Source organism: Chenopodium album, chromosome 15 (assembly GCF_948465745.1).
Source record: "Chenopodium album chromosome 15, dcCheAlbu1.1, whole genome shotgun sequence".
Classification (NCBI taxonomy): domain Eukaryota; kingdom Viridiplantae; phylum Streptophyta; class Magnoliopsida; order Caryophyllales; family Amaranthaceae; genus Chenopodium; species Chenopodium album.
Window position 1 is genome coordinate 25,706,870 of NC_137848.1, and position 72,089 is coordinate 25,778,958.

The window sequence follows — 72,089 nt, forward strand, 5'->3', positions numbered from 1 at the left end:
GAATCAAATGAAAGTTAAATGCATTCAAAAATGCGAATTGAGTCAAATGAAAGTCAAACTTATTCAAATAAAGCTAATTGAATCAAATGAAAGCTAAACACATTCAAAACAAGCTAATTAAATCAAATGAAAGCTAAACACATTCAGACAAAGCTTTTTGAATCAAATGAAAGTCAAACGCATTCAAACAATGCTTTCTGAATCAAATGAAAGTCAAAAGCATTCAAACATGCTAATCGAGTCAAACGAAAGTCAAAAATTTTCAAACAAATCTAATTGAATTAAATTAAAGCTAAACACATTCAAACTATGTTTTTTGAACCAAACGAAAGTCAAATGCATTCTGAAATGCTAATTAAGTCAAATTAGAGTTAAACATATTGAAACAAAGCTTTTTGAATCAAATGAAAGTCAAATGCATTCAAAAATGCTAAAGGAGTCTAATGAAAGTCAAACTTATTTAAAAAAAGCTAATTGAATCAAATGAAAGCTAAACATATTCAAAAAAAGCTAATTGAATCAAATGAAAGCTAAACACATTCAAACAAATCTTTTTGAATCAAACGAAAGTTAAATGCATTCAAAAATGCTAATTGAGTCAAATGATAGTCAAACTTATTCAAACCAAGTTTTTAAATCAAATGAAAGTCAAACACATTCAAACAAAGCTTTTTAAATGAAATGAAAGATAAATTCATTTAACAAAGTTATTGAATTAAATGAAAGCTAAACACATTCAAACAAAGCTTTTTCAACCAATTGAAAGTCCAATACATTCAAACAAAGCTTTCTGAATCAAATGAAAATAAAATGCCTTATTAATTGCAAATTAAGTCAAACGAAAGTCAAACTTATTTTAACAAATCTTTTTGAAATAAATGGAAGTCAAACACATTCAAACAAAGCTTTTTGAATCTAATGAAAGTGAAATGCATTCAACAAAGCTAATTAAATTAAATGAAAGCTAAACACATTCAAACAAAGCTTTTTGAATCAAATAAAAGTCAAACACATTCAAACAAAGCTTTCTGAATCAAATGAAAGTCAAATTTATTCAAAAAAAGTTAATTGAATCAAATTAAAGCTAAACATATTAAAATAAAGCTTTTTTAATCAAAACTTAAGTCAAATGCATTCAAACATGCTAATTGAGTCAAATGAAAGCCAAATATAAATTCAAATAAAGCTTCTTGAATCAAATGAAAGTCAAATGCATTCAAAAATGCTAATTGAGTCAAATGAAAGTCAAACGTATTGAAACAAAGCTAATTGAATCAAATGAAAGCTAAACACATTCAAACACAGCTTTCTGAATAAAATGAAAGTTAAATGCATTCAAAAACGCTAATTGAGTCAAATGAAAGTCAAAGTTATTCAAACAAAGCTTTTGGAATCAAATGAAAGTCTAACACATTCAAACAAAGCGTTTTGAATCAAAGGAAAGTCAAATGCATTCAAAAATACTAATTGAGTCAAACTAAAGTCAAACTTATTTTAACAAAGCTTTTTGAATCAAATGGAAGTCAAACAAATTTAAACAAAGCTTTTTGAATGAAATGAAAATGAAATTCATTCAACAAAGCTAATTGAATCAAATGAAACCTAAACACATTCAAGAAAAGCTTTTTGAATCAAATAAAAAACAAACACATTCAAACAAAGCTTTCTGAATCAAATGAAAGTCAAATGCATTCAAACAAGCTAATTGAGTCAAATGAAAGGCAATCTTATTTAAACAAAGCTAATTGAATCAAATGAAAGCTAAACACATTCAAACACAGCTATTTGAATTAAATGAAAGTCAAATGCATTCAAAAATGCTAAATAAGTCAAATAAAAGTGAAACTTATTTTACCAAAGCTTTTTGAATCAAATGGAAGTCAAACGCATTCAAACAAAGCTTTTTGAATCAAAAGAAAGTAAAATGTATTCAAATAAGCTAATTGAGTCAAATGAAAGTCAAACTTATTCAAACCAAGGTTTTTAAATAAAATAAAAGTCAAAACACATTAAAACAATGCAAATTGAATCAAATGAATGACAAACACATTCAATTAATGCCTTTTGAATAAAATGAATGCCAAATGCATTCAAACAAAACTTTCTGAATCAAATGAAAGTCAAATGCATTAAAAAAAGCTAATTGAATCAAATTATGCCAAACATATCCAAACAAAGCTTTTTGGATCAAATGAAAGTCAAATGCATTCAACAAAGCTAATGGAATCAAATAAAAGCCAAACACATTCAAACAAGGATTTTAGAATTAAATGAAAGTCAAACAAATTCAAACAAAGCTTTTTGAATCAAATGAATGATAAACGCATTCAACAAAGCTAATTAAATCAAATGAAAGCTAAACACATTCAAACAAAGCTTTTTGAATCAAATAAAAGTCCAACACAATCAAACAAAGCTTTCTGAATCAAATGAAAATCAAATACATTAATAATTGCTAATTGAATCAAATTAAAGTCTAAAAAATTCAAACAAAGCTTTTTGAATCAAAAGAAAGTGAAATGCATTCAACAAACCTAATTGAATCAAATGAAAGCTAAACACATTCAAACAAAGCTTTTTGAATCAAATGAAAGTCAAACGCATTCAAACAAAGCTTTCTGAATCAAATGAAAGTCAAATGCATTCAAACATGCTAATTGAGTCAAAATTTTTCAAACAAAGCAAATTGAATTAAATGAAACCTATACACATTCAAACAAAGTTTTTTGAATCAAACGAAATTCAAATGCATTCTAAAATGCTAATTGCGTCAAATTAGAGTCAAACTTAATCAAACAAAGCTTTTTGAATGAAATGAAAGTCAAATGCATTCAAAAATGCGAATTGAGTCAAATGAAAGTCAAACTTATTCAAATAAAGCTAATTGAATCAAATGAAAGTTAAACACATTCAAAACAAGCTAATTAAATCAAATGAAAGCTAAACACATTCAAACAAAGCTTTTTGAATCAAATGAAAGTCAAACGCATTCAAACAAAGCTCTCTGAATCAAATGAAAGTCAAAAGCATTCAAACATGCTAATTGAGTTAAACGAAAGTCAAAATTTTTCAAACAAATCTAATTGAATTAAATGAAAGCTAAACACATTCAAACTATGTTTTTTTAATCAAACGAAAGTCAAATGCATTCTAAAATGCTAATTGAGTCAAATTAGAGTCAAACTTATTCAAACAAAGTTTTTTGAATCAAATGAAAGTCAAATGCATTCAAAAATGCTAAAGGAGTCTAATGAAAGTCAAAATTATTCAAAAAAAGCTAATTGAATCAAATGAAAGCTAAACATATTCAAAAAAGCTGATTGAATCAAATGAAAGCTAAACATATTCAAACAAATCTTTTTGAATCAAACGAAAGTTAAATGCATTCAAAAATGCTAATTGAGTCAAATGAGAGTCAAACTTATTTAAACCAAGTTTTTTAAATCAAATGAAAGTCAAACGCATTCAAACAAAGCTTTTTAAATCAAATGAATGATAAATTCATTTCACAAAGTTATTGAATTAAATGAAAGCTAAACACATTCAAACAAAGCTTTTAGAACCAATTGAAAGTCCATTACATTCTCACAAAGCTTTCTGAATCAAATATAAATCAAATGCCTTAATAATTGCAAATTGAGTCAAACGAAAGTCAAACTTATTTTAACAAAGCTTTTTGAAATAAATGGAAGTCAAACACATTCAAACAAAGCTTTTTGAATCTAATGAAAGTGAAATGCATTCAATAAAGCTAATTAAATTAAATGAAAGCTAAACACATTCAAACAAAGCTTTTTGAATCAAATAAAAGTCAAACACATTCAAACAAAGCTTTCTGAATCAAATGAAAGTAAAAATTATTCAAAAAAAGCTAATTGAATCAAATTAAAGCTAAACACTTTGAAATAAAGCTTTTTTTAATCAAAACTTAAGTCAAATGCATTCAAACATGCTAATTGAGTCAAATGAAAGCCAAATATATATTCAAATAAAGCTTTTTGAATCAAATGAAAGTCAACTGCATTCAAAAATGCTAATTGGTCAAATGAAAGTCAAACGTATTCAAACAAAGCTAATTGAATCAAATGAAAGCTAAACACATTCAAACAAAGCTTTCTAAATAAAATGAAAGCTAAATGCATTCAAAAACGCTAATTGAGTCAAATGAAAGTCAAAGTTATATAAACAAAGCTTTTGGAATCAAATGAAAGTCTAACACATTCAAACAAAGCGTTTTGAATCAAAGGAAAGTGAAATGCATTCAACAAAGCAAATTAAATTAAATGAATGCTAAACATATTCAAACAAAGCTTTTTGAATCAAATGAAAGTCAAACACATTCCAACAAAGCTTTCTGAACCCAATGAAAGTCAAATGCATTCAAAAATACTAATTGAGTCAAACTAAAGTCAAATTTATTATTACAAAGCTTTTTAAATCAAACGGAAGTTAAATGCATTCAAACAAGGTTTTTGAATGAAATGAAAATTAAATGCATTCAACAAAGCTAATTGAATCAAATGAAAGCTAAACACATTCAGGCAAAGCTTTTTGAATCGAATAAAAAACAAACAAATTCAAACAAAGCTTTCTGAATCAAATGAAAGTCAAATGCATTCAATCATGGTAATTGAGTAAAAAGAAAGTAAAATCTTTTCAAAAAAAGCTAATTGAATCAAATGAAAGCTCAACACATTCAAACAAAGCGTTTTGAATCATATAAAAAACAAACACATTCAAAAATGAAAATTAAGTCAAATGAAAGTCAAACATATTCAAACAAACCTCATTGAATCTAATGAAAGTTAAATGCATTCAAAAATACTAATTAAGTCAAATGAAAGTCAAACTTATTCAAAAAATGATTTTTGAATCAAATGAAAATCAAACACATTCAAACATAACTTTCTAAATCAAATAAATGTCAATTGTATTCAAAAATGCTAATTAAGTCAAACAAAAGTTAAAATTATTTTAACAAAGCTTTATGAATCAAATGAAAATCAAATACATTCAAACAAAGCTTTTTGAATCAAATGAAAGTAAAAGGCATTCAACAAAGCTAATTGAATCAAATAAAAGCTAAACACATTCAAATAATTCTTTTTAAAACAAATGAAAGTCAATCAAATTTAAACAAAGCTTTCTGAATCAAATGAAAGTCAAATGCATTCAAAAATGCAAATTAAGTCAACTGAAAGTCAAACATATTCAAACAAACCTTTTTGAATATAATGAAAGTCAAATGCATCCAAAAATACTAATTAAGTCAAATGAAAGTCAAATGTATTCAAGCAAAGTTAATTTTAAATCAAATGAAAGTTAAACACATTCAACAAAGCTTTTTGAATCACGTGAAAGTCAAACACATTCATATAAAGCTTTCTGAATAAAATGAAACTCAAATGCATTCAAAAATGCTAATTGAGTCAAATGAAAGAAAAACTTATTCAAACAAAAATATTTGAATCAAATGAAAGTCTAACACATTCAAACAAAGCGTTTTAAATCAAATGAAAGTGAAATGCATTCAAAAAGCTAATTAAATCAAACCAAAGCTAAACATATTCAAACAAAGCTTTTTGAATCAAAAGAAAGTAAAAAACATTCAAACACAACTTTCTGAATCAAATGAATGTTTAATGAATTAAAAAATGCTAATTGAATCAAATGAAAGTCAAACACAACCACACAAAGCATTTTGAATCAAATGAAAGTATAATGTATTCAAAAAAGCTAATTGAGTCAAGTAAAAGTCAAACTTATTCAAACAAAGCTTATTAAATCAAATGAAAGTCAAACACATTTAAACAAAGCTTTTTGAATCAAATGAAAGTCAAAGGCATTCAAAAATTCCGATTAAGTCAAATAAAAGTCAAACTTATTCAAACAATGGTTTTTGAATAAAATGAAAGTTAAAAAACATTCAAACAAAGCAAATTGAATCAAATAAATGTCAAACACATTCAATTAATGCGTTTTGAATAAAATGAAAGTCAAATGCATTTAACCAAAGCTTTTTGAATCAAATGAAAGTCAAATGCATTCAAAAAAGCTAAAGGTGTCAAATGAAAGACAAACATATTAAAACATAGCTTTTTTGATCAAATGAAAGTCAAATGCATTCAAAAATGCTAATGGAGTCAAATGAAAGTCAAATGTATACAAACAAAGCTAATTGAATTAAATGAAAGCTAAACACATTCAAACAAAGCTCTTTGAGTCAAATGAAAGTCAAACACATTCAAACAAAGCTTTCTGAATAAAATGAAAGTCAAATGCATTTAAAAACGATAATTGAGTCAAATGAAAGTCCAAGTTATTTAAACAAAGCTTTTTGAATCAAATGAAATTCTAACATATTCAAACAAAGCGTTTTGAATCAAAGGAAAGTGAAATGTATTCAATAAAGATAATTGAATCAAATGAAAGCTAAACACATTCAAACAAAGCTTTTTAAATCAAATGAAAGACAAACACGTTAAAACAAAGCTTTCTGAATCAAATAAAAGTGAAATGCATTCAACAAAGCTATTTAAATCAAATGAAAGCTAAACACATTCAAACAAAGCTTTTTGAATCAAATAAAAAAAACACATTCAAACAAAGCTTTCGGAATCAAATGAAAGTCAAATGCATTCAAACATGCTAATTGAGTCAAATGAAAGTCATAATTTTTCAAACAAAGCTAATTGAATCAAATGAAAGCTAAACACATTCAAACAAAGCTTTTTGAATCAAATAAAAGTCAAACACATTCAAACAAAGCTTTCTGAATCAAATGAAAGTCAAATGCATTCAAAAATGCTAATTGAGTCAAACAAAAGTCAATCTTATTTTAACAAAGCTTTTTGAATCAAATGGAAGTCAAACACATTCAAACAAAGCTTTTTGAATGAAATGAAAATGAAATGCATTCAATAAAGCTAATTGAATCAAATGAAAGCTAAACACATTCAAGCAAAGCTTTTTGAATCAAATAAAAAACAAACAAATTCAAACAAAGTTTTCTGAATCAAATGAAAGTCAAATGCATTCAATCATGCTAATTTAGTCAAATGAAAGTAAAATTTTTTCAAACAAAGTTAATTGAATTAAATGAAAGCTAAACACATTCAAACAAAACGTTTTGAATCAAATAAAAAACAAACACATTCAAACAAAGCTTTCTTAATCAAATGAAAGTCAAATGCATTCAAAAATGCTAATTGAGTCAAATGAAAGTCAAAGTTATTTAAACAAAGCTTTTTGAATCAAATGAAAGCTAAATACATTTAAATAATGCTTTTTGAATCAACTGAGATTCAAACTTATTCAAACAAAGCTTTTTGAATCAAATGAAAGTGAAATGACTTCAAAAATGTTAATTTAGTCAAATGAAAGTCAAACTTATTCAAAAAAAGCTAATTGAATCGAATAAAACCTAAACACATTCAAACAAACCTTTCTGAACAAAATTAAAGTTAAATGAATTCAAAAATGCTAATTGAGTCAAATGAAAGTCGAACTTATTTTAACAAAGCATTTTGAATCCAATGTAAGTCAAATACATTCAAACAAAGCTGTTAGAATAAAATGAAAGTCAAATACATTCAAAAATGCTAATTGAGGCAAATGAAAGACAAACTTATTTAAACAAAGCTTTTTGAATCAAATGAAAGTGTAACACATTCAAACAAGGCTTTTTGAATCGAAAGAAAGTGAAATGCATTCAAAAATGCTAATTGAGTTAAATGGAATTCAAACTAATTCAAACAAAGCTTTTTGAATCAAATGAAAGTCAAATGCATTAGAAAATGCTAATTGAGTCGAATGAAAGTAAAACGTATTCAAATAAAGCTAATTGAATCAAATGAATTTCAAACACAATCAAATAATTCCTTTTAAATAAAATGAAAGTCAAATGCATTCAAACAATGCTTTTTAAATCAAATGAAATTCAAATGCATTCTAAAAAGCTAATTGAGTAAAATGAAAGCCAAACATATTCAAACCAATCTTTTTGGATCTAATGAAAGTCAAATGTATTCAACAAAGCTAATTGAATCAAATGAAAGCCAAACACATTCAAATAAAGCTTTTTGACTCAAAGGAAAGTCAAATGCATTTAACAAAGCTAATTCAATCAAATGTGATTTTGGTATTTTTACCCCTCCAAGTGGACCAATGAGAAGGTGAGACGTGTCGCTCTCGTAGGTGTCCAAATGGACTCCCAAGATGACGGCACGTGTCACCTAGATATGCCCTCTGGGAATGACAGCGTTCAAGGCCCAATTCTTGGTGAGCCGCAAAACGACGCAACCCTAATTCTTAGGTCATCAAACCCTAGGATAGGGCACATTTTTCTAGGACTCTATAAATAGGGAGATTCCCCCAATAATTGGATCATCTGTAATTTTACGTCTTAATCATTAAGGCATTTATTGCTCTTAAAAACGGAGAACACCTTTTCTCGAAATCCGAGAAGGTACTTACTTTTCCGCACGTTTTCCTTCAAATCCGTACTAACTTAATTTTCGGATCCGGACCTTCGACCATTCGGAGCTCCATTTGTTTTGCAGGTACATGCGCCCTTGTTGGATTTATTCTTCGAGTTGTAACTCTCCCAAGGGACATAAAATCACCCGAAACATTTGGCGCCGTTTATGGGGAAAGTACCTCAAAGATGGCTTCACAAATCTACTTGTACCGCCTCCAGAGACCAACCGGCCACTGGAAAATGTAGTGGTCCAGTTAAACCATGAATCTAGTGACGATGGAGACATCGAAACCTATGTGGCCCACGATGGGTCCTTCATCTCTAAGCACATCCGTCATAAAGACAGGTGGGAGCCGAATGCTGACCAGGCGGGTACAAGCAAGCCCCCTAGACAGACAAGCAAACCCTCAGGACAGCTAGTTGATCTATCCCAGGCGGCAGGATCAGCCCTAGTCACCCGAAATGAGCTCATGAAATTCATGAGCAGCTTCAAGGGTGAAATCAAAGACTTGATTACCAAGCGGGCAACTACTCCTAGAAGGGAACAGTCAGCCAAGAAACCAGTTCAGGCTGGAAAGCAGAAGTCCATCAGGGATCGTCAGCCGATTCCTCATCCTGCTCCAAAGGAGAAGGCTCGACCCCAGATCAACGTCTCAAGACTCCGTTTCCCAGAAACAGTAACAAGAAAAGCCATCTGGCATGTACAATTTGATGGTAGCAAAAAGACATTATCTGATGCTTGGCAATACATCGAGCAATAGAAAAACCAGCAGCTCTCAGAGTCGGCATCCACGTCGACTTATCGTGATAGCTTCCAGAATACCTCTATGAGGAATTCTCAATCTGTGCATGGGACCCCGTCAAGCGGCCCTCTCGTCCAGTCGGGACCCCATGTAATCGACTCGACGCAGTAGATGGCCCAGCCATTATACAGGCCGCCTGCTTTGCCATACATTTAACCTCCCTTCCTCGGAGGACAGGCGATATATAACTACCAGCCTACGGACTGGCAGCTTAGGCTATAAAACCTGTAGGAATAACCCTCTATGTTCTCCAGGGAAATTGCCGAGGCCGAACAGCTGGCTAAGGTTAAAAATGTGTTGGTTGGGACTGATTTGGGGTATTTAATACCCCTATGTGGACCAATGAGAGAATGACACGTGTCATTATAGGAGGTGTCCAAATGGACTTCCCAGGTGGGCGACACGTGTCACTCAGATATGCCCCCTTGGAATTGCGGCCTTTAAGGCCCAATCCCAAGAGGCGCCGCAAAACGGCGCTGCCCTAATCCCTAGGTCATCAAACCCTAGGGTAGGGCACGTTTTTCTAGGACCCTATAAATAGAGAGATTCCCCCAATAATTTGGAGACATTCATTTGATTCAATTAGCCTTGTTTAAATGTATATGACTTTCATTTGATTCAATAACCTTTGATTGAATAAATTTGACTTTCATTTGACTTAATTAGCATTTTTTAATGCATTTGAATTTCAATTGATTTTAAAAGCCATATTTAAATAGTTTTTACTATCATTTGATTAAAAAAGCTTCGTTTGAATGTTTTTGGCTTTCATTTGATTCAATCAGCATTGTTGAATGCATTTGACTTTCATTTGATTCAAAATGCTTTATTTGAATATGTTTGACTTTTATTTGACTCAATTAGCATTTTTCAATTCATTTAACTTTCATTTTGATTCAGAAAGCTTTGTTTGAATGCATTTGACTATCATTTTATTCAAAAGGCATTATTTGAATGTGTTTGACATCATTTGATTCAATTAGCTTGTTTAAATGTGTTTGTCTTTCATTTGATTGAAAAAGATTTGCTTGTATAGGTTTGACTTTCATTTGACTAAATTAGAATTTTTGAATGTATTTGACTTTCATTTGATTAAAAAAGCTATGTTTGAATGTGTTTGACTTTCATTTGATTCAAAAATCTTTGTTTGAATAAGTTTGACTTTTATTTGACTGAATTTGCTTTTCTGAATGGATTTGACTTTTGTTTGATTCAGAAAGTTTTATTTAAATGCATTTGACTTTAATTTGATTCAAAAGGCATTGTTTGAATATGTTTGACTTTCATTTGATTCAAAAAGCTTTGTATGTATCAGTTTGACTTTCATCCGACTTATTGAGCATTTTGGAATGCATTTGACTTTCATTTGATTCCAAAAGCTTTATTTGAATCTGTTTGACTTTAATTTGATTCAAAAAGCCTTGTTTGGATAAGTTTGACTTTCATTTGACTCAATTACCTATGTTGAATGTATTTAACTTTCATTAGATTAAAAAAGCTTTGTTTGAATGTGCTTGACATTCATTTTGACTCAATTAGCTTTGTTTAATGCATTTAACCTTTCATTTAATTAAGAAAGCTTGGTTTGATTACATTAGACATTTATTTTATTGAAAAGGCATTATTTGAAAGTGTTTGAAATTCATTTGATTCAATTAGCTTTGTTGAATGCATTTGACTTTCTTTTGATTCAAAAAGCTTTGTTTTAATAAGGTTGAATTTCATTTGAGTCAATTAGCATTTTGAATGCATTTGACTTTCATTTGATTCACAAAGCCTTGTTTGAATTTGTTAGACTTTCATTTGATTCAAAAATCCTTGTTTGAATGTGTTTGACTTTCATTTGATTCAATTTACTTTCCTTGATTATGTTTGACTTATATTTGATTCAAAAAGCTTTGTTTGAATAAGTTTGACTTTTATTTGACTCACGTGGCTTTTTTGAATGCATTTAACGTTCATTTGATTCAAAAATCTTTGTTTGAATGTGCTTAACTTTCATTTGATTTAAAAAGATTTGCTTGAATAAGTTTGACTTTCATTTTATTCTAAACGCTTTGGTAGAATGTGTTTGACTTTTATTTGATTCAAAAAGCCTTGTTTGAATGTGTTTGACTTTCATTTGATTTAAAAAGCTTTGTCTGAATAAATTTGACTTTTATTTGAGTCAATTAGCTTTGTTGAAAGCATTTGACTTTTATTTGATTCAAAAAGCTTTTTTTAAATGCATTTGACTTTCATTTTATTCAAAAGGCATTATTTGAATGTGTTTGACATTCATTTGATTCAATTAGCTTTGTTTGAATGTGTTTGACATTCATTTGATTCAATGAGATTTGTTTGAATATGATTGGCTTTTTTATGACTCAATTAGCTCTTTTGAATGCATTTAACTTTCATTTGATTCAAAAAGCTTTATTTTAATATGTTTGGCTTTTATTTGACTCAATTAGCATTTTTGAATTCATTAAACTTTCATTTTGATTCAGAAAGCTTTGTTTGAATGCATTTGACTATCATTTTATTCAAAAGGCATTATTTGAATGTGTTTGACATCATTTGATTCAATTAGCTTTGTTTAAATGTGTTTGTCTTTCATTTGATTGAAAAAGATTTGTTTGTATAGGTTTGACTTTCATTTGACTAAATTAGAATTTTTGAATGTATTTGACTTTCATTTGATTCACAAAGGTTTGTTTGACTTTCATTTGATTCAAAATTCCTGAGTTTGACTTTTATTTGACTCAAGTGGCTTGTTTGAATGTGTTTGGCTTTCATTTGATTCAATTTGCTTTGCTTGAATGTGTTTGACTTATATTTGATTGAAAAATCTTTGTTTGAATAAGTTTGACTTTTATTTGACTCAAGTGGCTTTTTTGAATGCATTTAACGTTCATTTGATTCAGAAATCTTTGTTTGAATTTGTTGACTTTCATTTGACTCAATTAGCTTTTTTGAATGAATTTAAATTTCAATTTATGCAAAATGCTTTGTTTGAATGTGTTTCACTTTCATTTGATTAAAAAAGCCTTGTTTGAATGTGTTTGAATGTCATTTTATTTAAAAAGTTTGGTTTGAATAAATTTGACTTTTATTTGACTCAATTAGCTTTGTTTGAAAGCATTTGAATTTTATTTGATTTAGAAAGCTTTGTTTAAATGCATTTGACTTTCATTTTATTCAAAAGGCATTATTTGAATGTGTTTGACATTCATTTGATTCAATTAGCTTTGTTTGAATGTGTTTGACGTTCATTTGATTCAATTAGCTTTGTTTGAATAAGTTTGACTTTCAATTGAATCAATTAGCCTTTTTGAATGCATTTGACTTTCATTTGATTCAAAAAGCTTTGTTTGAACGTGTTTGACTTTTAGTTGATTAAAAATGCTTTGTTTGCATATGTTTGACTTTTGTTTGACTCAATTAGCATTTCTGAATGCATTTGACTTTCATTTGATTCAAAAAGCTTTGTTTGAGTGTTTTTGACTTTCATTTGAATCAAAAAGCCTAGTTTGAATATGTTTGTCTTTCATTTGATTTAATTTATATTGTTTGAATGTGTTTGACTTTCATTTAATTCCAAAAGCTTTGTTTGAATGTGTTTTGCTGTCACTTATTCAATTAGCTTTGTTGAATGCATTCGATTTTCATTTGATTCAAAAAGCTTTGTTTTAATATGTTTGACTTTTATTTGACTCAATTAGGTTTTTTGAATGCATTTGAATTTCATTTGATTTAGAAATATTTGCTTAAATGCATTCGACTTTCGATTCAAACAACATTAATGGAGTGTTTGACATTCATTTGATTCAATTAGCTTTGTTTGAATGTGTTTGAGTTTCATTTGATTCAAAAATCTTTGTTTATAAAAGTTTGACATTCATTTCACTCAATAAGCATTGTTGAAGGCATTTCACTTTCATTTAATTAAAAAAACTTTGTTTCAATTTGTTTGACTTTCATTTGATTACAAAAGCCTTGTTTGAATGTGTTTGGCTTTCATTTGATTCAATTTGGTTTTTTGAATTCATTTGACTTTCATGTGTTAAAAAAGCTTTGTATGTTTGGCTTTCATTTGACTCAATTAGCTTTTTTAAATACATTTGACATTCATTTGATACAGAAAGCTTTGTTTGAAAGCATTTGACTTTCATTTAATTCAAAAGGCATTATTTTATTTTGTTTGACATTCATTTGATTCAATTAGCTTTGTTTATATGTGTTTGACTTTCATTTGATTAAAAAATCTTTGCATGAATAATTTTGACTTTTATTAGACTGAATTTGCTTTTTTGAATTGATTTGAGTTTTATTTGAGTCAGAAAGTTTTATTTAAATGCATTTGACTTTCATTCGATTCAAAAGGCATTATTTGAATATGTTTGACTTTCATTTGATTCAAAAAGCTTTGTTTGAATCAGTTTGACTTTCATTCGACTTAATTAGAATTTTGGAGTGCATTTGTCTTTCATATGATTCCAAAAGCTTTGATTGAATCTGTTTGACTTTCATTTGATTCAAAAAGCCTTGTTTGAATAAGTTTGACTTTCATTTGAATCAATTGCCTATGTTGAATGCCTTTAATTTCATTTAATTCAAAAACTTTGTTTGAATGTGCTTGACATTCTTTTTGATTAAATTAGCTTTGTTTAATGCATTTTGACTTTCATTTGATTAAGAAAGCTTGGTTTGAATGCATTTGACATTTATTTTATTGATAAGGTATTATTTGAATGTGTTTGAAATTCATTTGATTCAATTAGCTTTGTTGAATGCATTTGACTTTCATTTGATTTAAAAAGCTTTGTTTGAGTAAGTTTGACTTTCATTTAAGTCAATTAGCATTTTGAATGCATTTGACTTTCATTTGATTCACAAAGTTTTGTTTAAATTTGTTTGACTTTCATTTGATTCAAAATGCCTTGTTGGACTGTGTCTAACTTTCATTTGATTCTATCAGCTTTGTTTGAAAGTGTTTGACTTTCATTTTTTTTCAAAAAGCTTTATTTGAATAAGTTTGACTTTTATTTGACTTAATTAGCTTTTTTTGAAAGCATTTGAATTTTATTTGATTCAGAAAGCTTTGTTTAAATGCATTTGATTCAAAATGCATTATTTGAATGTGTTTGACATTCATTTGATTCAATTAGCTTTGTTTGAATGTGTTTGATATTCATATGATTCAATTAGCTTTGTTTGAATATGATTGGCTTTTTTATGACCCAATTAGCTTTTTTGATTGCATTTTACTTTCATTTTGATTTAGAAATCTTTGGTTGAATGCATTTGACTTTTACTTGATTCAAAAGGCATTATTTGAATGTGTTTGACATTCATTTAATTCAATTAGCTTTGTTTGAATGTTTTTGACTTTCATTAGATTCAAAAAGCTATGTTTGAATAAGTTTGTTTTTCATTTTGATTCAATTAGCTTCGTTGAATGCATTTTGACTTTCTTTTGATTTAGAAATCTTAGTTTACATGCATTTGATTTTCATTTGATTCAAAAGGCATTATTTGGAAGTGTGTGACATTCATTTGTTTCAATTAGCTTTGTTTAAATGTGTATGACTTTCATTTGATTCAAAAACCTTTGATAGAATAAGTTTGACTTTCATTTGACTCAATTAGCATTTTTTAATGTATTTGACTTTCAATTGATTTTAAAAGCCTTATTTAAATAATTTTTACTATCATTTCATTGAAAAGGCTTCGTTTGAATGTTTTTGGCTTTCATTTCATTTAATTAGCATTGTAGAATGCATTTAACTTTTATTTGATTCAGAAAGCTTTATTTGAATATGTTTGGCTTTTATTTGACTCAATTAGCATTTTTGAATTCATTTATGTTTGATTTTGATTCAAAAAGCTTTGTTTGAATGCATTTGACTTACAATTTATTCAAAAGGAATTATTTGAAGGTGTTTGATATCATTTGATTCAATTAGCTTTGTTTAAATGTGTTAGACTTTAGTTTGATTGAAAAAGCTTTGTTTGTCTAGGTTTGACTTTCATTTGACTAAATTAGAATTTTTCATTGCATTTGACTTTCATTTCATTCAAAAAGCTTTGTTTGAATGTGTTTGACTTTCATTTGATTCAAAAAGCCTTGTTTGAATGTGTTTGCCTTTCATTTGATTGAATTTACTTCGCTTGAATGTGTTTGACTTGTACTTGATTCAAAAAGTTTTGTTTGCATAAGTATGACTTTTATTTGACTCAAGTGGCTTTTGTGAACGCATTTAACGTACATTTGATTCAGAAATCTTTGTTTGAAAGTGTTTGACTTTTATTTGATTTAAAAAGCTTTGCTTGAAAAAGTTTTGACTTTCATTTGACTCAATTAGCTTTTTTGAATGCATTTGACTTTTATTTTATTCAAAATGCTTTGTTTGAATGTGTTTGACTTTCATTTGATTCAAAATGCTTTGTTTGAATGTGTTTGACTTTTATTTGATTCAAAAAGCCTTATTTGAATGTGTTTGACTTTCATTTGATTTATAAAGCTTTGTTTGAATAAATTTGACTTTTATTTGTCTCAATTTGCTTTTTTTTGAAAGCATTTGACTTTTATTTGATTCAGAAAGCTTTGTTTAAATGCATTTGACTTTTATTTGATTCAAAGGGCATTATTTGAATGTGATTGACATTCATTTGATACAAAAATATTTGTTTGAATGTGTTTGACATTCATTTCATTCAATTAGCTTTGTTTTAATGTTTTTGACTTTCATTAGATTCAAAAAGCTATGTTTGAATAAGTTTGTTTTTCGTTTTGATTTAATTAGCTTCGTTGAATGTATTTTGACTTTCTTTTGATTTAGAAAGCTTAGTTTACATGCATTTTACTTTCATTTGATTCAAAAGGCATTATTTGGAAGTGTGTGACATTCATTTGATTCAATTAGCTTTGTTTAAATGTGTATGACTTTCATTTGATTCAAAAACCTTTGATAGAATAAGTTTGACTTTCATTTGACTCAATTAGCATTTTTTAATGCATTTAACTTTCAATTGATTTTAAAAGCCTTGTTTAAATAGTTTTTACTATCATTTGATTAAAAAAGCTTCGTTTGAATGTTTTTGGCTTTCATTTAATTCAATTAGCACTATAGAATGCATTTAACTTTTATTTGATTTAGAAAGCTTTATTTGAATATGTTTGGCTTTTATTTGACTCAATTAGCATTTTTGAATTCATTTAATTTTGATTTTGATTCAAAAAGCTTTGTTTGAATGCATTTGACTTACAATTTATTCAAAAGGAATTATTTGAATGTGTTTGACATCATTTGATTTAATTAGCTTTGTTTAAATGTGTTAGACTTTAATTTGATTGAAAAAGCTTTGTTTGTCTAGATTTGACTTTCATTTGACTAAATTAGAATTTTTCATTGCATTTGACTTTCATTTCTTTCAAAAAGCTTTGTTTGAATGTGTTTGACTTTCATTTGATTCAAAAAGCCTTGTTTGAATGTGTTTGCCTTTCATTTGATTGAATTTACTTTGCTTGAATGTGTTTGACTTGTACTTGATTCAAAAAGTTTTGTTTCCATAAGTATGACTTTTATTTGACTCAAGTGGCTTTTTTGAACGCATTTAACGTTCATTTGATTCTGAAATCTTTGTTTGAAAGTGTTTGACTTTCATTTGATTTAAAAAGCTTTGCTTGAAAAAGTTTGACTTTCATTTGACTCAATTAGCTTTTTTGAATGCATTTGACTTTTATTTTATTCAAAATGCTTTGTTTGAATGTGTTTGACTTTCATTTGATTCAAAATGCTTTGTTTGAATGTGTTTGACTTTTATTTGATTCAAAAAGCCTTGTTTGAATGTGTTTGACTTTCATTCGATTTAAAAAGCTTTGTTTGAATAAATTTGACATTTATTTGTCTCAATTTGCTTTTTTTGAAAGTATTTGACTTTTATTTGATTCAGAAAGCTTTGTTTAAATGCATTTGACTTTTATTTGATTCAAAGGGCATTATTTGAATGTGATTGACATTCATTTGATACAAAAATATTTGTTTGAATGTGTTTGACATTCATTTCATTCAATTAGCTTTGTTTTAATGTTTTTGACTTTCATTAGATTCAAAAAGCTATGTTTGAATAAGTTTGTTTTTCGTTTTGATTTAATTAGCTTCGTTGAATGTATTTTGACTTTCTTTTGATTTAGAAAGCTTAGTTTACATGCATTTTACTTTCATTTGATTCAAAAGGCATTATTTGGAAGTGTGTGACATTCATTTGATTCAATTAGCTTTGTTTAAATGTGTATGACTTTCATTTGATTCAAAAACCTTTGATAGAATAAGTTTGACTTTCATTTGACTCAATTAGCATTTTTTAATGCATTTGACTTTCAATTGATTTTAAAAGCCTTGTTTAAATAGTTTTTACTATCATTTGATTAAAAAAGCTTCGTTTGAATGTTTTTGGCTTTCATTTGATTCAATTAGCATTGTAGAATGCATTTAACTTTTATTTGATTCAGAAAGCTTTATTTGAATATGTTTGGCTTTTATTTGACTCAATTAGTATTTTTGAATTCATTTAATTTTGATTTCGATTCAAAAAGCTTTGTTTGAATGCATTTGACTTACAATTTATTCAAAAGGAATTATTTGAATGTGTTTGACATCATTTGATTCAATTAGCTTTGTTTAAATGTGTTAGACTTTAATTTGATTGAAAAAGCTTTGTTTGTCTAGGTTTGACTTTCATTTGACTAAATTAGAATTTTTCATTGCATTTGACTTTCATTTCATTCAAAAAGCTTTGTTTGAATGTGTTTGACTTTCATTTGATTCAAAAAGGCTTGTTTGAATGTGTTTGCCTTTCATTTGATTGAATTTACTTTGCTTGAATGTGTTTGACTTGTACTTGATTCAAAAAGTTTTTTTTGCATAAGTATGACTTTTATTCGACTCAAGTGGCTTTTTTGAACGCATTTAACGTTCATTTGATTCAGAAATCTTTGTTTGAAAGTGTTTGACTTTCATTTGATTTAAAAAGCTTTGCTTGAAAAAGTTTGACTTTCATTTGACTCAATTAACTTTTTTGAATGCATTTGACTTTTATTTTATTCAAAATGCTTTGTTTGAATGTGTTTGACTTTCATTTGATTCAAAATGCTTTGTTTGAATGTGTTTGACTTTTATTTGATTCAAAAAGCCTTATTTGAATGTGTTTGACTTTCATTTGATTTAAAAAGCTTTGGTTGAATAAATTTGACTTTTATTTGTCTCAATTTGCTTTTTTTGAAAGCATTTGACTTTTATTTGATTCAGAAAGCTTTGTTTAAATGCATTTGACTTTTATTTGATTCAAAGGGCATTATTTGAATGTGATTGACATTCATTTGATACAAAAAGATTTGTTTGAATGTGTTTGACATTCATTTCATTCAATTAGCTTTGTTTGAATATGATTGGCTTTTTTATGACTCAATTAGCTCTTTTGAATGAATTTTACTTTCCTTTTGATTCAGAAAGCTTTTTTTGAATGCATTTGACTCTAATTTTATTCAAATGGCATTATTTGAATGTGTTTGGCATTCATTTGATTCAAATAGCTTTGTTTGAATGTTTTTGACTTTCATTTGATTCAAAAAGCTTTGTTTGAATATGTTTGACTTTCATTTGAATCAATTAGCGTTTTTGAATGCATTTGACTTTCATTTGATTCCAAAAGATTTGTTTTAATGTGTTTCACTTTCATTTGATTAAAAAAGCTTTGTTTGGATGTGTTTGGCGTTCATTTGGTTCAATTAGCTTTGTTGAATGCATTTGACTTTCATTTGATTCAAAAATATTTATTTGAATATGTTTGACTTTTTATTTGACTCAATTAGCTTTTTTGATATCATTTAACTTTCATTTTGATTAAAAAATCTTTGTTTGAATAAGTTTGACTTTCATTTGAATCAATTAGCGTTTTTGAATGCATTAGAATTTCATTTGATTCAAAAAGCTTTGTTTGAATGTGTTTGACTTTCATTTGATTAAAAAAGCTTTGTTTCCATATGTTTGACTTTCATTTGACTCAATTAGCATATTTGAATGCATTTGACTTTCATTTGATTCAAAAAATCTTTGTTTGAGTGTTTTTGACTTTCATTTGATCCAAAAAGCCTAGTTTGAATATGTTTGGCTTTCATTTGATTTAATTTATATTGTTTGAATGTGTTTGACTTTCATTTAATTCCAAAAGCTTTGTTTGAATGTGTTTCGCTGTCATTTATTCAATTAGCTTTGTTGAATGCATTCGACTTTCATTTGATTCAAAAAGCTTTGTTTTAATATGTTTGACTTTTATTTGAGTCAATTAGGTTTTTTGAATGCATTTGACTTTCATTTGATTTAGAAATATTTTCTTGAATGCATTTGACTTTCGATTTTATAGGCATTAATTGAGTGTTTGACATTCATTTGATTCAATTAGCTTTGTTTGAATGTGTTTGAGTTTCATTTGATTCAAAAAGCTTTGTTTATAAAAGTTTGACATTCATTTCACTGAATAAGCATTATTGAAGGCATTTCACTTTCACTAGTGGAAAAATGGCCATTCGTAACGGCCTATTTGTAACGGGCAATTAAATCCCCGTTACAATAACATCATTTGTAACGGGCAAAACCAATGTCCGTTACGAAAAACCAATGACTTGAGAAGGAAAAGAAGTATTCGTAACGGGCAATTATATGCCCGTTACAAAAAGCTCATTATTCGTAACGGGCACTTTTTTGCCCGTTACAAATAAAGACTAATTCGTAACTGACAGCTTATGCCCGTTACAAATAGAAAAGTCAATTGAATTTTGACCAGTTATTTGTAGCCAACAAAAGTGACCGTTACGAATAAGCCTTCAAATTAAACCCTAACTTTCCATTTCCCCTTTCTCACTCACTCTCTCTCCTCAAACTCCCTCCTTTGCCTTCACCTTTCGTTCTCACTCTTTCACTCCCAAACTCCCTCCTTCTCCGTCGAACTCCGTTGAAGCTCCGTCGGATCGAAAATCCCTCGCAATTCCCTTCTTCTCCCTTGGCTACCGGAGCAGCTACTCGGCCACCAATCCTCCGCAATTCCTGTCTTCTCCTTCGCAATTCCCTTTTTCTCCCTCGCAACTCCCTTCTTCTCTCTACCGACTCCAGTGGTGCTCCCTTGACGCCGGCCTTCAGCCCCTTTCTTCTCCCTCGCAATTTCCTTCTTCTCCCTCAGCTACCAGAGCATCTTCTCGCCTAATTCCGGGCACCGGTCCTCCGCCTGCAGCCGCCCTTACATTGCGGTATGCTAATCAACTTTTAAGTTTCAACTTTCACTCTATAACATAAATTTCTGGTTTATAATTTGACCCAATATGATAATTTAATGAGCACAGTTGAATTAGTTTGATTTCTTTGAGTATTTTGTGTTATCTGTAATTTTAATTAGTTCACTAGTTCAGTACATATTTTTTTTTTGAAGAAGAAGAATCACTAGTTCAGTACATAAGGTATGCTATTAATGCTATTTTTATATGTTTGTGGATTGGTAATTATTGTGGAAGCTGTGAATTTTTCATTGCAATTGCAGAATTATAATGAAATGGGGTTTGTAATTGTTGTGTTCAGCACAACTAAGAAAATTTAAGCTTTTCTTTAAAAAAAAAAGATAATTTGATCTTAAATTTTTGTAAAGCTTCATCATATTTCGACATTTGTTAGTGAATTTGATTTTGAGTGGTTCCAATCTGTTAATGATGATGGTCAATTGACGGGGTTATTCAATTGGACACTCTTTTCATTTTTATATTATTCTTAAGCATATAACCCATTATATGCCCAAAACTGAACCTGAAAACTCTTTTACCCAAAACTAACATAAAAACAACAAAGATAAGTAAAAGTTAGTCATTTTCAAAATTGAATTAATTAATCTTAAGAAACCAATTAAGATTAAGACAAAAGTGAGGGAGAGACAGAAAGAGGCCCAAAAATCCCTCCTCCAGTTATAAGTGAAGTGCAAGTAATATTATAAACGTGGTCGTTTAGTTGAACATAGAAGTAAATCTATAAATCTATAAATACTGTTGTCTTGGATGTCTGGTAAGCTCACACGTAAGGAGCTTCTTATTTTTGTTTCAATCGCCTGGGCGGCCTGGGCTTACAGGAACTCAGTTGCTTTTAACAACCCATGGAAGTGCAAAGTGACTGGAACTATGGGTTTTGTTAAACTGGTGGAAGACTTTAAGAAATATACGAAGGCTACCAGTGGTAATGTGGTGAAATATGGAGGGATTTCTCGTAGCGGTTGGCAGAAACCAACTCATGGAGGTTAGCTTCTTGCTTTTCTGTCTGTTTCATATCTTGACGTTCCATTGTACATTTTTTTTCTTTGTATTTGAATCATTGAATGTATTCTTCTCACTCTTTGGCTACAAGCACTATTGACTACTCTGCATTCATCATTATTGATTATGTATTGCTATTCCACTAAGATGCCCTGATATTTCTATGTCGGCTGGAGTATCCACAAGGCCTTTAAAATTTCATACCTTAAACTAATGACCAAATAATCGGCTTAATTACAGCTTTTAATAGGAAATTCCTATTTTGTTTAGGTCTTCTGTTTTTTGCATTTTATCAGATGTGATCCATACCTTTGTTTCTTGAGACTAATAAGAACACTGTAGATAATTGCTGACTATTATTATTATTATTATTATTATTATTATTATTATTATAACAAAACCTACAGAGTCAATCAATTTACAAGAAATTGGTAGGGAGCCGAGATACAATCTGGGCCCCCACCCCTCTACCTATAGCGAACCCGATCCTACTGAAGATGTGAGCAGCTGCACGAGCACCAATATCCTGAAACTTAGCGAACGCCTGAACGCTTGAACCCGCACGAGCACCAATATTATTATTATTATTATTATTATTATTATTATTATAATTTCTGGTAGGTTTGGGTTTATTTTCGGCGGCTAGGTGAATAATTGTTCTTGTTTAATTTTTAATTTTAATTGTTGTTCTTTAATTTTCAGTTTTAAATAATTTTAATTAATTTGTTGTGGAAACTAACTGTACTAATGTGATTGTTCAATTTCAATTCAAAACCTTGTAAAATATATATGAAATAAATTTATATTTTTTGAAAATTTGATGAGTCCGAAATAAATTTGCATGATTAACGGGAGAATAGGGGGAGTAATAATAAATTTGTATTTAATTGTATTGTTTGCCTAAAGAACTAAATGAGAAAATTCCATGTTTTGAGCTTTCTGAAACTGTTTTGCCTCAGGTTATGCAATTAAGATCTACCATTGAAAGTATTATTCGTGAACAACCGCGGTGAAATCAACCCCTAGCTCTTTTTAGCAGCTATTGAGCTACTCACTTCTGCAACAACTCACCAGGTTTGTTACGTTTCAATACTTTTCAATAAGAAACTGTAATAATGCCAGAGTATCTTATTGTTGATTCTATATGAATGAATTGAGTTGTGCTTAAAAAAATTTGAATTTTATGCTGGAGTAAACTATTGCTGACTTTGTATGAATTATCTAGCTATGTCTACATCTGCTTCCACTCTCTTATTCCCATATATTGATTTATAGTATTATCTTGTGCCACTAGGCAGACATAAATGCATTATATGCCACCATTTACAATGTGACCAAAGGAATGAACAAAAATCTTAATAATTGTTGAAATGTATAGTATTAAGCAGCAACACAAGATACAACATACATCTAATTATCTAACTACTCTGTTTTTCTTGTTTTATTGAAATTATTACTCAATTTTTATTATCTTTTTATTTTATGGAAATTTGTTGTAGTTTGCATTTCCGCTTAGTTTAATTCAATTGAACTGTCGTTTTGATTTTGCTTGAACATATCCTTGATTTGTTGATTGATCTTGAATGTGTTAATATTTATTATGCATTATATCTTCATATGCCTAGATACCCATTCAAGATAGAAGTCCCTTAGGCAATTTTGAAGCCTTTTTGGCTGTAAATGCTCCAAAAAGTGAGTAAAGGTCATATTTCATTGATTTCAATTCATAGAAACTAAATATAAGTTAATTATGGATGTTATGAGCTTTATTTCTATAAATTGGACCAATACATGAAAAATGGGAAAAATAGAAGTCCCTTAGGCAATTTTAAAGCCTTTTTGGCTCTAAATGCTCCCAAAAGTGAGTAAAAGGTCATATTTCTTTAATTTCAATTCATAGAAACCAAATATGAGTTAATTATGGATATTATGAGTTTTATTTTTATAATTTGGACCAACACATTAAAAACGGGAAAAATAGAAGTCCCTTGGGCAATTTTGAAACCTTTTTAGATCTAAATGCTCCCAAAAGTGAGTAAAAGGTCATATTTCTTTAATTTCAATTCATAGAAACCAAATATAAGTTAATTATGGATATTATGAGTTTTATTTGTATAATTTGGACCAACACATTAAAAACGGGAAAAATAGAAGTCCATTGGGCAATTTTGAAACCTTTTTAGATCTAAATGCTTCCCAAAGTGAGTAAAAGGTCATATTTCATTAATTTCAATTCATAGAAACCAAAATATAAGTTAATTATGGATGTTATGAGTTTTATTTATATAATTTGGACCAACACATGAAAGATGGGAAAGATAGAAGTCCATTAGGCAATTTTGAAACGACTAGAGTCAACACATGAAAGATGGAAAAGATAGAGTTGTATTTCTTTAATATGAAATATGGGAAAGAAAACATTTATTCTAATGATTATTTTTATTTTGTAACCTCATTCATTTGTTTTTTTTTTTTAGAAGGATTTTTGTTCAAGAAAAGCCCCTTATGATGTTGGCGAGTTGAATGTGGTTCAAGAACAATGGGCACAATACTTTAGATCTAAATATTTATTGAATGCATAACTATTAGGTAGAATAATGTAATATTATTAGTGTTTTGTATGTATTGGATAAACTTATACAAGTTTTTATTTGTAATGTATTATTTATATTATTATGTCTTATTAATTTCTACAAATGTTTTGTTCAGCATAATTGTTTATTTACAGTTATATATGTAGAGGAACAGGTTTATTATCACAGATTATAATTATATTAATTATAAATATAAATAAATGCTGCCGAAATTTAATAAAAAAATAAAATAATTTATAGACTATTTGTAACGGGAAACAAATATGCTCGTTACAAATAAGTACTTATTCGTAACAGGAATTAGTGTTGCCCGTTACGAATAAGTACTTATTTGTAAGGGGCATATTTGTTGCCCGTTACAAATAAATACAAATCAAAATACAATAAGTCGGTATTTGTAACTGGCAAAAAAGTGCCCGTTACAAATAATAGGTTATTCGTAACGGGCATATTAATTGCCCGTTACGAATAACCTATTATTCGTAACAGGCATATCAGGTGCCCGTTACGAATAACCTATTATTTGTAACGGACATCGCCCGTTACAAATAACAAAGGCCATCCGTAACGGCCGCATACGTAACGGACGCTGCCCGTTACGGATGGGCAATTTTTGCCCGTTACGGATGGGCTTTTTTCCACTAGTGTTTCATATGATTAAAAAAGCTTTGTTTCAATTTGTTTCACTTTCATTTGATCACAAAAGCCTTGTTTGAATGTGTTTGGCTTTTATTTGATTCAATTAGGTTTGTTGAATTCATTTGACTTTCATGTGTTCAAAAAACTTTGTATGTTTGGCTTTCATTTGACTTAATTAGCTTTTTTGATTACATTTGACATTCATTTGATACAGAAAGCTTTGTTTGAAAGCATTGGACTTTCATTTGATTCAAAAGGCATTATTTTAATTTGTTTGACATTCATTTGATTCAATTAGCTTTGTTTGAATGCGTTTGACTTTCATTTGATTCAAAAATCTTTGCATCAATACGTTTGACTTTTATTTGACTGAATTTGCTTTTCTGAATGGATTTGACTTTTATTTGATTCAGAAAGATTTATTTAAATGCATTTGACTTTCATTTGATTCAAAAGGCATTATTTGAATATGTTTGACTTTCATTTTATTCAAAAAGCTTTGTTTGAATCAGTTTGTCTTTCATTCGACTTAATTAGAATTTTGGAATGCATTTGACTTTCATTTGATTCCAAAAAATTTGATTGAATCTGTTTGACTTTCATTTGATTTAAAATCCTTGTTTGAATAAGTTTGACTTTCATTTGACTCAATTACCTTTGTTGAATACATTTAATTTCATTTGATTCAAAAATCTTTGTTTGAATGTGCTTGACATTCTTTTTGATTCAATTAGCTTTGTTTAATGCATTTTGACTTTCATTTGATTAAAAAAGCTTGGTTTGAATGCATTTGACATTTATTTTATTAATAAGGCATTATTTGAATGTGTTTGAAATTCATTTGATTCAATTAGCTTTGTTGAATGCATTTCACTTTCATTTGATTTAAAAAGTTTTGTTTGAATAAGTTTGTCTTTCATTTGAGTCAATTAGCATTTTGAATGCATTTGACTTTCATTTGATTCACAAAGCTTTGTTTGAATTTGTTTGACTTTCATTTTGATTCAAAATCTTTTTTTGAATAAGTTTGACTTTTATTTGACTCAATTAGCTTTTTTTCAAAGCATTTGACTTTTATTTGATTTAGAAAGCCTTGTTTAAATGCATGTGACTTTTTATTGACTCAAAAGGCATTATTTGAATGTGTTTGACTTTCATTTAATTTAAAAAGCTTTGTTCGAATAAGTTTGACTTTCATTTTCATTCAGAAAGCTTTGTTTGAATGCATTTGACTTTTATTTGATTCAAAAGGCATTGTTTGAATGTGTTTGACATTAAATTGATTCAATTAGCTTTGTTTAAATATGATTTGCTTTTTTATGACTCAATTAGCTCTTTTGAATGCATTTTACTTTTATTTTGATTCAGAAAGCATTGTTTGAATGCATTTCACTTTTATTTGATTCAGAAATCATTGTTTGAATGCATTTCACTTTTATTTGATTCAAAAAGCATTGTTTGAATATTTTTGACATTCATTTGATTCAATTAGCTTTGTTTGAATGTTTTTGAGTTTCATTTGATTTAAAAAGCTTTGTTTGAATGCATTTGACTTTCATTTGAATCAAATTAACGTTTTTGAATGCATTTGACTTTCATTTGATTTAAAAAGCTTTGTTTGAGTGTTTTTGACTTTCATTTAATTCAAAAAGCCTTGTTTGAATGTGTTTGGCTTTCATTTGATTTAATTTTCTTTGTTTGAATGTGTTTGACTTTCATTTGATTCCAAAAGCTTTGTTTGAATGTGTTTGACTTTCATTTGATTCCAAAAGCTTTGTTTAAATGTGTTTCGCTTTCATTTATTCAATTATCTTTGTTGAATGAATTCGACTTTCATTTGATTCAAAAAGCTTTGTTTGAATATGTTTGACTTTTATTTGACTCAATTAGCTATTTGACTTTCATTTGATTCAGAAATCTTTGTTTGAATGCATTTGACTTTCGATTCAAAAGGCATTAATTTAGTGTTTGAAATTTATTTGATTCATTTAGCTTTGTTTGAATGTGTGTGTCTTTCATTTGATTCAAAAAGCTTTGTTTATAGAAGTTTGACATTCATTTCACTCAATAAGCATTATTGAAGGCGTTTCACTTTCATTTGATTAACAAAAACTTTGTTTGAATCTGTTTGACTATCATTTGATTTAAAAATCTTTGTTTAAATGTGTTTGTCTTTCATTTGATTTAATTATCTTTTTTGAATTCATTTGACTTTTATTTGATTCATAAAGTTTTGTTTGAATGTGTTTGACTTTCATATGATTCAAAAAGCTTTGTTTTAATAAGTTTGACTTTCATTTGACTCAATTAGCAGTTTTGAATGCATTTAACTTTCATTTGATTCAAAAAGTTTTGTTTGAATGTGTTTTACCTTTATTTGATTCTATTAGCTTTGTTGAATGCATTTGACTTTCATTTTAGGCAAAAAACTTTATTTGAATAAGTTAGGCTTTCATTTGATTTAATTAGCTTTGTTGAATGCATTTGACTTTTATTTAATTCAAAAAGTTTTGTTTGAATATGTATGGCTTTCATTTGACTCAACTAGCTTTTCTGAATGTATTTTGACTTTAATTTAATTCAAAAACCTTTGTTTAATGCATTTGACTTTCATTTTATTCAAAAGGCACTATTTGAATGTGTTTGACATTCATTTAATTCTAAAATCTTTGTTTAAATTAGTTTAACTTTCATTTGACTCAATTAGCGTTTTTGAATGCATTTTATTTTCATTTGATTCCAAAAGCTTTATTTAAATGTGTTTGACTTACATTTGATTCTAAAAGCCTTGTTTGAATGTGTTTGGCTTTCATTTGATTCAATTAGCTTTGTTTGAATGTGTTTGACTTTCATTTGATTCAAAAAGCTTTGTTTGAATCAGTTGAACTTTAATTTGACTCAATTAGCATTTTTGAATACATTTGACTTTCATTTGATTCAAAAAGCTTTGTTTAAATTCATTTGACTTTCATTTGATTCAAAAGGCATTATTTGAATGTATTTGACATTCATTTGATTCAATTAGCTCTGTTTGAAAGTGTTTGACTTTCATTTGATTCTCAAATCTTTGTTTGAGTCAGTATAACTTTCATTTAACTCAATTAGCATATTTAAATGCATTTGACTTTCCTTTGATTCAAAAAGCTTTGTTTGAATGTGTTTCACTTTCTTTTGATTCAAAAAGCTTTATTGGACTGTGTTTGGCTTTAATTTTATACAATTAGCTTTGTTGAATGCATTAGACTTACATTTGATTAAAAAAGCTTTGTTTGAATGTGTTTTTCTTTCATTTGATTCAAAAATCTTTGTTTGAATAAGTTTTACTTTCATTTGACTAAATTAGCTTTTTTAAATGCATTTAACTTTCCTTTGATTCAATAAGCTTTGTTTGAATGTGTTTGACCTTCATTTTATTTAATTAGGTTTGTTGGATGCATTTGACTTTCATTTGTGGTAGAAAGTTTTATTTGAATGTGTTTGGCTTTCATTTGAATTTATTAGATTTTTTGAATGCATTTGACTTTCATTTGATTCAAAAAGCTTTGTTTGAATATGTTTGGCTTTCATTTGGCTCAATTAGCTTTTCTGAATGTATTTGACTTCCATTTGACTCAGAAAGCTTTGTTTGAATGTTATTTGGGTATTTCTTCCCCGTCACGTGGTATAAGGTAAGCTTGCCACGTGTCACCTGAGAAGGCCTCCAAATGGAACTCTCAGGGGGCTGACACGTGTCAAGCAGATATCCCCCTAGGATTTGGCGGCGGTCAAGGCTAATTCCCAAGGTAGCTGTAAAACGGCGTAGCCCAAGTCCCTAGGTCATCAAACCCTAGGGTAGGGCACACTTTTTTAGGACCTTATAAATAAAGAGATTCCCTTTTTTATTCAGGCACGTCTTAATTATTACATCATTTATTACTCTCGAAACAGAGAACACCTGATCTCGGAATCCGAGAAGATATTTACTTTCCGCACGTTTTACTCTGAATCCTTACTAACTAAACCTTCAGAGGCGGACCTCTGAACATTTGGAGTTCCGTTGTTTTGCAGGTACAGGCGGCTTTGTTGGACCCAGTCTTCGAGTTGTAACTCTCCCAAGGGACACAAAAACCCCCGAAACATTTGGCGTCGTCTGTGGGGAGAGTACCTCAAAGATGGCTTCACAAGATCCTGTATCGCTTCCTGAGACAATTCGGCCTTCGGTTGATGCAGAGGTCCATTCATACCATGACTCCGGTGACGACTGTGAAGTCGAAACCTATGTGGCCACTGATGGGTCACTAATCTCTTAACGCATCCATCACAAAGAGGGACGGGAGTGGAACATTAACCAGGCGGGTACAAGCAAGCCCCCTGGACAGCCGTCTGATTAGATGCAGGCAGTCGGATCAGCCCCCATCACCCAAGACGAGCTCATGAAATTCATGACAAGTTTCAAGGGTAAACTCAAGGAATTGATCGCCAATAGGACGGCTGCTCCTAGGAAGGAACAGTCGGCCAAAAAACCAGCTCAAGTTGAGAAAGCAAAGTCAGTCAAGGACCGACAGCCTACCCCTCACCCTGCTACGAAGGAGAAGGCTCGGCCCCAGATTAATCTCTCCAAACTCCATTTCCTAGAAGCGGAAAAGAGAAAGGCCATTTGGCATATGCAGTCGGACGGTAGCAAAAGGACCTTTTTTGATGCTCGACATTACATTAAGCAAAAGAAGAACCAGCAGCTGTCTGAGTCGGCATCCACATCGAGTTACCCAAATAGCTTCAAGAATACCTCAGTGAGGAATTCGCAATCTGTACATAGGACTCTGTCAGGCGGCCTCTCCATCCACACGGATCCTCATATGATTAACTCGGCACAGTATGTAGCCCAACCATTATACAGGTCACCTGCTTTTCCCTACATCCAGCCTGCCTTCTTCGGAGGACAAGCGACATACGATTACCAGCCTATGGGCTGGCAGATTCGACTACAAAACCTCGGAGAACAACCCTCTGCGTTCTCTAGAGAGATAGCCGAGGCCGAACAGCCGACCAAGGTTAAGAACGTGTTGGTAGGAACCTATGTTGGTACCTCTAACCCAGAAGATCACCTTCTTGCATACACCCACTTGATGTATCTACAAGGGTTGGATGATGCCGCTTGGTGTCGCTGCTTCCCAGCTACCTTGAAGGGCATAGCCCAATAGTGGTTCGGCAACCTGCCGACTAGATGCATAAACAGATTCAAGACGCTTGTGTTCTTGTTTGCTTCCAACTTCTCTATAAACATCCCTGCAAAGAAAACAAGTCTCTACCTGAGCAATGTGCAGCAGGGAGATAGAGAAGGATTGCGCTCCTACGTCAGGCGGTTCAATCTGGTGAGAATCCATATTCAAGGGCTGTCTGACGAAGTTGCCTATACAGACTTCTTCAAGGGTCTGAAGGATGGGTCGACTTTCAAGTTCGACCTCTTCCGCAAGAAAATCTTTACCCTCTAGGTAGCCCTGATGGAGGCTAAAGCCTATATACATGCAACCGAACTCTGCTCCTCAATAAGCAGTCGGACTCTAAAAGGTCTGACAAGTAGAAGGAGAGTCGGCCTGCTCAGCTGGCTCAGAAGCCTGAAGAGAGCAAGAGGAAGAAAGAGATCCGGGCGGTTGATAACTCTGATCAGCCAGCCCAGAAGAAGAAAAAAGAATTTAAATCGTACGTTCCAAGGTACGAGTTTAACAACGACAGCTACTCCATCCTCATGGAGATAAAGGATCGGCTGACCTTAGAGAAGCCAAATCCAATGAAAGGTTCCTCCGAAAATCGGAACAAAAACAAACACTGCCACTACCATGAGGACGTCGGCCATGACACCAATGACTGTTACAGCCTCCAGCGGATGCTTGACCGTCTAGTCGACAAAGGAGTTCTGAAGTCCTATGTGAAATCAAAAGTGACATCCAAAGTGAATCTGGGGCAGTCCTCTAAAAAGAGACCCCAGCCTACTGGTAGTTCGGACACCGATGAGGAGCCGGTCTACACTATAGCAGGTGGATTCGCTGGAGGTGGCCCGATCATGCGGGGCAACAAGGACCATCTGAGAAAGATGGTCAATTTTGTTGAAGAGGGATAAGCGTCTGGCACTACCGCCTTCCCAGAAGTTGTCATCACTAAGAAGGACCGGGGCAAAGTCCGTCGGCCGCATAATGACCCTGTGGTCATCGAGTGCAAAGTGGCCAACCAACTGGTTGGCCCCATTCTGATTGACACAGGAAGCTTCTTTGACATCATCAGCTACAAGTGCCTTTCCAAGCTCAAATACAAGCTGGATAGCATGCATGATGTCTCCTATCCCCTTGTGGGGTTTCGGGGAGGAGTGGTGCACCCATTCGGACGGATAGATCTCCCTGTCCGGCTGGGAGAAAAGGGCAAAGGGCGGCACATGACCGTCTGATTTTTGGTGGTCGAAGAGCTGACCACCTATAACCTTATTCTTGGCCGACCCACTCTAAACGAGTGCAAGGCCGTCATCATCCCATCCCTCATGTTGCTCAAGTATGAAAGGGACGATGGCTCTATTGGCTCCCTAAACGGAGATCAGAAGACGACCAGAGAGTGCTATCTCTCGGACGTCAAACCCGCGGCCGCAGCAGCTGGACAGGGGAAGGAGCCAATAGACCTTGATGATATCAAGGAAGATCAATCGGCCCCACCAGCCGCAAAGAAAAGAATGACTTATCAGCTGGTGGTGGTTAAGAAAAAAAAAGCAATAGAAGTTACTGGCCGGGGAACGGTCAGACGACCTCCGTCCCCAGCCGGCTGGTGATCACATTGATATTCCTCTAGACGATAGCCATCTAGAGTGAACTGTTAAGGTGGGGACGGTTGCTTTTGCGAAGATGGGTGCAGACTTGCACCATCTGCTAAAAGAATTCAAAGACATTTTTGCCTTTAAAGTGGAAGAGATGCAAGGCATCAGCCCGGATCTTACAGTCCATAAACTTGGCGTGGATCCAAAAAAGAAGCCCATCCGGTAAAAGAAAAGAAATCACGGCGAGGAGAGAAGTCAAGCGGCAGCTACCGAAGTAAAAAGCTGTTAGACGCGGGGTTCATTCGGCCATGTAACTTCCTTTAGTAGGTTGCGAATGTTGTGCTTGTGAAGAAGCCGAATGGTACCTGGCACCACCGGATCTATCTTATAAATAGGGAGATTTCCCCTATTTATGGGGCAGATACATTTATTACAACCCTATATTCTCTTACATCTGTGAAAACACCTGATCTCAGAATCTGAGAAGATCTCACTCTACTTTTCCGCACCTTTTTTTATTCTCCAACACGTTCTAACTTTATCGTCGTAGGCGGAGCTCCAACCACCCGGAGTCTCCATTATTTTGCAGGTACATGCACCACTGGATTTGTCTTCAAGCTGTAACTCTCTTAAGGGACTAAAACACCGAAAACATTTGGCGCCGTCTGTGGGGTGAGTACCTCAAATATGGTTCAAGAGTCTGTACCGCCGCCAGACCCCAGCCGTCCCAAGGTTGATGGGGAGGTCTTTACAGATAATGAGGACGACCACGATGTGGACGTCGAAACATATGTGGCCACTGACGAATCACTCATTGCTAAACACATCCGTTCCAGAGACAAGCTAGAACGAGTAAACAATGAAGCAGGTCCCAGCAAGTCTGCTGGACCACCGCCTGGGAATACCAAGGTGGTAGGTAGTTAGGCTCTAGTAACCCGAGACGAACTTATGAAATTCATGACAAGTTTCAAAGGTGAAATCAAGGACCTGATCAACCAGAATACGGCTGGCTCTAGCTGATGAGTGACATTTATGTCACTCCTAGGATAGTGTTTATGCCTTGTTTTAGCTTGTCTTAGGGTGTTTTGTAGTTGTTTTGTTCAAATAATGCGTGCATACATGTCTCGATGTGATTTTAATGAAATCGCGTATATTGTTGTATGCTTGCCTTCATTGCGTGTTTGCACCGTTCCCTATACCTTATTGCTTCCCTTGGTGTTTGTGCTTAGGTATTTGAAGTCTTGGATTGCAAAGAAGAAGCCAAGGAATCATGAGAGAAGAATCGAAGAAAGCAAGGTGCAAGGGCGCGAATAATGTGCGGGCGCGCAGCCCTGTTAGAACCCGCGCAAAATTAGCGAAATTGCAGAATCGAGGCAGAAAGTTTTGCGCGACATGTGCGCGGGCGCGCAGCTACGGTGCGCGGGCGCGCAGCCAGCAGCACGGGCGCACACACCAAAGCACAAGCCGCGCAACCCACAAATGCGCGGGCGCGCAGGCTGCTGCGAGGGAGCGCAGGCCGCTGCGAGGGCGCACAGACCGCTGCGAGGGCGCACGCGCGGGCGCACAGCTACCATGCGCGGGCGCACAGATCCTTGCGCGGGCGCACAGCGGGTCCTGTTCAGCGTTTTTGCGCGATTCTTTATATATTGCGGGGCTTGTTTTGTAAGAAAAAGAACTTCATTCTTTTAGATCTTTTTCCCTAGTTTTAGGAGAGCTTCTCTCTCTAGGTTTAGCTTAGGATTAGAGTAGTTTAGAGAGAGAAAGTGAGGGTTTCACCATTGTTGAGCTTGGATTTTGAAGAAGAAGATTGATCATCTTGTTTGTAGACTTTCATCTTCAATCAATGAGAATCTCTAACTCTCTCTCCTCTATTTTTATTTGCTTTCTTTTGATTATCGTTTTTGTTGTTGGTATTTCTTGTTAATCATGTTGATTCTTGATTATTTGTTGATTAATCTTGTTGTTATCATGATTAGTGAGTAATTCTCCCATTAAGGGGATGGTTGTGGTGTAGTTGGATCTTGAGCATGTTCTAGGTTTAGAGTTGATTTATTTGTGATTAAAGTCTTTATATGCTTGATATTCTTTAATCTTCTTGCAAGTGCACATTGTTGGTTGATTAAAGGTGAATCTTTGCTAACAAGGAACGGAAGTTGACTTAGTTAAGGTTCATTATAATCGATTGTTATTTAGTACTACCTCCTAGTATATGGTTCTAATGTGGAAACATAGAGGCTATGTTAGGAGAAGCCAATTGACCCCGGAAGGCGGCTAGATTGGATCCTTTATTTCGATATTTGAGCATGTTTAGTTCATAATTAATTCAATTTCTATGCCTTTGTTTATGTTCAAGTGAATGCTATTCCTAAACCATTTCCCTTAATGCTTTATTTCTTGTTTTAGCATATTTAGACTTTAGTTTATTTATCTCCTATTCCGGACTAGCTTAATTGTCAATAACATTTGGTGGTGTTTAACCGTTCTTTGTGGTTCGACCCCTATGCTTGCCTTATACTCGTATTAGGTTTGTTTAGGTTGTATAAATTGTATTTGATCTAGGGATAGACAATTGACGACGCGTTTATTCCTTCATCAAATTGGCGCCGTTGCCGGGGAACGACTTCCATTACCATTGTGTTATCTTATTGAGACTAGTCCAATGTGTATATTTATCTCTCTTTTTGTTGGTTTTTATTTGTGTTGCTTTATTTGAAAAAATGGCTTGTATTTCTATTCCTCAATTTGATAATGAACCGTTTTGGGTGTATTTTAATAGACTTGAGGATTTCTTGGATGGTGTTAAGGGTTTTAGCAAGGGTGATTATTGTGAAATCATTAATTTGGGATTAAATGAGCATTTTAGAGGAGTGGTTGATAATATGTTAAATGGTGATCTTAAAACTATGTCTTCGGATGAAGCTTGGGATTTCTATTCATGGCTAGCTAGGGATAATTATGATTGGGAGAGGGCCAATCATGAGACTTATGTTCGGGATTCTCATGCTTTTAATGTTGATGCTAATTGTCATGATTTGTCTAATATAAATTCCCATGATGTGCTTGATGCTCCCCATAGTGACCATGTAATGCATTCTAATGATGATGAAGTGCATGTTCTTTCTCATATTGCATCCGATTTTTGCATGAATTCTAAAGGTGTGTCCCATAGTTCCTTAGATGATTCCAATGAGCAAGCTTTTGACTCGTCTATCCATGATGATTTGGACTCATTTCATGCAGCTGGCCCCTTTTGGGGACAGGCGGCATATAATGTCCAACCCTTGGACTGGCAACTCAGTTTGCTTAAACTTGGTGAACAAACATCTGCGTTCACCAAGAAGATAACCGAGGCGGCCTAGCCGGCCAAGGTTAAGAATGTGTTGGTTGGTGCCTACGATGGTACCTCCAACCCTAAGGACCACCTCATGGCCTACTCTAACCTTATGCACATGCAGGGGTTAGAGGATGTTATGCAGTGTCGATGTTTCCTGGCTACCTTGAAGGGAATAGCTCAACAATGGTTGGAAACCTGCCAGCCGAATGTATTGATAGCTTCAAGAGGCTTGCCTTCTTATTTGCTTCAAACTTCTCAATGAACATCAATGCAAAGAAAACAAGTCTCGACTTGAGCACTATTTGGCAGGAGAAAGAGAAAGACTCGGCTCCTATGTCAGGCTGTTCAATCTGGTAGGAATCTAGATTTAAGGACTGTCTGACGAAGTTGCCTATATAGACTTCTTTAAGGTCTGAAGGACGGTCAACTTTTAAGTTTGACCTTGTTAGAAAGAGGGTTTTCACCCTTCAAGAGGCGTTGATAGAGGCGGAGAGCTTCATACAAGCAACCGACCTCTACACGTCCAGCAATCAGTCAGACTCCAAGAAGTCTAACAAATAAAAGGAGAGGCGATTAGCTTAGCAGGCTCCTAAGGCTGATCAGAGCTATAAGAGAAAATAAGTCTAGGCGGTTGAAGATTCTGATCAACCTTCCCAGAAGAAAAAGAAGGAATTCAAACCATACGTCCCAAGGTACGAGTTTAATAACGACTGCTACTCCATCCTCATGGAGATAAGGGACCGGGTGACTATTGAGAAACCCGTGGCCGTGAAAGGTTCCGCCAAGAATCGAAACAAGAATAAATACTGTCAGTTCCATGAGGACATTGGCCATGACACCAATGATTGCTTCAGCCTCAAGCGGTTGTTGGACCGTGTGGCTGATCAGGGGAGTTGAAGTCATACATCCTTAAGTCCAAGGCCGCCCCAAAGGCGAACAAGGGGCAATCGTCCAAAATGACTCCCCAGCCTACTAGTAGTTCGGACATCGACAAGGATCCGGTCTACACCATAGCAGGCGGGTTCGCCAGTGGTGGCTCGACCATTCGGGGTACCAAGGAATATCTGAAAAAGATGATCCACTCAGTTGATGATGGACAGGCATCCACTAGTGGTACTTTCCCAGACGTCTTCATCACTGAGAAGGATCAGGGCAAAGTCCCCCGACTGCATGACGACCCAGTCGTCATTGAATGTAAGGTCGCCAACCAGCTGGTTGGTCGGATCCTTATTGACACTGGTAGCTCCTCTAACCTCATAAGCTACAAGTGTCTGTCCGAGCTGAATTACAAGTTGGACAATCTACCTGATGTCTCTCATCCCCTTGTTGGCTTTAGGGGAGGGGTCATCCACCTAGTCGGACAGATTGATCTACCTATCCGGCGGGGCAGAAGGGAAAAGTGCGACATATGATCGTCCGGATTTTGGTGGTTGAAGAGCTGATCGCCGATAACATCATTCTTAGCCGACCCACTCTGAACGCGTGTAAGCCGTCATCATCCTAAAACTCTTGTTAAAATATGAAAAGGATGATGGCTCTGTTGACTCCCTTAACGGGGATCAAAGCAACAATTGCTGCAGTCGATAAGCTGAAGGAGCGAATAGACCTTGATGATGTCAAGGACTCCGACCCAGCCCTACCAGCAGCCGGAAAGAAAAGAAAAGCTGATCAGCTGGTGGAGGTGAAGAAGGAGAAGAAATAGCAATCACTGACCGGGGAACGGTCAAATGAGCTCCGTCCCCAACCGGCTGGTGAGCACAATGATATTCCTTTGGACGATAGTCGTCCAGAGGAAACTGTTAAGGTGGGGACGGCTGCTTTTGAAAGGTTGGGTGCAAACTTGTACCTCTTGCTAAAAGAGTTTAAAGACATCTTTGCCTTTGAAGTGGAAGAGATGCCATGCATCAGCCCGGATCTTGCTGTCCACAAACTCGCCATGGATCCTATAAAGAAGCCCAACCAGCAAAAGAAAAGAAATTAAAGCTAGGAAAGAAGTCAGGCGGCAGCTGCCGAGGTCAAAAAGCTGTTAGACGCTGGGTTCATTCGGCCATGTTACTTCCCTGATTGGGTAGCGAATGTTGTGTTTGTAAAGATGCCGAATGGTACCTGGCGCATGTGTGTAGATTACACTGACTTGAACAAGGAATGTCCAAAGACAGTTACCTGGCGAATGGTAAAGAGCTCGTCGCCAGGCGACGAAACTGTTGTTTGGCGATGCAGATGGTTTTCCACGCATTTTCAACGCGGAATCTATTTTTCGATAAAATCAAGTTGTAAAATCCGTACGAAGGGTAAAATCGTAATTTCATTTACGACACTTCTTTTATTCCGAATAAAACTCATAAAACATAATTATCAATTCTAATCCCTTTAGGATTCAAAAGAACCTTCTAGAAGATTCTAGAAGACTATAATCAATCCTAATTGCATTAGTAATGATAATTCATAATAGGCCCTCCTCTAGATCATTGGGCCGCATATAAGAACCAAACCGGGCCCAGTTTAGTATTTTGGCCATAACTTCCGCATTATTTATCGGAATTAGGCTTATAATATATCGTTGGAAAGCTCTTTTCCAGCCCAATCCAACTACAACATTATTGGACCCTTGTCATGGACCAAAATAAACTGGATTGACTATTTTCATAAAATAGAGCAGGTTTTTGAAAACAGAAAGAAAGATTTTTTTAATAAAAACTAACCACAACATTAGAATTTCCACACTTTCACTTCATTCGATTATGATTCGACGCGAAAGGTATTCATCACCGGGTTTGGTTTTGGGGAGACACATTTGGGTGTCTACAGAAGCCCCCACTTTGACTGAGTTTGGAGAAACTTATGTTTCGAAAACAAAAGTCAAAGTAACGATAGGGATGGAGAATGATTCAGAATGTTCTGCAATCCTAAATCATTCTTGTAACGCCGATACCTGCAAACTAGCATTAGTTAAACAGTAAAGAGTTAAGAAGCGCGTATCTTGCACCGTCGAGCACACGTCTCTGAAGTAACCGATTTTGTTTGACGATCCTTCTCAAGCTAGGGGATATCGCCTGAAGACTGCTACGCTTGTAACTGCCTTTAATTTCCGCTGTGATAGTCTTCTGCAAGCCAGAGAATACTATCGAAGATTGCTTCGCTTGAAACGATCTTCTACCTCTTTGTGATCATCTTCCGCAAGCCAGGGAACATGATCGAAGATTGCTTCGCCTGAAGCCATCCTTAGTTGTTTGTGACAACCCTCCGCAAGCTAGGTAACGTTGTTGAAGATATCTTCGCTTGAAGTCATCCTCATTTGTTGCGATAATATTCCGAAGAAAATTATCGAAGATCAACGCTTCTCGACCTTTAAAGCTCGCTTGAACTTCGCTTCCGTGATTTTTGCTGAAATTGCTGTGATGCTAGTACGTCGGCGCTTTTGATGCTTGTGAACCATTATGTCGGTGCCTCTGCTTTTTATGAACCATTATGTCGGTGCCTTTGTAATGAGCCAATGTTTAGGCGCTTTAAGCTAAGTGAGACGATCATTTATCAGGTCGATCACTTTATATGATTGTAATCGAGCCGATTACTAAGTCATGTTAAGTTGCTTATAGGGGCTAACTGGCGTACCAAGGAACCCAAACAGCTGCACAAGGTCCACATAAGAGTATTGCGGGGCCATACACTCTGTCGCCACACCAGTGCCTGCTGGAAGACTCTGTCGCCGCACATTTTTCTTGTTGTCAGGCGACAATTTCATCGTCTGGCGCTGCACTCGGGATTTTCGAATAAATCTCCTCTCTTCCTCATTTCGCCGTTTGCTATTGCTGTTGTTCGCGATTCGCTCCAAACTTCAATTCACTCGTTCTCGCTCATTTCTCAACCAAATTTGCTCAAACTTCTTGCAAATCGAAGCTTATTTCATCTAGTTTCCTGATCTATGTAAGTTTTCTTCAAATTCACTCCGAATTTTGCTGAATTTGCGCATGTTAGTTCACGAATTTTCTGAAAATTCGAAACATACTTTGCTTAATTTGCTTTGTTTGTTGAATTTTATGCCATGAAATTGCTTGATTATGCTTGTATATTGCTTTGGGAATGCGTTATGTCCTGTTTTACTCAATTTGGTGGAGAAACGAACAATTCACCATTGTTGAACCCCTTGAGGTCGTGAGAACAATGCGGATTGTTCTTCGCGTTTTTGCTAGCTTTTTTTGTACAATTTGTCACAATAATTGTCATAGTATTGCAAGAAATTGTTTGATTGCTTGAAAATTCTATATATGCTTGAATTGAATTTGTGCTCTGTTTTAGTACTACGTACTCTTTTTTTTTTTTGAACATAATATCATATGGCTAGGCGAACCTTAGATACTATAGAGCCTTAATTTTGCATAATATAGTATGGCTAGACAACACGGTTCCGGTTCTCAGTCTAGGGACACTCGACGGGAGCACGAGCCTGTCGGTGAGGGCGAGGAGCCATCCACCTCTTTAGCACCCTTCCCTGAGTGGGATGAGCGCACTTTGTTTTTCTCTCCCGAGCACCACATCTCTGAGCGGGTTCGTCGCGGGATCGTCAGCAGGGGGACTAGTAGCCACGGCTCTGGCAATGAAACCATTGGTTCGTTATACGATAAATATTTTCGCAACGATGAGGAGTTGTGACTGCTCTGGGAGTCTTGTGGTCTAACTGCCTTGTTTCGGGCTACTTAGGCTAAGTAGTCTTTCGACGCGAGCCACCACGTGGTTCGAGCTCTGGTGGAGTTCTTCTGGGACACCACCAACACCTTTCACTTTCCTTGGGGCGAGATGACCGTCACCCCCGCTGACTTCAATCTTATCTCGGGACTGGAGTTCCGTTCTGCTGCACTACCATTTGACAGTAGGATTACTGTCCTTTCTCCTATGGTCGAGGAGTTTTTGGGTCCGATTACTATTCGAGCCCGTGCCGAGGCTGAGCCGACACGACTTAGTGCTCGATGTATCCGCCGGTCTACTCTGGCGATGGCTTTTGAGGATGATGCGACCACCAATGAGCAGCGGGTGCGCATCTTCGTTCTAATCTTGCTGTCAGGGACCTTTTCTCCTAACAGAGGTAGTCGAGTACTTCTCTACTACCTGACTGCTCTCCGTGACCTTCAGTTGGTCGGGACCTATGACTGGGCCAGCTTGGCTTATGCTGATTTCTTGCTGGGCTTGTGACGCTTTTGGCGTCACACAACCTTCATAGGAGATATTGCACTCTCCAGCTTCTGGAGAATCGTAGAGGTATACTTCATTCCTTAAAAATTAGCTCTAGATTTTTATTAGTGTAGACACCCAAATGTGTCTCCCCAAAACCAAACCCGGTGATGAATGCTTTTCACGTCAATTGATTATCGAACGAGGTGAAAGTGTGAAAAGTCTAGTGATGAGGATGTTTTTAATAAAATATCTCTTCTTTCTGTTTTTGAAAATATTTCTTTTCTCACCCTATTTTATGAAAACGTGCAGTCCTGTTTAGGTTGGTCAATGATATGGGTCTAATAATGGTGTAGTTGGATGGGGCTTGAAAATACCTTTCCAACGATATATTATAAGCCCAATTCCGATGAATAATGAGGAAGCTATGGCCAAAATACTAAACTGGGCTTAAACCGGATTTTACCTACGACCTAATGATCATGTGGAGGGTCCAAAGGTTTAATCCCATTCCTAAACTAATTAGGATTTAATTAGAAGCTTCCATAAGTTTCTAAAAGATCTTAATTATCCTTCTTGAAAAGATAAGATCATAGAATTCGAAATTGAATAAAAACTTTCCATTTTTAAAACTTTCCTTTTTTAAGTCCTAATTCTATTCGAATTTAAAGATGTTCAAAGAAAGTCATATATTACTTTTGTGCCTCATAATTTTTATCTAAATATTATATGGTTGGATATATCTTGAAATTATCTTTCCAATGATATATTATAATATTAATTCCGAGCTATAACGAAAAAGATATGAAAGGAATACGAAACTCTATCTAAAACTGACACTGTCCCACTATTTCGGCCATATCTTTTTATTTACAAAAGATTTTAATATGATTCTAATTGGGTTGGAAATCAAACTTCAAGAGCTTTCCAACGACATATTATATGACTTATTTGGACTTTTGGATCAAAAGATATGATAAAAACAAAATTTGCAAAAATTGCTGACCGACGAGTTTTATTTCGATTCGAATTCGGATTCTTTTCTTATTCTTCGACTCTCTTTTTTTCTTATAAATAGAGGTCATATCTCCCCTTTTTTCAATCATCTACAAACAACAATCATCTCTCTCTATTTTCTCTCTAAAAGCTAGAAGCTTTCTTCCTCTCTATTCTTTTTCTAAACCTTCCCTCTTACACAATTCCTCATTCACAAGATCTAGACACACCTAGCCAAGTTCGAAGTTGCCTTCGCCCTAGACGTGAAAGGTTATAATTTCTGAGGGTTTGGTCCCAAATCTCTATTTTAATTATTTAATTTAATTGTTTGATTTTATATTTTCCTTGAAGTTACTAACGCGTGTATTTTGTTATTAGAAAGAGATACGAGGCATCAAAGTATGTAGTCTTATTGCTCTAATCTTGTAGAAAGCATATTTGTTATTTATGAACTCCTAGCATCATGTTAGGATGTTATTATTGCTTTCCAGTATCATGTTTAGGGTGCTTCCTATGCTTTCTAATATCATATCAATATCATGTTAGTATCATGTTAGGGCTAAAGCTTTGATTTTTATTGTTTAGTGACATGCTAGGATTTGTTATTAACATTGTTAGCATCACGCCTAGGATCTTGCTATTAATATTATGCTTTAACATGATTATTTTAATTATGATTGTTATAATTATTGTTTTTATAATTATGATGATCATTATTTAGTATGTTGCTTGACATATATTATTCATTGTTATTGCTTGATCACACCTTTTATGCATGTTTAAAGGGAATTTGTACTTGTAATCACGCTTAATAAGATAATTAATAATCTTGTTTAAGCTAATATGATTATAATTCAAGTGATCGCCAATAATAGTTTTACTTGTGCATTTAATTCAACCAACATAGATAAACAGGTTTAGGGTTTACCTATTGATTGCATGTTAGTCAGAAAGCGCACATGAATACGAGAAGAATAAAGTAGAGGCCTTTTTAGGGCAGGTTCAATCTCTTTTAGGTGGGATTTGTACCCTCATCCCCGAACACCAGTCATGGTTCCAGACCTATTAGAATTGACGATCTCATGGATCGTTAAGGGGTGTAACCTTCACCTTGTGAACGGTTTACAAGTTCCTAAAACTTATTGGCGACTCTTTTGCTCTAGCTTCCTTCCCTTTGGACGCCACCATGCTTAAGTGTATGATCACAGTGGGGTTCAAGTATGGGGTAATGGTTGAAATATTCCCTACAATTAGCATTCGCTGATCTTCTTTTGCCTTTGTAGATTTGGTTCTACGAGTATTTTCCATCGCTTGCGCCGGCGAGACCTTCTCTTCGCGAGCTCCCAATTGGCGGCTGTTGGGGAGGTCGCATCAGTAGGGAGGCCACTACTGCCCGTGTTTGAGAGTTGATCCTCTCAGTATGTTCTTTTGGACGCTTGCCTCTTGTATCGCTTTTTAATATCCTTTTATCTCACAGATATGTTTTGTAGGGGCCTGATGTGGTGTATCGCCCATGGGCCAATCTGGCTGTTCCTGCGCTGGCTGCGCAGTACACTACCGAGCGTCACTACTTTCAAGGGACATACGAGGCTATGGTGTACCTTGGTGAGAGAGTGGTTGTTCAGCACTCTTCGGATATTTTTGTTGTCCTTGCTTCTCCGCCTCGACACATGTTTCATGAGGCGATGCTGATAAACATGGCGGAGAAGTCGCGTGCTGGTACCCCTTGGCGATCTCATGCCCGTCCGGGGCGGTGCTACGAGGAGGATTTGCTGTCACTGCTAGCTCCAGCCCCTATTTTATCTGAGGAGGCGGCGGTATGATTTTTATCCCTTTTGTTTTTTTTTTTTTTGCTAGATAGCCCCCAAGTGGACTTTAATCGCTTTAGATTTGTTTTTTTTTTTTGTCAGGCTGCGCCTGCTGAGTTCATTGCTCCTCGGATGTCCATAAGCTATCAGGGGACGTACGACCAAGTTGAGGATCAGCGCTTCGTCGAGCGGTCTATTCCTCGTCACCAGACTCAGGTGAGTTACCTGCTTATTTATTTATACATATCTTGTATTGTTACTGACCTTGTTTTTTACGGTTCTCTCACGAGGTGGTGACAGCGATGGCGAGGTGCATAGACGTCTTTCTTAGTCAGCTAGTGAGGATGAGGAACCTAGCTTCCTACAGCCGCGACGACGTTGCTGGGGAGGTATCTCTTTTTCCTTTATATTGTTTATTCTCCTATTTTCTTTGCATCTGACCTGACCTAATTTCGCAGGGACAGACTATTCCTTCAGGTACTCGGACGAGACCCAAGGCTAGGAGGGAGTCGTCTAGGTCTGGCTCGAGGTGTCGCCATACTACTTCTGGTGGCAGATCTGATGCTGCTCGGACCGAGACATTGGAGGGTTCTGGTTCTTTGTCTAAGGGTGCGCAGACTGGGCCGATGGGCCAAGGAGGGGCGACATCGGCTCCTTCGGTGGGTGGTGGGACGTACGAGTTTGGCTCGTCGTCGCAGCAGCTATAGCAGCCTCAGGCTTTGTCGATTCAGTACCAGGGTGAGCCTGGGTGGAGGTTCCCGCCTACTAGCGAGCCCGGAGCTGGTGAGGAGCATACTCCTCGGTCTGCGATGTTCTTCGATATGATTAACATTCCTCCTCATATGCGTCCTCCAGCACCATAGTTGTACCTGTGCTTTTTATTTATTTTGACTTTGTAGGACTTTGCCGATTTGCATTATATGACTCATATTTTAGACATATTGTATATACATATTATTATCTATTATGTTTGTATTATTTTTTCCTTTTTATTTTTCATTTTATGTGCATATGCGTGTGTGCAAAAAATTTGTGATTAATTTTGCGCCAAAATTTCCTTCATTTTTATTATTAATGGAGGGTATCTGACTTTCTCCCCCAAAAGAAAAATGAAAAACAGTTTGGACTAAAATAAGCCTAAATTGAATTAAGCTCGATTAAATCCAAGAAAAACGAAAATATATTGACTTTTTATGTATAGGGTGTTTGAACAAAGGGCATAATTGTAAAGTCATTGTACGAATTCGAATCGTAGTCAAGAAAACGCGGTTTGCATAGCGCGTTGAGCTGGTATGCGGCGTCATTCGTCGCAGCGAGCTGCATTTCGTCGCCAGGCGACGAATTTGTCGTCTGGCGCTGCAGTGCGTTCCTCCGAATCCTTTCGGGAGTCGATCTGCACCAGTTTTGTGCATAAATAGCCTCCTAATCTGCCGATTTATGTATAATTCAAACAGATTAGTCATTAATCATAATCTTATCTTCTCAACAAGTAATCATGTCTTCAGTCACTAAATGTTTTAGCGATTTTACTCGTGAATGGTGTCAGTCTTTGACTGCTAAAGAGAGGAAAGAACTTGACTTTTTTCACATGGGCGGTATTTATGGTATTAAGGGGGTAGATATTGATATAGACTTTATTCATACCGCCTTAGAATATTGGGATACAGACACGCATTGCTTTAGACTAGGATGTGATGAAATTAGCCCTTTACCGGAAGAATTTGGTGCCATTCTAGGCTTCCCTTCTTTAGATCTTGCGGTAATTCCTAGAGTGAATGAGTATTATTATAAAGATTTTGAGCTCTTCTTTAATTTAAAAGATAGAGATCTATCAAATATTGTAGATGGTAACGTAGTTAATCTAAAAGAATTTGCACGCCACTATTTTGATAGACCGTATTCTGAATCTTTTCATGTTTATAGATGAAGGGTCAAGCAATTATAATATCTGTCTTGGAGCAAATTGAGTCTGGAAGGAATCCAATGCCATTTATCATTGGAGAGACTATGCTTAGTCTAGATGAATTAAAGAAAAATCCAAAAGCACCTTTTCGAGGCTCTCCAATTTTATTACAGGTAGAAAAATAATATTTTTAATTACAAAAATCAAAAACATATTTTTGTATAGTAATACTAATTACAGAAATCAAAAACATATCTTTGTAAGGCGGAAGAAACGTTTCTCTATAAAGATGGGTCTCCATGAGTGGAGTAAAATATTTACCTCTTGTAACTTTTCTATCAAATGGGTCGTCCCATGGTGGAAAAATGAGAAGATGGTTGGTGTCAGCAAGCAATCCTTTTGCCGTCTTCCAAGCTTAACCAAGTTGACATTTTATTATCCTTACAGGGTAAAAAGGCAGTACGGTTTACTTCAAACAATTCCTTCTGGGATCTCTATCGTCCCTATGAGTTCCCTATTTCATCAGAAGTAGAGAGGTTTGACACATATTGGAGTTCTAGGCCTTTATGGGAAGTGATTACCCAAAAGGTTCCTCCTTCCTTGCCCAATAATGTGAAGAATTGGCTTCTTAATAAGCCTAAGAAGAAAGATCAAAGTAGAACCAATGTGAAGAATTGTCTAGGTGACAAGATAATTCCTGTTAAGGAACGCATAGGTGAAAAAGTTGAATTCAAAACACCTATGATGCGTAAGAAGAAATACACTACTAAAGGCAAAGAGAAAAGAAAAGCGGACTCTTCAGAAAAGAAAGTTTGGGTGGAAAAGAAACATGGTGTCCTAGCTAAAGAAGAAACTATTAATTCCAAGATTGAATATAGGTCCTCTAAAGGATGCCTACTAGCTAAAGTCATGGACGATGAAGATGCTGACAAGAATTGGAAAAGAGCAAAGAAATAGAAGAAAGATTGAAGCATTACTTAGCTTCCTATTTATTAGACTAGTTTAATTTTCAAGTCAATTTATTTTATTAAGCTTTTATTCCATCAATAATGTAATTTTACTTTATTTTATTAATGCAATTTCAGCTTTTTTAAGTTAAATTAACTTTACATTTAATTTATTAAAGCAATGAAAACAAGTCAAATTATTTTCCAGAAAATTTCTCGAGTACGGAAGTCGAAAATTTTCCAAAATACACTGAAATTTGCCCAGATATTCGCATAAAATCGGCGCCGCGGTTTTAAGTATGTCGCTAGACGCTGCTGTCGTCGCCAGGCGACAGGCTTCGTCGCCTTGCGCTGCAGTCTGTCGTCTGGCGACAGACTTTTTATTTTGCACTGATGTTGAGTTGAATTTGTGTTGATGCTGGGATGCAAGATTTGTGAGAATTAAAGTGGCCGCACCCTGTAAAGGGTTGCCTACGTATCCTTTCCTAAGGAAACAAGCCAAACGTAACTCTCTTGAGTGTGCTACTCAAGTAATTATGGGTAATACTTTTTAAGTTGGTCAAGGTTTGTCATGTTTGAGAACTCATTACCATCCATATTAGTTAGTTTTGCTGCACCTCCTGACAGGATGGTTTTGACGATATATGGTCCGGACTAATTAGGCCTAAATTTACCTCTTGGATCCAAAACATTTTTCCTAAATGCTTTTAACACCACGTCTCCTACTTTGATGTTTCTTGTCTTGACCTTCTTATTAAAGTGTCTAGCCATACGGGTTTGATAGCATTGAGTATGATGTAGAGCTTCTAGTCGCTTTTCATCGAGTAGAATTAGCTCTTCATATCTTTCCCTAGTCCATTCGACTTCATCGAGTTTACTTTCCAATGCAATGCGTAGAAAAGGTATTTCTAGCTCTACAGGTTGTACGACATCCATTCCATAAACCAAGGAGAATGGTGTATTTCCTGTTGATGTACGACGTGCGATAACCCCAAAGTGCGAAATGGAGTTTGTCAGGCCAATCCTTGTAATTTTATGTCATTTTCTCGATAATAGTCCTTAATTTTTTGTTAGCCGCCTCAACTACTCCATTTGCTTGAGGTCTATAAGGAGAGGAATGATGGTGTTGAATACCATATTTTTGTAGCAATTCTTCACATTCTGCTTGAAAGTGAGTTCCATTGTCACTTATCATCTCATGTGGGACTCCATATCGACAAATAATGTTCCTTTCTATGAAGAGTGCTACATGTTTTGTAGTGAGTTTAGCATATGACTGTGCTTCAACCCACTTCGTGAAGTAATCGATTGCTACTAGAATGTATTCGTGGCCTCCTGTCCCTGGAGGGGTAATTTTACCGATGATATCAATTCACCATGTTGAAAATTGCCATGGTGATGTGTAGGTGTAGAGTAGAGATGGAGGAACATGTTGCAAGTTAGCGTATATTTGGCATTTAGGGCATCTTTTTACATATTGATGACAGTCCCTATTTATGGTAGTCCAATAATACCCTGCTCGCATTATCTTTTGGACTAACATTTGGCCATTAACATGAGTTCCACAAACGCCTTCGTGGACTATCTTCATGGCTCTTTGGGCTTCCTTTTTCCCTACACATAAGAGAGCTCGACCCTTAGGTACCCTTTTGTGTAACTCGTTATCTATGAGTACATATTGGGAAGCCAAGAGTCTTAATGCTCGTTTTGCTCTTTTGTTAGCATGAGGAGGATATTCTCCTTTGGTGACATAATTGAGTATGTCTGTATACCACGGTTCTTCTTCTTCTTCATCTTGGACCACTTCGTCGTCTTCTATGGCTTGAATGTAAGCCGGTTTATGTCTTTTCTCTATGGTTAAAGGCATTTGCTCGATTTCCGTGGGAATTCTAACCATTGAGGCTAGTCTTGCCAAGGCGTCAGCAAATTGATTTTCCTCTCTAAGTAGATATGTGTATTCTACTTTTTCCAATTGGTTTGTGAGAGTTTCTAGATAATTTTGGTAAGGGGCTAAACTTTCACTCCTTACTTTCCATCTTTTAGAGATACTACAAAGACTGTATGCACGAGCATGTAATGTCTCAACTTGGTTGTGGCCCACACTAATGCGAGGCACAATTTCTCAAGTGGTGTGTAGCGTACTTCATACTCGAGCATTTTCTTGCTTAGGTAGTAGATCGCATTTTCATTTCCTTCTACTTCTTGTGCGAGCATAGCCCCCATTGTCTCTTTGGTGACTGTTAAATACAACCTAAGAGGAATCCCTAGAAGCACTGGTGCTAATACGGGAGGATTTGCGAGATAGGCTTTGATCTTTTCAAAGGCATTTTGACACTCTTCGTCCCATATCACTGGCACATTCTTTTTGAGTTTCTTGAATATTGGTTCACATATTTTTGTTAGCTTTGATATGAACCTACTTATGTATTGCAACCGGCCAATAAATCCTCGAATTTGTTTCTCGGTTTTGGGCGGCGGCATTAACATAATTGCTTTGATCTTGGTTGGGTATATCTCTATTCCTCTAGAACTTACAACATATCCCAAGAGTTTGCCTGAGGTGACTCCAAAAGCGCACTTGGATGGATTTAACCTCATGTTGTATTTCCTTAGCCTTTCGAAGAACTTTCTTAAGGCTACTTGATGTCCTGAGCAATCTTTTGATTTTACAATCATATCATCCACGTAGACTTCAACCTCTTTATGCATCATGTCATGGAGTAGGGCAATTGTTGCTCGTTGGTAAGTGGCACCCGCGTTTTTCAACCTGAATGGCATTACCGTGTAAAAGTAAGTACCCTAAGGTGTTATAAATGTCGTTTTCTCCATGTCTTCTTCCACCATGAGAATCTGGTTGTACCCTGCGTACCCATTCATAAACGAGAGAAGCGCGTGATTCGCTGTATTATCTACTAAGATGTCGATGTGTGGTAAAGGGAAGTTGTCCTTTGGACTTGCCTTATTTAGATCTCGATAGTTGACACACATTCTTACCCTTCCATCCTTCCTTGGAACTGGGACCACATTTGCAATCCATTCGGGGTATTCTGATACCCTTATAAAACCTGCAGTTATTTGCTTTTGAACTTCTTCTTTTATTTTAAGAGCTACGTCGGGTTTCATTCGACGCAACTTTTGTTTTACAGGTTTCATTCCTGGAATTAGTGGTATAGTGTGTTGAGCTATTTCTCTGTTAATACCTGGCATATCTTCATATGACCAAGGAAATACATCGATAAATTCTTTAAGTAGATTAATTAAATCGGTTCTTTAATCTTCATTAAGTGTTAGTTCGATTTTAACTTCTCTTTTAATGGTTGGATCGTTTGAGATGTCAACCATTTCAGTATTCTCAATTACCGGTGTTTTATTTTCAAGTGTTTCCATTGCTTTAATGGTTTCTTTGTCACTTTCATTGTTAGTTAAGCAATGCTTGTCATCTTGGCTTAGAAAATAACACGAGGAGTAAGAGGAAGAAGACATATTATTAAACTCGGAAATCATTACATCAAATAAGGAAATGTCCTCTGGGACTTGATTACTAACTATCCTAGGAGTAGGTATTAAAATAGAAGGAGAAGGTGCTACAGCTAAGGACTTAGAAGACTTTATAGCAGAAGACTCTGACTCGGACTGTAACTCTAACTTAGACGACTCTTCAAACAATGGTCCTTGTCCTGTTGTTATGGAGATCTTTCTTCTACTTGGAGTAGTCACCTTGACTGTTTTGCGCCATCCGCACTAAACCCTCTGCTAGAATGATGAGCTTCGAAGGATCGAAATTTTCACTTTGTAAGACCGTTTGAATGAAAGAGGAGTTTTCTTCTATATATTTTGGCTCATTCTTCTCGCGCCCAAAGAGGAGTCCCATGACATTAAAGTCAAAGCATGGGGGTGCTTTCTCCTTATGGATAGGAGTTGGGATCTCATCTAAAAAGTAGCAATCCAGAAAGATTTCGAACCCAGGTTGCCTTATGCCATTTACAAAACAGGGTTAAGAAGTTTCCATACGTTCATATCGACCTTGGTCTTTTTGAATTGTTTGACAACATCGTTGTCCTCTATAATCGGTATGGGAACTTGTTGAGTAGTAGGAATAGGTTGTGTGGTGATGGGAGGTTGCATTCTCCCAGATCTTGTGAGAACGTCTATGGGTGAATCTTCTTCATCCCAAAAGTCACTTACTGGATATATAACTGAAAGTGGAGGTTCTTCCATATCCTTGAAATAGACGTCCTCGTCATCGCTGTCCCAAACCCTATTGATGTTAGCATCTTGTTCTTGTGGGATTTGGACTAGCTTCTTGTTATCAATCAGCTTTTGGATTAAATCTTTAAATTTGAAGCAATGCTCGATGGTATGTCCCCCTGATTGATGATATGGACAGTAGAATCTATATGTCCTCTTTAATGATTCAAATGGTCTCGATTCGAGAGGTTTAATCTTACCACTCTCGGAGAGCATTTTGAACATGTTAGCATAGGAAGTCCGAATTGGAGTGTAAGGTTTATTACTCTTTTTGAGTGTGTCAATTACTTGGAGAGAAAATGGTTTCTTCTCCATGGGTGGAACTTTGTTGTTAACACGCTTGCTTTGGACCACCTTTTCTTGTTTCTTTGTGAACTCGAAAGCTTCTCGTAACAAGTCTATTCCTTCCCACATTGATCGTATGAGAATCCATACTTCTTCTCTAGTTGCAGGTTCTTGTCCAGGAGGGAAATCACTCATGGAATCAAAAAAGGTTTCCTCCTCTTCTTCGATAGCATGAACCTCTTCAACTAGTTTGATGAGGGATGAAGGGTCAACATGCTCTTCCTCATCAGAGAAAGCCAAAGAATCAGAAAGTGGTGCATTATTGATACTTGGCTTCTTGCTTGTAGGGGGAAATGTGAGTTTATTATTATCAAGTAAGTCTTGGAGAGTTTCCTTAAGCTTCCAACAATTTTCAGTGAGATGGTCCCTGCCTTGGTGATACTTGCAATGTGCGTTGGGAATCTAGTTAGCCGTCCTCTTTTCGACAGGTGGATCCCTGAACGGTGCAATGGGAGTTATAAGACCTTTTGCATGTAATCGATCAAATGCATTGTCATAACTCATACCAATAGGAATAAAGTTCCTCCTAAATGGTTTCTTTTGTCCTTGATTGTTCACAGCAAGGACTTCATTCAAATTAAAAGTGCTAACATTGTTTGAGTGGGTGGTTTTGGAAGAAGAAGAATTTTCGTTCTTCTTACCTTTCCAGCCACTATTAGAGTTATTATTATTAGCAGATTTTTGTTTAGCAAGGTCGTCTTCAATGTTAATTCCAATGTCATAGACGGCCTTGAAAGTATGCAAGTTGCTTTGATATTTAAGATGTTTGGAGTACTTTTCTTGGAGGTTCTTAATGAACATCCTCACAGATTCCTTTTCACTCGGTACCTCAATCATCTTAGCGGAAGTTTCCCTCCACTTATTAAAGAAAGAAGTGAAACCTTCATTCTCTTTTTGCTTAAGTATTTCAAGATCTCTATGATCAGTTTCAACTTGAATATTACGTTTATACCTATCAATGAAAGCATTTACAATAGATTCCCAAGTAGAGGTTTTCTCTTTGTCAAGGGAAAAGAACCATTGTTGACAAACGGTTTCAAGAGATAAAGAAAACAAAGAATGAAAGACCTTCCTATCAATCCCCTTAATATTCATTATTGTCTCGAAAGCTCTTAAGTGGAAATAAGGGTTGTATGTTGCCTTGTACATTGGGATGTCATTGGCATTGAACTTTTGCAGACGAAGCTCCTTGTCCACCAGATCCCCTGCGAGCTAATGCCCTGGAATCTATAGTTATTGGATATTTTGCTCAAGCTCTCCTTCATGAGCTCCATTTGTTGTTGTTTCACAAGGTCATTGATTTGGAGGGTTAAAGATTTCAACACCTCAGTAACGCTATGCATTTTCTTCTTAAGCTCATTGACTTCTTCTTGACTCGCCATTATCTTCTTAGCTTTTCTTTTTCGACTGACTGGTTTTTCAAAAAGCTGAATTGGAACGAAGAGGTTGTCCTTGATTAAACGCCCTTCCTTCCTCGACCACTCGCTATAAATTAAACCATTTTATTTGTTTTAAAGACTTGACTCAAATTGACTTTGACTTTACTGGTTTATGAAAAGGAAAAAAAAAAGCAAAAATAGGGTGCATATTTTTGGGAATCAAGTATATGGGTTCAAACAAGTGTGGTTTAATTGGAGGATTAATATCCGAATTACCCCCTAAAAAAATGACGGAACACGCGCGTTCAAGACTCTTTAGACATGGTCAAAGTGTACATACATATTAGTGTGTGCTTTATTTGTGAGTGCAAGTGACATGCTTTGACTCTTGCGTATGACCATGAGACTAAGTGTTTATACTCAATTAAGGACTAAATATGACTACTACCATTAACAAAATGACCACACTGATTAATAAACAGTTTAATTAGACTCGTCATGATGACTCGAGCAAGAAACTGAACTGTCGCCAAAGCAACAGAACTGTCGCCGCACTCTGCTGTGCAACGCTAGACGACAAGGTTGTCGCCCAGCGTTGCACAGCAGCGTTTGGCGCTACAACACAGATTTTTGCGCCATTACTGGAACATCGATCTGGAACTGATTTCAGTATTTTTACTCTAAAGGGAAAGGCCTAAAGTCGTACTAAGTCAGTTTAATTAATTTATTAGCTTTTAATTACTCAAATTAATTAATTAATTAATTAGGCAAAGTCCTTTTAGTCATTAATTAGTTTATTTAGACTTAATAACAAGTCAAAGAAACGGTTAGGAAAAACACATAAAGTATGCACAACAAATAATGCACAAGTAGTCAAGTAGGCACGATATGATGCAATGAGTTTGCAACCTAACCATGGCTCTAGTTCTCTAAATTTCAAGATATGGGTTAGTCAAAGAGGGTCCATGGTTATGAGTCCGGATGCACCGCGCAGAAGCCTTACCTTTGGAAGGGTTGGCGCGTGTGGATGGGACCCCGCGAGTTAAACTCGCTTCCACGGTTTGGTGAATTCAACATTCTCGAATGTACCCTTCGTTACTCAGAGCATTCGATTGGGTAGGTGGAGCATGAATTCCCAGAGGGTTATGTCCATATGTAGAACACATATGGGTTTCAGAAAAGAGAGAAAAACTCAATCAAGAAGAAGAATCGAGCCAACAGTGCTAGAACCAGTCAAAACAAGAAGGCAGAGTTATGGCTCGGTATTGGAAGAACACGACGCCAAACAACAGAGTTAATCGCCAGAAAATGACTCCGTCGCTAGACGACAAAATTGTCGCCAGGCAACGAGGCCATTTTTCAGGCGACGTACTCTGTTTTCTAGACGCTAGTTCCTACATGCCTCAGCAGCTTTCTGTGTTCTTAGATTTTTCCAGTTTTCGCAGTATTATTTCGATTCTAGTTGTGAAAGATATTTCTCAAATTTCCTACGTGTAAAAATCTTATGTTTTTTACTCATTACGGATGGTCTTTCCAATGAGAACCTTTTTTTATACATATGACAATAATGTTAATCAAAATTACGCACATGAAATACTTAGAACTTTTCGAGTCTCATCCACTCATTCTATATCATTTCCAAAATAAATTTTAGGAATTAAAATAGAAATCCTCCCCAGTGGAGTCGTCAAAAAACTGTAGGGAATATTTCAAGCACCCCACACTTGAGCCCCACTGTGATCATACACTTAAGCATGGTGGCATCTAAAGGGAAGGAAGCTAGAGAAAAAGAGTCGCCAACAAGTTTTAGGAACTTGTAAACTGTTCATTGGGTGAAGGTTACACCCCTTAACAATCCATGAGATCGCTAACTCCAATAGGTCTGGAACCAAGACTAGAAGTTTGGGGATGAAGGTACAAATCCAACCTAAAAGAGATTGAACTTGCTTTAAAAATAGGCCTCTACTTTATTCTGCTCGTATTCATGTGCGCTTTCTGACTAATATGCAATCAATAGGTTAACCCTTAACCTGTTTATCTATGTTGGTTGAATATTAATGCACAAATAAAATTATTATTGGGGATCACTTGAATTATAATCAAATTAACCCTAAACAAGATTATTAATTATCTTATTAAGCGTGATTACAAGTATAAATTCCCTTTAAACATGCAAGAGAGGGCGTGATTAAGCAAAAACAATAATAATCATGATGCAACATAATAATAAATTATAATAATTATAATCACAATAACAATCATAATCATAACCATAATCATATCAACGCTAAAACATAATAATAGCAAGATCCTAAGCATGATACTAACAAGATTAATAACAAACCCTAGCATGTTACTAAACATCAAAGATCAAAGCTTTATTCCTAGCATGATACTAACATGATATTAGGAAAGAAAATAGGAAGCATCATAGAAATCATAATTAATATAAGAAACTTATTCATTACCCTAAACATGATACTAGGGAGCAATAAAACATCCTAACATGATACTAGGAATCAAAATAACAATCTAAGCATGATTTCTATATCGAAAGCTCAATGAAACAATTAAAGCACTTACTTCGATGCCTCGTACCTCTTTCTAATAAAAAAATACACGCGTTACTAACTTCAAGGAAAAGTATTAAAACAAACAATCCAATTAAATAATTGAAATAGGAATTTGGGACTAAACCCTCAGAAATATCAAACCTTTCACGTCTAGGGCGAAGGCAACTTCGAACTTTGCTAGGAGTGTCTAGAACTAATGTATGAGGAATTGTGTTTGAGGGAATGTTTAGAAAAAGAATAGAGAGAAGGAAAGCTTCTAGCTTTTAGAGAGAGATGATAGTTGTTGAGAGTAGATGATTTGAAAACGGAGGTCCAGGGACCCTATTTATAAGAAAATAGTCCGGAATCGATAAAAAAGAATCAGAGTTCGAAAAGAAATAAAACACTCTTCTGTCGCTAGCGACAGAGCTCGTCGTCAGGCGATAGGCTTCGTCGCCAGGCGACGAAATTGTCGTTTGGTGACGCAGAAGGTTTTCCACCTGTTTTCAACGCGGAATCTATTTTTCGATAAAATCAAGTCGTAACATCCTTACGAAGGGTAAAATCGTAATTTCATTTAAAACACTTCTTTTATTCCGAATAAAACTCATAAAACATATTTATCAATCCTAATCCCTTTAGGATTCAAAAGAACCTTCTAGAAAATTCTAGAAGACTATAATCAATCTTAATTGCATTGGGAATGATAATTCATAATAGGCCCTCCTCTAGATCATTGGGCAGCATATAAGAACCAAACCGGGCCCAGTTTAGTATTTTGGCCATAACTTCCTCATTATTCATTGGAATTGGGCTTATAATATATCGTTGGAAAGCTCTTTTCGAGCCCTATCCAACTACACCTTTAACGGACCCTTGTCATGACCAAACTAAACAGGATTGGCTATTTTCGTAAAAAAGAGCATGTTTTTGAAAACAAAAAGAAAGATTTTTTAATAAAAACTAACCACAACATTAGACTTTCCATACTTTCTCTTCATTCGATTATGATTCGACGCGAAAGGTATTCATCACCGGGTTTGGTTTTGGGGAGACACATTTGGGTGTCTACAATAAGCCATTCAAACCTAGGGATGTAGCTATTTGGGATGATCTCCTTCTTAGATCCCCTTTGTACCGTTTTTATTTAAACCTTAAAAATCCCAGGCGTCAAATCTGATCCCAGCCTTCATTAGAACACGGGCGGGAAAATTGATTTTTGACCCAAAACATAAGAGTTCTGGTTCCAAGAGTTGAATTTTTTATTCTGGATGGTGTTTGGGGAAGAGATGATGTAAAACTTATTCCTCCAATCTTTCCACTTATTCTCTTTCCCTAGAGTCACCATGTAACCTTTGTTACAAGATAAAGTGTACAAGCCGGGTCCGGATGACTTGGGAGCCTTACTTAGGAAATGCATATGGGTGAATGCCTTAAAGCAAGGTTCAACTCCCTGCATCCTACAGGCGGACACGTTTCCTAAAATATTAACCCAGAATTAGGTGCTAGCTGCCATACCCCCAGGCGGTACCCATCAAGGATCCTTTCGACGGCTAGATCCAGTGGGAACCGAAGGCCCGCCTTTATTGTGGACGCATAACATCCAAGCAAGAATCCCCATAGCTTTGACCAAGCGGCCAGACGACCGTGTTGTCCAGAGCTGGGACATTTATTTTATAGCCGGCCCCCATCATATAGGTGTCCCGGTTCTCTTCTATGTTTTTCCGCATGAGCCTTTGAGTTGCAGCGGAAATGTGAGTAAAGTATGGGGTGTACCGCTCTTGAAGAGATGAAGAAGTCTCATCCTGGCCTCATTCAACAGAGGCGGCCTCCCCCTCAAATTCCACTTCGACAGCCTCAGGCGGCCTCTCTTCGCTCTTAGAGCCGCCTGAGATAGCATCCGACTGGGACGACCCCTGTTCAGAGCCGGATGTCTCTTCGCTAGACTCATTTTCTGTCTCATCCAAAATAGAGTCATCCGGCGTACTTGGGATGCCAGACGGATGATAGGAGACTTCATCCCTAGGCAACCTAATAGGACTCTCGTCCTCTTCATCATTGGACGTCTTAGCTGTACTCTTAGTTCTTGCCATAGTGTCCTGCAAAACACAGACACAGACACGGTCGGATTCGAGGACGAGTGCATATTGGGGCAAGCGGCACCCCTAGTCCTAGATTCAGTTGTCCTAGGTGACCGGCTGATAACTATCATAGGTCGTGCCGTGTGTGTCTGTGATACCATTTATAAAAAGGGAAAAACAAACACAGACGAAAAAGCGAAATATAAAGAGAGAGAAAGAGTAGACGATTACCTTGTGAAGGTACTGTTGAAAGTTGCTTGAGCCGACTGTGTCAAACGGTTGAAAGCAAGCGATAGGTGGAAAGTTCTTTTGGGAAAAGTCAAAGATTCTCCCAGATTCTCTCAAGAGTTTTTTCGTTAATATGAGAAAAATGAGGGGCAATGATAATATTTATAGAGGGTGAATCTAGGGGAAACCCTGTAATTTTCCCAAATGGGTGAATAGTAAAACTGACCACCCAATGCATATGTGACAAACGTCACAAATGCCCCGTGGCAAGCCACGTCACATCTGTGAGGGGCAAATGTTTTGGGTAAAATTACCCAAGACACGTGGCCCTATCAGAAGCTAACATGTGTCACCCTCCAGGAGGTCCAAATGGATCTCCCACCTAATGACACGTGCCACTCCAAACAAATGGGAGAAAAGGCTGCCTTTCTGGCCCAAATCCCGAGAAAGCCATATTACGGCGCACCCTACCAAATAAGGTTAGAATGACCTAAGAAAGGGCACTTTTTCCAATAACCCTATAAATAGGGAGATTTTCCCCATTTATGGGGCAGATACATTTATTACAACAACCCTACATTCTCTTACATTAGAGAAAACACCTGATCTCGGAATCCGAGAAGATCTCACTCTACTTTTCTGCACCTTTTCGTATTCCCCAACACGTTCTAACTTGAACGTCGGACGTGGAGCTTCAACCACCCGGAGTCTCCGTTATTTTGCAGGTATAGGCACCACCGGATTAATCTTCGAGCTGTAACTCTCCTGAGTGACTAAAACACCCAAAATAGAAGCCTTCAACAAGTTAATCTCAGACGACATAAAAAAGAAGATTGAAAGAGGTGGCGGCCTATGGGCGAATTAACTACCACATGTCCTATTGGCCTTAGAACAACAACAACAGGGGCAACTGGAGAGACCCCATTCCTCATGGTGTACGGTGCAGAGGCTGTCTTGCCCATCGAACACTATGAGCCGACTCTTCGACTTATGTTGTATGACGAAGAGGCAAATTGGGAGGCCATGCGGCTAGCATTGGACTCGCTTCCAGAGCGTAGGGGCAATGCCGCCTTGCGCCATGAGATCTACCGTCTGAGAATGTCTAGAGCTTACAACGAGAGAGTGCACAAGCGACCCCTCAAGGTTGAGGACTTTGTGCTACAGAAAATAGAGGCAATCAGTAGGGCGAATGAGCAAGGGAAGTTAACCCCAAATTGGGAAGGTCCCTACCGAATCTATGAAGAAGTAAGAGGCGGCACCTTCTGTTTGGAAACACCAGACGACAGACAGCTACCCAGAACCTGGAATGTAGATAACTTGAAAAGTACTAATTATGAAATTTTGTAAAAAAATTTTCAAACTCATTAACGAGAAATCTGCCTTCTTTCTCGAATTACGTTTATTTATTTTTGCATTCAAAGGCACCGCTTGCACCATGTGCAGACGGACCAAGCCTAATACTTTTTGAGTGATTAAAGGGTACCGCCTACACATAGTGCAGACAGCCTGAACTCAACTTTTCTACTACATTTTAGAGAACCGCCTACACAACGTGCAGGCGGCCCGAAAACGCTTAGCATTTTGAAAAATACATTAATAAGGATCAACAACACCACAACATTCGGCCTGAATATTTATGTTAAGAGGAATCACCTGCACAATGTGCATACGGCCTAATCTAGTTACCATTTAAGCTAAGTGTCAAAAACTTAGAGGCTAACCATTTTTCTTAAAGAGGCCGAAGGCCGGATGTGTTTTATAAAAGTCGTCTACTCCAACATTAGTACGACCATCTACTCCAACATGAGTAAGACAACTGGCGACGTCCATTTGGGCGAATTTGTCGAAGAGAGCATCTTCCATTCGGGTGGTACATTGCTCTATAAATCAAAACAAACGGCCCTAACGACTATCTTGATTAAGAGACCGCTTGCAGCTGTTTGACTTAATCTAATTTGAAACCTAAAAAGTCTAAGTTTCCCAACTAACTTTTCATTTTAGAGGCTTAAATTATTATGCGGTATCGCGTGTTGCTGCCATAAGGCAAGGCAGGCGGCCAGATTCCATATCTCGATTAAAAGTTTAAGTCCAAAGACTTAATAATTCATTGAGGCCTATGGCCTGATATCTCAAGCGCATTCCTGTCTGCTCATGATGGTTGACTGTCTGCTTTGTTTGGGGCAATCACTATAGTGATTGATTGACTTAGAAACCGATCATACTCTTTTAAGTATCAACAATTTCTAAGTCAATCAACCCACCTTTCAAAACCAAGTGAACATCCGGCTAGGGGAAAAGACATCTGGTAGCACAAACAATAGCATAATATACACCAAGTTATAAAAAATTGAAAGCTTTAAAATTTTAAGGCAAGGCATCAATATGAAACCGGTCTGATTGACAGGAAGCTTCATTAAAATAAAACAGTCGTCCCTTAGGATTATGAAGGAATTAACCGATAAAACCGGGAGAAATTGTTGTTTCACCCGACCCCCTGGTCGGTAAAGATATAGAAATACTCGGACGCAGGCTGGAAATGAAAATACTTGGCCATTCGGCCACAGAAAGATTCCTAAAAAGCTTAAAAGGATCAAGAGAGGTTTTCAGTATTAATAGTCGCATCATCCTTATTGCCCCCTTACGGCTGTTCATTGTCATTTTCATCCTCCTCCTGATCATCTCATCATCATCATCCCCGGAGGACGACTCGTCTGAGGGAGTCGGATGCATTAGTACCTCTGGCCGTCTCCTCTTCTGCCTACTTCATGAGCCGGGCGTTAAACTCATCATTGGCTACGTCAAACTTAGTCTTCTAAGTTTGGTAGTTAGAGTCTGGCTGCAATGATTCCCAAGCCATCCGCATGATGGAGTCATAGTCCTCCATCATTTGCTTGACTAGGTCTTTTTTCTCTTCCTTAGCCAAGGACTTGTATTTAGACCTGAGCTGGGTTTCTTAGTTCTGCACCCGGCCCTTGAGTTTATCAACCTGCCCCTTTAGGCGGCCCGCTTTCTTGTCCGCCTCCTCGAGGGGCTCCAGCTTAGCCTTTAGGGCCTTGACCTCATTTTGAAGCTCGGTTATCCGCCCCCTCATTGCATCCAATTATTGCTTGACCTACAGATTTGCAGTCACCTTGGAATACATCATATCAAGTGTTAGTAGTTCATTATGGGCAATCTCAAACCGAGCAGTGTCTAAAGAGAAGGCGGCCCGAGCTTTAGCAGCCGTTACCTCTTTGGACTTATCATTGATTGGCTTTTTAAGCCCATTTACGCCCAACATAGCCTACATTTAGCCAACATTGAGAATGGTCAGTATCAAACGACCATTTGTATCACTCAATATGAAATATCACAAATAATAATAAAAAAAAATAAGTATCTGGTGCCTTTTGAGGAACTAGGCACCTATTTACTTTACTTAACAGCTTAAGGTAAAAGGTTAGTGATTATACCTTCCACCTCCTCCTCCCTGGCGGTCTTGCTTCCGCCTGCTGCTGTGTCGATAGCAGTGTTGAGTGGCTTGTCACTCTTCGATACCTCAGGGGCAACCGGCTTCAAGGATGTCCTGTTGAGGGGTGGAGTCATCATGAGCCTTCCTAGGCTTATAAGCAATGTGTTTCCTAGACTTTCTAGAAACACCCACGTCACCCCCCGACTTCTTTTAAAGCTTCGAGTCCGGCTATTTAAAGGGAGAGGTTTTGGACGATCCGCCCTGCATAGAATACACCAATTAGTATGCATGTGGCCTCAAGAAATCTCAGCCCATGTATAGTGGGAAAAATTCCTCACCTTAGGAACTCCGCCTATGGGCTGCTCCTCATTGGTCCGTTTGCCCAGAATGGACGAACGGTAATAAGGTGTAGAATGTGCAGCCGGCTTCTTTGATGCCAAGAGTTTTTCCATTGCTTTATCTGCACAAGAAAGACTATAGTCCCCTCAAAAACAGCAAAGTAAAATAAAACCAAGCGGCCTACTACCTCTCGGCCTCTCAGTACTTAAACCGCAAGAGGCCAAATACGTCATGTCAGATAGCCACTCATGACGAGGAATGTAGCTTTCCGGGTGACCTCCTTCTCCCCCGTCTCTTCATTGGTTTGGACAACCTCAAGAAAAAGGCCTCGATCTAATTTATGCTCCCGCGCCTGCCTTAGGACAAGCGGCAGAGCTTTCTTCGCAATAAGGGGAGGAGGGTTCCGGTTCCACCGGTTGTATCTCTTGTTGCGCAGGCGGTCGGGGGAGGAGATTATGTAAAATTTCTTCCTCTAGTCCTTCCATTTAGATTCCTTCCCCACCGCCATCATGTAACCCTTATGGCTAGTAAGGGTGAACCATCCAACTCCGCTTGATTGAGGGGTCTTGCTTAGATAATGCATGTGGACGAATGCCTCAAAGCTGGGATCCACCTCCAGCATTTCACAGGCGGCAACGTAGCCCATGATGTTAACCCAAGAGTTGGGGGCTAGTTGCCAGATACCCAGTTGGTATCCATCTAGAATCCTCTCTACGGTTGGATGGAGAAGGAAGCGCAGACCAGCTTAAATGGCGTTCACTGACAAGGACTCTCTAGCAGAATTTAATTTTGAACGCGCCTCCTTCGAGCCAATGGAGGCGCTGTCAGAAGATGATGAATCAGAGTCATCATCAGAGCTATCGTCCAAGTTGGGGGCCTGCTGGCTAGTGCCAGCAGTGTCCCCCCCTATTTCCTCATCCGGCACCGAATCATTCGGCCCGGAAACTTGTCGTTCATTATCAGACTCCTCCAAAATTGAGGATCCTAGGGTGCTAGTAGCACAAGGCGGATTATCATAGACTTCGGCAACAGGCGCCCTAATGGAGCCTTTTGAGTATATGGTCGAGCTTTCCGAATGGTACCAGGTACCATCCGTCCTATACGTCCTATTGGTTTGCTTCGTTCTGGCCATGGTGTCCTGCACAGGCACACACATGGTCGGATTTAGAGAAGTCCGCAAAGGGGATTCCTCGAATGAGCATTTGGCACTGCTAGTTCTAGATTCATCCTTCCCCGGTGACCGGCTGATCGCTAACCTAGGCTATGCCGGGTGCGTTTAGGAAATCATTTTCGAAAAAAGAAAGAAACAAAGATCAAAAAAGGAAGAACAGACGGTTACCTTACTAAGTGAAGGTACGATGAGTCGCTTGGAAGATCTGGTCGTCTACTTACAGGCAGACTGGTGGCCGAGTGTCGGATGGTTTCACAGAAGAAGACAAAGTTCTCAAAGTCAAAGATAAAAAAGATTCTCTCTAAAATTCACGCAAACGTGAGAATACAAGGGAGGGGTCAACCCCAATTTATCGAAAGGGTGAAAAGTCTAGGGTAAAAACCCTAGATTCTACCCATGGTAAACAATAAAATGTCGAGCCAATGATTGAGCGACACCTGTCATAGGCGCCACGTGGCATGCCACGTCACCCTTGTGAGGGGAAAATGATTTGGGTATTTCTACCCCGCCACGTGGCACAATGTGAGCTTGCCACGTGTCACCTGAGAAGGCCTCCAAATGGACCTCTCAGGGGCCGACACGTGTAGCCCAATTCCCAAGGTAGCCGCAAAACAGCGTAGCCCAAATCCTAAGGTCATCAAAGCCTAGGGTAGGGCACATTTTTCTAGGACCCTATAAATAAGGAGATTCCCCCATTTATTGGGGTACATCTTAATCATTACATCATTTATTGCTCTTGAAATAGAGAACACCTAATCTCGAAATCCGAGAAGATATTTACTTTCCGTACGTTCTACTCAGAATCCATACTAGCTTAACGTTCGGAGGCGGACCTCCGAACTCTAGAGTTCGGTTGCTTTGCAGGTGTAGGCGGCTTCGTTGGACTTAGTCATGGAGTTGTAACTCTCCCAAGGAACACAAAAACCCCCGAAAACCGAATGTAATTGACATTCATTTGATTCAAAAGGCATTATTTGAATGTGTTTGACAGTCATTTGATTAAATTAGCATTGTTTGAATGTTTTTTACTTTCATTTGATTCAAAAAGCTTAGTCTGAATAAGTTTGACTTTCATTTGACTCAATTAGCATTTTTTATTACATTAGACTTTCACTTGATTCAAAAAGCTTTGTTTGAATATTTTTTACTTTCGTATTATTAAAAAAGATTTGTTTGAATGTGTTTGTCTTTCATTTGGTTCAGTTAGCTTTGTTGAATTTATTTGACTTTCATTTGATTTAAAAAGCCTTATATTGAATATGTTTGACTTTTATTTGCCTTAATTAGCTTTTTTTGAATTCATTTAACTTTCATTTGATCCAGAAAGCTTTGTTTGAATGCATTTACTTTTATTTTATTCAAAAGGCATTATTTGAATGTGTTTGACATTCATTTCATTCAATTAGCTTTGTTTGAATGTGTTTGACTTTCATTCGATTCAAAAAGCTTTGTTTCAATAAGTTTGACTTTCATTTGACTCAATTAGCACTTTTAAATCCATTTGACTTTCATTTGATTTAAAAACCTTTGTTTGAATGTGTTTGACTTTTATTTAATTTAAAAAGCTTGTTTAACTAAGTTTGTCTTTGATTTGACTTAATTAGCTTTTTTAAATGCATTTAAAATTCATTTGATTCAAAAAGCTTTATTTGAATAAGTTTGACATTCATTTGATTCAATTAGCTTTCTTTCAATGTGTTTGACTTTAATTTGATTCAAATAGCTTTGTTTACATAAGTTTGACTTTCATTTGTCTCAATTCGCATTTTCGGATGCATTTGAATTTTATTTGATTCAAAAAGCTATATTTGAATGTGTTTGACTTTCATTTGATTTAGAAAGCCTTGTTTGAATGTATTTGGCTTTCATTTGATTCAATTAGCTTTGTTTGAATGTGTTTGACATTAATTTGATTCAAAAAGCTTTGTTTACATAAGTTTGACTTTTATTTGACTCATTTCGCGTTTTAGAATGCATTTGATTTTCATTTGATACAAAAAGCTATGTTTGAATGTTTTTAACTATCATTTGATTCCAAAAGCCTTGTTTGAATGTGTTTGGCTTTCATTTGATTCAATTAGCTTTGTTGAATGCATTTGACTTTCACTTGATTAAAAAAGCTTTGTTTGAATATGTTTTCCTTTTATTTGACTCAATTAGCTTCTTTGAATGCATTTGATTTTCATTTGATTCAAAAAGCTTTTTTTAAACGCATTTGACTTTTATTTGATTCAAAAGGCATTATTTGAATGTGTTTGACATTCATTTGATTAAATTAGTGTTGTTTAAATGTGTTTGACTATCGTTTGAATCAAAAAGCCTTGTTTGAATGTGTTTGGCTTTCATTTGATTCAATTAGCTTTGTTGAATGCATTTGACTTTTATTTGATTCAAAAAGCTTTGTTTGAATGTGGTTGACTTTCATCGTATTAAAAAAGCTTTGTTTGAATGTGTTTGGCTTTCATTTGATTCAATTAGCTTTGTTGAATGCAATTGACTTTCATATTATTCAAAAATTTTTGTTTAAATAAGTTTGACTTTCATTTGACTTAATTAGCTTTTATGAATGCATTTAACTTTCATTTGATCAAAAAGCCTTGTTTGAATGTGTTTGACTTTCATTTGATTTAATTAGCTGTGTTGAATGCATTTGACTTTCATTTGCGGGAAAAAGCTTTGTTTGAATGTGTTTAGATTTCATTTGATTTGATTTATTTAGCTTGGTTAAATGCATTTGATTTTCTTTTGATTCAAAAATTTTTGTTTGAATACGTTTGGCTTTCATTTCACTCAATTAGCTTTTTTTATTGCATTTGATTCGGAAAGCTTTGTTTCATTTGACTTTCATTTGATTTAGAAAGCTTTGTTTCAATGCATTTGACTTTCATTTGATTCTAAGGACATTATTTGAATGTGTTTGACGTTCATTTAATTCAATTAGCTTTGTTTAAATGTGTTTGACTTTCATTTTATTCAAAATGTTTTGTTTGCATAAGTTTGACTTTCATTCTACTTAATTCGCATTTTTGAATGCATTAGACTTTCATTTGATTCAAAAAGCTTTGTTTGAATGTGTTTAACTTTCTTTTGATTCAAAAAGCGTTGTTTAAATGTGTTTGGCTTTCATTTGACTCAATTAGATTTGTTGAATGCATTTGACTTTCACTTGATTCAAAAAGCTTTGTTTGAATATGTTTGCCTTTCATTTGACTCAATTTGCTTTTTTAATGCATTTGACTTTCATTTGATTCAGAAAGCTTTTTTTGAATGCTTTTGACTTTCATTTGATTAAAAAGGCATTATTTGGTTATGTTTGACATTCATTTGATTTTATTTGTGTTGTTTGAATGTGTTTGACTTTGATCTGATTTAAAATGCTTTATTTGAATCAATTTGACTTTATATGAGTCAATTAGCATTTTCGAATGCATTTGACTTTCATTTGATTTAAAAATCTTTGTTTGAATGTGTTTGACTTTCATTTGAATTAAAAATCCTTGTATGAATGCATTTGACTTTCATTTGACTCAATTAGCTTTGTTGAATGCATTTGACTTTCACTTGATTCAAAAACCAATGTTTGAATATGTTTGGCTTTCATTTGACTCAATTAGCGTTTTCAAATACATTTGACTTTCATTTGATTCAGAAAGCTCTATTTGAATGCATTTGACTTTCATTTAATTAAAAAGGCAATACTTGAATGTGTTAGACATTCATTTAAGTCAATTAGCTTTGTTTGAATGTATTTGACTTTCATTTGGTTCAAAAAGCTTTCTTTTAATAAGTTTGACTTTCATTTACTCAATTAGCATTCTTGTATGCATTTGACTTTCATTTGATTTAGAAAGCTTTGTTTAAAAGCATTTGACTTTCATTTGATTCAAAAGGCATTATTTGAATGTGTTTGACATTCATTTGATTCTATTACCATTGTTTGAATATGTTTGACTTGTATTTGATTCAAAAAGCTTTGTTTGCATAAGTTTGACTTTCATTTGACTTAATTAGCATTTTTGAATGCATTTGACTTTGATTTGATTCAGAAAGCATTGTTTGAATGTGTTTTTTTTTTATTTGATTCAAAAAATTTTGTTTGAATGTGTTTAGCTTTCATTTGATTTAATTAGCTTTGTTAAATGCATTTTACTTTCATTTGATTCAAAAATCTTTGTTTGAATGTGTTTGACTTTCATTTGATTTAATTAGTTGTGATGAATGTATTTGACCTTCATTTGATTTAAAAAGTTTTATTTGAATGTTTTGTATTGTGTGTGACCTTCATTTTGATTCAATTATCTTTGTTGAATATATTTTGACTAACTTTTGATTCAAAAAGATTTATTTGAATGCATTTGACTTTTATTAGATTCAAAAAGCTTTATTTGAATCTGTTTGACTTTCATTAGACTCAATTAGCATTTTTGAATGTTTTTAACTTTCAATTGCTTCAAAAATCATTGTTTGAATGTGTTTGACTTTCATTTTATTCAAAAAGCTTTCTTTAAATGTGTTTGGCTTTCATTTGATTCAATTAGCTTTGTTTGAATGTGTTTGAATTTCATTTGATTGAAAAAGCTTTGTTTGAATCAGTTTGACTTTCATTTGATTTAATTATCTTTGTTTAAATGTGTTTGACTTTCACTGGATTCAAAAAGCTTAGTTTAAATAAGTTTGACTTTCATTTGACTAAATTAGCATTTTTGAATTTATTTGACTTTTATTCGATTCAAAAAGCTTTGTTTGAATGTGTTTGACTTTCATTTGATTTAAAAAGATTAGTTTGAATGTGTTTGGGTTTCATTTGATTCAATTAGAATTTTTGAATGCTTTTGACTTTCATTTTATTCAAAAATCTTTGTTTGAATGTGTTTGAATTTCATTTGATTAAAAAAGCTTTTTTTTTTAATGTGTTTGACTTTCATTTGATTCAATTATCTTTGTTGAATGCATTTGACATTCATTTGATCTAAAAAGCTTTGTTTGAATATGTTTAGCTTTCATTTGACTCAACTAGCTTTTTTGAATGCATTTATTCAATTCAAAAAGCTTTATATTAATGCATTTGACTTTCCTTTGATTCAAAAGGCATTATTAAAATGTTATTGACATTCATTTTATTCAATTAGCTTTGTTTGACTGTGTTTTACTTTCATTTGATTTAAAAAGCTTTGTTTGCAAAAGTTAGATTTTAATTTAACTCAATTAGCGTTTTTTAATGCATTTGACTTTCATTTGATTCAAAAAGCTTTGTTTGAATGTGGTTGACTTTCATCGTATTAAAAAAGCTTTGTTTGAATGTGTTTGGCTTTCATTTGATTCAATTAGCTTTGTTGACTGCAATTGACTTTCATATTATTCAAAAAGTTTTGTTTGAAAAAGTTTGAATGTAATTTGACTCAATTAGTATTTTTGAATGCATTTATCTTTCATTGGATTCAAAATGCTTTGTTTGAATGTGTTTGACTTTCGTTTGATTCCATTAGCTGTGTTGAATGCATTTGACTTTCATTTGAGGCAAAAAGCTTTGTTTGAATGTATTTGGCTTTGATTTGATTCATTTAGCTTTGTATAATTATTTGACTTTCATTTGATTTCAAAAGCTTTGTTTGAATGTGTTTGACTTTCATTTAATTCAAAAAGCTTTGTTTTAACAAGTTTAACTTTCATTAGGATCAATTGGCTTTTCTGAATGCATTTGACTTTCATTTGGTTCAAAAAGTTTTGTTTGAATGCATTTGAATTTCAGTTAATTTAATTAGCTTTGTCTGAATGTGTTTGATTTTCTTTTGATTCAACAAGCTTTGTTTGAATAAGTTTGACTTTCATTTGACTCAATTAGCAGTTTTAAATGCATTTGACTTTCATTTGATTCAAAAAGCTTTGTTTGAATGTGTTTGACTTTCATTTGATTCTAAAAGCTTCGTTCGAAGGTGTTTGGCTTTCATTTAATTCAATTAGCTTTATTAAATGCATTTGACTTTCATTTGATTCAGAAAGCTTTGTTTGAATGCATTTGACTTTCATTTTATTCAAAAAGCTTTATTGAATGTGTTTAACATTTATTTGATTTAAAAAGCTTTGTTTAATTAATTTTGACTTTCATTTGACTCAATTAGCATTTTTTAATGCATTTGACTTTCATTTATTTCAAAAAGCTTTGTTTAATTGTGTTTGACTTTTATTTGAATAAAAAAGTTTTGTTTGAATATGTTTTAGCTTTCATTTGATTCAATTAGCTTTGTGAAATGCATTTGACTCTTATTTGATTCAAAAAGCCTTGTTTGAATAAGTTTGACTTTAATTTGACTCAATTAGCTTTTTTGAATGCATAGGACTTTCTCATTTGATTCAGAAAGCTTTGCTTGAATGCATTTAACTTTCATTTGAATCAAAAGGCATGATTTGAATGTGTTTGACATTCACTTAATTCATTTAGCTTTGTTTGAATGTTTTTTACTTTCATTTGATTCAAAAAGCTTTATTTGCATAAGTTTGACTGTCATTTGACTTAATTAGCCTTTTAGAATGCATTTAACTTTTGTTTGTTTGTAAAATCTTTGTTTGAATATGTTAAACTTTCATTTGATTCAAAAAGATTTTTTTGAATGTGTTTGACTTTAATTTGATTCAATTAGTTGTATTGAATGCATTTGACTTTGCTTTAATTCAAAAGGCCATGTTTGAATGTGTATGGCTTTCATTTGATTCAAAATGATTTGTTTGAATAGGTTTGAATTATATTTGACTTAACTAGCATTTTTAAATGCATTTGACTTTCATTTGATTTAAAAAGCTTTGTTTGAACATGATTGACATTCAATTGATTCAATAAGCTATGTTGAATGCATTAGACTTTCATTTGATTTAAAAAGCTTTTTTGAATATGTTAGGCTTTTGTTTAAATCAATTAGCTTTATTGAATGCATTTAACTTTGATTTGATTCACAAGGAATAATTTGAATTTCTTTGACATTCATTTCATTTATATAGCTTTTTTTTAATGTGTTTGACTTTCATTTGATTCAAAAAGCTTTGTTTGAATAAGTTTGACTTTCATTTGAGTCAATTAGCTTTTTTGAATGTTTTTGGCTTTCATTTGATTCAATTAGCTTTGTTAAATGCATTTGACTTTCATTTGATTCAAAAAGCTTTGTATGAATAAGTTTAATTTCATTTAACTCACTTAGATTTTTTTAATGCATTGGACTTTTATTTGATTCAGAAAGCTTTACTTGAATGCATTTAACTGTCATTTGAATCAAAAGGCATTATTTGAATGTGTTTGACATTCATTTGATTCATTTAGCTTTGTTGAATGTTTTTTACTTTCATTTCATTCAAAAAGCTTTGTTTGAATAAGTTTGACATTCATTTGACTCAAGTAGCATTTTTGAATGCATTTGAATCAAAATGCTTTGTTTGAATGTGTTTAGCTTTCATTTGATTCAATTAGATTTGTTGAATGCATTTCACTTTCATTTGTTTCAAAAAGCTTTATTTGAATAAGTTTGACATTCATTTTATTGAAAAATCTTTATATTAATACGTTTGACTTTCATTTGAGTCAATTAGCTTTTTTGAATGAATTTATCTTTCATTTGACTCAAGAAGTTTTGTTCGAATGTGATTGACCTTCATCTGATTCAATAAGTTTTGTTAAATGCATTTAACTTTCATTTGAGACAAAAATCTTTGTTTGAATGTGTTTGTCTTTCATTTGATTCAATTAGCTTTGTTAATTTCATTTGACTTTCATTTGATTCAGAAAGCTTTGTTTGATTATGTTTGGTTTTCATTTGACTAAATTAGTTTTTTTTTAGTGCATTTGACTTCACTTGATTCAGAAAGCTTTGTTTGAATACAATTTACTTTCATTTGATTCAAAAGGCATTATTTGAATGTGTTTGATATTCATTTGATTTGGTTAGCTTAGTTTGAATGTGTTTGACTTTCATTTGATTCGATAAACTTTGTTTAAATAAGTTTGACTTTTATTTGACTGAATTAGCATTTTTTGAATGCATTTGACTTTCATTTATTTCAAAAAGCTTTGTTTAAATGTGTTTGACTTTCATTTGATTAAAAAAGTTTTGTTTGAATGTGTTTGGCTTTCATTTGATTCAATTAGCTTTGTTAAATGCATTTAACTTTCATTTTATTCAAAAAGCTTTGTTTGAATATGTTTGACTTTCATTTGATTCAATTAGCTTTTTTAAATGTATTGGACTTTCATTTGATTCATAAAGCTTTTCTTGTATGCATTTAACTTTCATTTGAATCAAAAGGCATTATTTGAATGAGTTTGACTTTCATTTGATGCAATTAGCTTTTTTTGAATCCATTTAACATTCATTATTTTCAAACGGCGTTATTTGAATGTGTTTGACATTCATTTGATTCAATTAGCTTTGTTTGAATACATTTGACTTTCATTTGATTCAAAAAGCTTTGTTTTAATAAGTTTGACTTTAATTTGACTCAAGTTGCATTTTTTATTGCATTTGACTCATTTGATTAAAAAAGCTTTGTTTGAATGTGTTTAGCTTTCATTTGATTCAATTAGATTTGTTGAATGCATTTCACTTTCATTGGATTCAAAAAGCTTTGTTTGAATATGTTGGACTTTCATTTGATTCAAAAAGCTTTGTATGAATAAGTTTGACTTTCCTATGAGTCAATTAACTTTTTTGAATACATTTCACTTTCATTTGATTCAAAATACTTTGTTTGAATGTGATTGAACTTCATCTGATTCAATAATCTTTGGTTGAATATGTTTGTGTTTCACTTGATTCAATTAGCTTTGTTATTTGCATTTGACTTTCATTTGATTCCGAAAGCTTTGTTTGAATATGTTAGGCTTTCATTTGACTCAATTAGCTATTTTGAATGCATTTGACTTTCACTTGATATAGAAAGCTTTGTTAGAATGCATTTTACTTTCATTTGATTCAAAAGGCATTATTTGATTTTGTTTGACATTTATTTGATTCAATTAGTTTTGTTTGAATGTGTCTGACTTTCATTTGATTCAAAAGTCATTATTTGAATTTGTTTGATTCGTTTGATTCATTTAGCTTTGTTTGAATGTGTTTGACTTTCAATTGATTCAAAAAGCTTTGTTTGGATAAGTTTGACTTTCATTTGACTCAATTAGCTTTTTTAATGCATTTAACTTTCATTTGATTCAAAAAAAATTTGTTTGAATGTGTTAGACATTTATTTGATTCAATTAACTTTGTTGAATGCATTTGACTTTCATTTGAGGCAAAAAGGTTTCATTGAATGTGTTTGTCTTTCATCTGACTCAATTAGCTTTTTTGAATTCATTTGACTTTTATTTGATTCAGAAAGCTTTGTTTGAATGCATTTGAGTTTCATTTGATTCAAAAGGCATTATTTGAATGTCTTTTACATTAATTTGTTTTAATTAGCTTTGTTTTAATGTGTTTGACTTTTATTTGATATAAAAAGCATTTTTTGTTTATGTTTGACTTTCATTTGACTCAATTAGCATTTTTGAATGCATTCGGCTTTTATTTGATTCAAAAACCTTTATTTAAATTTTTTTGGCTTTCATTTAATTCTATCATCTTTGTTTATTGCATTTCACTTTGATTTGATTCAAAAAGCTTTGTTTGAATGTCTTAGACATTTATTTAATACAATTAGCTTTGTCGATTTCATTTGACTTTCATTTGAGGCAAAAGGCTTTGTTTAAATGTGTTTACTTTCCTTTGATTCAATTAGCTTTGTTAATTTCATTTGACTTTCATTTGACTCAAAAAGCTTTGTTTGAATATGTTTGGCTTTTATTTGACTCAATTAGATTTTTTGAATGCATTTAACTTTTATTTGATTCAGAAAGCTTTGTCCGAATGCATTTGACTTTCATTTGATCCAATAGGCATTATTATTTGAATGTGTTAGACATTCATTTGATTTAATTAGCTTTGTTTGAATGTGTTTGATTTTCATTTGATTCAAAAAGCCTTGTTTGAATGTGTTTGGCTTTCATTTGATACAATTAGCTTTGTTTGAATGTGTTTGACTTTCATATGATTCAAAAATCTTTCTTTAAATGCATTTGACATTCATTTGACTCAATTAGCATTTTTTAATGCTTTTTACTTTCAATTGCTTCAAAAATCATTGTTTAAATGTATTTGACTTTCATTTGATTCAAAAAGCCTTGTTTGAATGTGTTTAGCTTTCATTTGATTCAATTAGCTTCATTTGAATGTGTTTGATTTTCATTTGATTCAAAAAGCTTTGTTAGAATAAGTTTGACTTTCATTTGACTCAATTAGTATTTTTGAATGCATTTGACATTCATTTGATTCAAAAAGCATTTTTAGAATATGTTTGGCTTTGATTTGACTCAATTAGCATTTTTGAATGCATTTGATTTTCATTTGAATCAAAACGCTCTATTTGAATTCATTTGATTTTCATTTGATTCAAAAGGCATAATTTGAATGTATTTGACATTCATTTGATTCAATTAGCTTTGTTTG

The 72,089-nt window shown here is 34.5% G+C and overlaps 1 long non-coding RNA gene across 1 annotated transcript; it reads left to right on the forward strand.

Annotated features, from left to right (window-relative positions):
• Window positions 1-20,204: 20,204 nt before the first annotated feature.
• Window positions 20,205-24,321, forward strand: LOC145582102 (uncharacterized). Its single transcript, XR_014099760.1, has 4 exons — window positions 20,205-20,569; window positions 21,433-21,596; window positions 22,573-22,687; window positions 24,091-24,321. It is a non-coding gene; the product is annotated as an uncharacterized LOC145582102 (long non-coding RNA).
• The last annotated feature ends 47,768 nt before the right edge of the window (window positions 24,322-72,089 follow it).